General features: G+C 34.5%; 5 protein-coding genes across 6 annotated transcripts in view; 2 read left to right on the top strand and 3 right to left on the bottom strand.

Moving 5' to 3' along the window:
- LOC133189600 (COP9 signalosome complex subunit 3-like) overlaps positions 1 to 5,823 on the top strand; it is a 10,584-nt gene extending 4,761 nt beyond the window's left edge. The window contains exons 7-15 of the mRNA XM_061324984.1: positions 2,080 to 2,184; positions 2,418 to 2,507; positions 2,693 to 2,743; positions 2,908 to 3,009; positions 3,188 to 3,259; positions 3,538 to 3,624; positions 3,759 to 3,872; positions 4,995 to 5,075; positions 5,551 to 5,823. Coding sequence (XP_061180968.1) covers positions 2,080 to 2,184; positions 2,418 to 2,507; positions 2,693 to 2,743; positions 2,908 to 3,009; positions 3,188 to 3,259; positions 3,538 to 3,624; positions 3,759 to 3,872; positions 4,995 to 5,075; positions 5,551 to 5,610 — 762 coding nt within the window. The 3' untranslated portion in view covers positions 5,611 to 5,823. The remainder of the gene's footprint in view (positions 1 to 2,079; positions 2,185 to 2,417; positions 2,508 to 2,692; positions 2,744 to 2,907; positions 3,010 to 3,187; positions 3,260 to 3,537; positions 3,625 to 3,758; positions 3,873 to 4,994; positions 5,076 to 5,550) is intronic.
- A 1,739-nt stretch (positions 5,824 to 7,562) lies between these two features.
- On the bottom strand, positions 7,563 to 10,278 carry LOC133189766 (active regulator of SIRT1-like). Its single transcript, XM_061325167.1, has 4 exons — positions 10,148 to 10,278; positions 9,187 to 9,324; positions 8,843 to 8,949; positions 7,563 to 8,003 (listed from the first exon to the last, which is right to left on the bottom strand). Exons 1-4 carry the CDS (start codon positions 10,212 to 10,214, stop codon positions 7,878 to 7,880), a joined length of 438 nt encoding a protein of 145 aa, XP_061181151.1. The 5' UTR covers positions 10,215 to 10,278; the 3' UTR covers positions 7,563 to 7,877.
- Positions 10,279 to 26,321: 16,043 nt separating this feature from the next.
- On the bottom strand, positions 26,322 to 27,287 carry LOC133189687 (uncharacterized protein F54H12.2-like). The gene has a single exon (XM_061325085.1). The coding sequence runs from the start codon at positions 27,285 to 27,287 to the stop codon at positions 26,322 to 26,324; it is 966 nt and encodes a 321-aa protein (XP_061181069.1).
- A 10,023-nt stretch (positions 27,288 to 37,310) lies between these two features.
- On the bottom strand, positions 37,311 to 39,425 carry LOC133189685 (uncharacterized). Its single transcript, XM_061325084.1, has one exon. The coding sequence runs from the start codon at positions 39,423 to 39,425 to the stop codon at positions 37,311 to 37,313; it is 2,115 nt and encodes a 704-aa protein (XP_061181068.1).
- A 3,283-nt stretch (positions 39,426 to 42,708) lies between these two features.
- On the top strand, positions 42,709 to 49,272 carry LOC133189765 (perlucin-like). Of its 2 annotated transcripts, none has more exons than XM_061325166.1 (5): positions 42,709 to 42,748; positions 43,676 to 43,755; positions 44,166 to 44,253; positions 45,118 to 45,331; positions 49,207 to 49,272. In XM_061325166.1, exons 2-5 carry the CDS (start codon positions 43,717 to 43,719, stop codon positions 49,229 to 49,231), a joined length of 366 nt encoding a protein of 121 aa, XP_061181150.1. In that variant the 5' UTR covers positions 42,709 to 42,748; positions 43,676 to 43,716; the 3' UTR covers positions 49,232 to 49,272. The 2 variants fall into 2 exon arrangements, with proteins under 2 accessions (XP_061181150.1, XP_061181149.1); XM_061325165.1 differs by having other exon boundaries at positions 45,115 to 45,331.
- Positions 49,273 to 72,089: the final 22,817 nt, after the last annotated feature.

The raw sequence follows: 72,089 nt of genomic DNA, 5'->3' as shown, positions 1-72,089 counted from the left end.
AGAGGTGAAGAGGTGAGATTTACAGTCTTGCATAAATTTAGGTATCACAGATGTTGGTAAAGAGGTGAATTTTATTGTAACATATAGACATATAATCATAGATGTCTGCAGAGTGTGAGATTTACAGGTCAGCAAAGACACAAATGTAACAGATAGACATGATGTAAAACATTTACCAAATGGCAACATGTAGACACGGAATATACAATGATACACAGGATAACAAACACATGCATTAACATAGATCATGCACAGACCCATTACCAAGCACTGACTCCATGGTATACCTTGATGTTGTTTTATTTGACATTAATGAATCTTGTTTTTAGCTCTTCTGAGCCAAAGGCTCAAAGAGCTAATGCTATGGCCATTTGTGCGGTGTGCGGTGTGCGTAAACTTTTTAGAATATGGGCCATAACTCAAGAACCCCTTGGCCAATTATTGTCAAATTTGTCACAGGGTATCCTTGGCCCAAGGGCTCCCTTTTATACTAAAACTGGGGTTGTGACCCTTTAACAAGGGGAGATAATTAGGAAAATAGAAACAAAAGTACTGGTTGCTAAAAAATCTTCTTCTCAAGAACCACTAGGCAGATTATCACCAAACTTACACAAAAGGATGAGGATATGTTGTAGATTAAAATTTGCACGGGGATTTACCCTGGGGCAAAGGGCGTGGTCTCAAGGTCACTTCAAAGTTGACCAAAAATTACATTTTATTAAAATGTTGATATTTTGCTTACTATAAGGACTAGGATCATCAAATCTTGTCAGTTGGTGCATCTAAGGACCTCATATCATGTTGACTCAAAAGTAGGTCACAGTGACCTACTTTTTAAATTTTGCGGCCATTCTTTTTCAAAATGATTTAGAGGCATATTTTGAACAATTTAAGGCCTATGATCATCAAACTTTGTCAGTTGATGCATCTTGGGTCCTCAAAGTACGTCAACTAAAAAGTAGGTCACCTTGACCTACTTTTTGAATTTTATGGCTAATCTTTTTTAAAACAATTAAGGTCATTAATTCGAATACAGGGAGGCTTAGAATCATTAAATCTTGTAAGATGATGCATCTTGGGGCCATAAAACATATTTATTAAAAAGTAGGTCACAGTGACCTACTTTTTGAACTTTGCAGGCATTCGATTTCAAAGCGTTTTAGAGGCATAATTTGGACATTTTAAGTCCTATGATCATAAAACTCTGTAAGTTGATGCATCTTGGGTCCTCAAAAAAGGTCAACTGAAAAGTAGGTCACCGTGACCTACTTTTCAATTTATATGACTATAATTAAATATTTCAGGTACTAATTGGCTTAGAATCATCAAACTTTGTCAGTTGATGCATCTTGGGTCTTCGGAGTAGGTCGACTAAAAAGTAGGTCACAGTGACCTACTTTTGAAAATTTATGGTGTTAATTAAATATTTCGGGTACTAATTGGCTTAGAATCATCAAACTTTGTCAGTTGATGCATCTTGGGTCTTCGGAGTAGATCAACTAAAAAGTAGGTCACCATGACCTATTTTTGAAAATTTATGGCTTTAATTAAATATTTCGGGTACTAATTGGCTTAGAATCATCAGACTTTGTCAGTTGATGCATCATGGGTCTTCGGAGTAGGTCGACTAAAAAGTAGGTCACCGTGACCTACTTTTGAAAATTTATGGCTTTAATTAAATATTACAGGTACTAATTGGCTTAGAATCATCAAACTTTGTCAGTTGATGCATCTTGGGTCCTTGGAGTAAAACAATTGAAAAGTAGGTCACTTTGACCTACTTATAAAATTTTATGATTATAATTTTAAAAAATATTTTAGGTATTAATTTGCTTAGAATCATCAAACTTAGTTGATGGGTCCTCAGAGAATGACAAGTGATAAGTAGGTCACCATGACCAACTCTCAGGTACTAATTGGCTTAGAATCATCTTGGGTTCTCAGAGTGTGAATTGGAATTTCAAGGGTTTATGTAAATATACAGGATACTTCGAGGCTTCAAATAGAAGTGATAGGTTGTACAGTTTATCAGAAGAGCGATTCAAGGCCCGTGGGCCTCTTGTTAATTATTTTCACTAGGGAGGCCATTATGATGCCAAAGATTTTCTGTTATATTATTATTATGGAGGAATGATCTACACGGCTCTGAAAAATTATGAAAAAGCTCTGTATATGTATGAAATAGTAAGTATGGCAAGTCTTATTCAACTTGCATCATATTGTTGAAAAATTAGTTGAATGCAAAATTTTATCCCATGTGGCCATGTCATTCCATTAATTATACTATTCATAATTTTTCAAAAAATTCTGAAAAATTCATGAGTATCTTGTTCTGAAAATTAGATTTTGTTGTTTTAAGTTCTTTTAATCAAATGTTTAAGAAATTCTGTGTATTAATGATTCTGTTTATATTTTAGGCAATAACAACACCTAGTATGGCTGTCAGTCATATCATGTTAGAAGCATATAAAAAGTACATCCTTGTTGCTCTTATTCTACATGGAAAGGTGAGGTGAAGGCCATGTCTGTCAGTGTTAAGTTGTATTGGAAATGAATATTACTGATTCTGATCTAAATTTTTTTCCCTAAGAATTTCATGTAAAGGTCATTTGTTGAAAATTCTATTGTGTAGTACAAGGAAGCTTTAGTATTTCCATCAGAATATCTTAGTTATTTCAGTGTTACATTGCAGGTTCCAAATCTACCAAAATATATATCACAAGTAGTCACAAGATACATAAAGGTAAGGCAAACAGTTCATCTCCTGGTATTACAATTAAGTCTCTTTAGACATTTGAGTTGTTTGAGATGAAAAAATGAAAAAAAAAATTGTATTGCGCATTATTAATTGATCAGGTAGATGTACTTACAAGATATCTGTGTAGTAATCATAATTGTTGATTCCAGCCACTCTGTCAGGCGTACCATGATCTGGCTTTGACTTATGGATCTAACACGCCCTCCGAATTACGAGCCACTGTAAACAAGTACCAGGAGGCCTTCACTAGGGTACAGCTAGTTTTCATGACATTATACTTTTAAAGGCATAAAGTATTTTTTTTTTTTAGAAATAATGTTATTTTAACTTTAGGAATAACTTTTTTTATTGGTAAATGTTTAATTAAAACTATTAATCACTAATGAACATTGTAAAATTAGATGGTTGAATATGAAATGTCTTTTTTAGGATAATAATATGGGCTTGGTAAAACAGTGTATCACCTCACTATACAAGAAAAATATTCAAAGATTAACAAAGGTATAATGATAAGTATATACAGCATTTACATGTACATGTATGTAGAAAAGCAGTTCTATTCAAGAACGGTTTTTTTTTTCAAAAAAACTCTTTGTACAATGTAGTACAAATTCTTATTACCAGTACATGTGTAGTTGATTTTGATGTATTTCAAAGGAATGCATTTTCACAATGATTAAATGCCATATTTGAACAATGATTTGAAATAAAAAAAAATCATTGCAAATGATGAATAAGGAAGGTGAAATTTCAATCATTTGTTTATTTTGATTTTTCAGACATTTTTAACACTGTCTTTGGCGGATATGGCTAACCGAGTACAGTTAGCCAGTCCTAAAGAAGCAGAAAAATATGTTCTACACATGGTAAGAAACTATGTTAGACGTATTTAGCAAGCACGATTCAATTAAATTTTTTTATCTGTAGAAATATCAAGATATATTTACATGTATGTGTCCATTACTTTTATATGAAACGAATACATTTATTTTTATGACAGATAGAAGATGGTGAAATATTTGCCTCTATTAATCAAAAAGATGGTATGGTCAGTTTCCATGACAACCCAGAGCAGTACAAAAGTGCTGGCATGCTACTTCAGTTAGATAAAGAGGTAAATGTAATTTATCTTCAAAGATTCATTTTAAATGAAATGTGGAATAATAGATCATAATGAGAAGAGAAGTTGTATGGAATTTTTTAGCTCACCATGACGAAATCGAGATGAGCTTATGCTATACCCCTAATCGGCGTACCAGTTAAACTTTTAAGAGCAAGTCCATTCCCAAGTAACTACATGTATTAACCCTACCTGGACCAAACTTGCATGGACGATGCATCTAGGGATGGACACTACCAGACTTGCTTCAGATGCTGGATCTGACCTACATTTTCTAGATGAGTGACCAGGTTAAAGTTTTTGGAGCAGGTCCCTTCCCAAGTAACTATAAGCTCTACCTGGACCAAACTTGCGTGATGATGCATCTAGGGATGGACACTACCACACTTGATTTGGATGCTGGATCTGACCCATATTTTCAAAATGAGTAAATTTTAGCCATTCTTTAACCGAATTAGCATGGATGATGTATCTAAAGATGGAAACTTCCAAACTTGCTTTAGATGTTGAATCTGACCTACATTTTCCACATGAGTGACCAGGGTAATGGTTTTGGAAATGCTCTATAATGATTTGGCTTGTTATGATTAAACTTGCTTGGATGATGCATCTAAGGATGGACACTTCAAGACTTGCTTTGGATGTTGGAACTGACTACATGTAACATTTTCTTGATTAGTGAACAGGTCAAAGTTTTTAGAGCAGGTCAATTTCCAAGTAACTATAAGTTCTACTTAAATGAAACTTGCATGGATATTGATCTTGGGATGCACACTAACTAGAAAAAAATATGATGTGAGATTTGCTTAACTTATAGATAACATTGGTCGAGGTGAGCTTTGCAATCTATGATTACCTATGTTTTTTATTCTGATGAGTGTTGCGAAGGCTACTAAAAGAAGATTAACCGAAAATAATTTATGATGCAGATAGCAACAAATTACATAATTTATTTATTCTATTAACTTTTACTTAAGAGAAAGTGTTCCAGCACTTTGATCCAACATGAGTGTGGAGTTCAATGTTCTACTCAAGTTTTACAACATACCTTCAATAAACAGAAATTAATTCCCCATTGTCTAGGTCATTGTAACCAGAATTTGTTCTGTCTTGTAGATGCAGAAAGCCATTCTGTTAGAGGAAAAGCTACGAGAAATGGACAGAGAAATTGCTGTTAATCCCCAGTTTGTTCAAAAGGTAAAATTTGCTTGAATTGTGAATCTGAAAGTTGTATAATTTGAAGTCTTCAAAAATTCATGTTGATGAGAACCAAGAACAAAATGACAACACTGATCACAGATACATGCCACTGTTAACAGAATGTGTCTTAATTTTTGTGAAAAAAATACCTTTGCTTAATTCATCAAAACCATTAGTTTTGGAAATAGATATTTATTTCTCTTTCTCAAGTTATCTGCAATAGATATTTTTTTCTCTTTTGCAAGTTATCTGCAGTATTTATTTACATGTATATGATGAACATCCTTACATTAATAAGTTAACTGTAGCTAACATGAGCCAAAGGCTGAATTACAGTTGTTCAAAACATGCATTAAAGTTTAGGGGGTTTCATTCACATATACATTGGTATTAGTACTTAGTAGTGACCAACAAGCCTCAGGTTTAAGGTATTAGTATTAAATCTGACATTTATTTTCTTTCTTCATTTCAGAGTTCTGGATCTCACGAAGATGATTTACCGGGCAGTTCAATAAAAGGTCAAGGATATTAATGGACTGATACCACATTTATAGTGCTATTTTATACAGGCATATTGTGAAACTTCTGTTAAGCCATCAAGATCTAATTAAATTTCACATGAAAAAATATGTCATTTCTGTTTAAGACATTGTACTTGAAATTACATGTATTAAATCATTACCTCAAACTTGTTTATTGTATATCAGATGCAAGTGACAATAAAAAAAGTTAGAGCCCTTTTAAATATCTTATTCTTGATAGAGTGACATAAAGAATAATATATACATAATCTGTGATAAGGCTGTGTTATTTAGCTTTCCTCATTAAAGTCTGGTAGAACTGATTCATTCTCTTAGGTTACTGACAGGTCCAATTCCCAAATCACAGTACCTGTCTCAAGATGCATGAATTTATGATTACAGACATGCCAATAGAATTGCTTTAAATGTTGCATCTGAAAGTCTATTCCCAGGCTACTTTAAGCCCTACATGGGCAAAGAGCTAAGTTCACTTAATGTAAGTCATGGTTCATCGATAAGTCAGCCTTATTTTTTCCCAAAATTTTCTAAAACATGTACATATTAATAAAATGAGAGACATTATGCTTTCCTTTAGGAGTTCACTTTTAAAGGAGCAGCTGATCAGCCTGTTCACAATCTCTTGAAGCTTTATAGAAAACTTAATGTATTCAAGTGCATTTAACTTATAATTTAATTGAGTACAGTATGAGCAAAACCTTTGATCCGAAAAACATGTTTATATAAAGATAAAATATGTAAATATAGAGAATTAGTTTAGAAGACTCTAGCACTTAAGACATAAAAATGTTGAATGAAAAATCAGCTGTATACCTTTCATAGAGAAACAAGATGCATATATGCTTGCAAGTATTGCAAATAACTGTAAAGACTGGAACAAACCATGGCTCTGCAATATGTATTATAACACAGTGGATAGGGAGTTCATACAAATGGCATTGGAGACTAGTTTATATATATATATATAAATATATATATATATATATATATATATATATATATATATATATATATATATATATATATATAAACTTCTACAAAGTAAAAAAATGAATAATTTAAATCATGATTCTTAAAAATATACAAAGTACAGCGTTTCATGTTTACATAAATGTAATATTTAAACCCTGATTCTTTAAAACATTTACAAAAACAGAATTCCATGTATATATAAATATAGAGGTATAATTTAAATCTGATTCATGATTTTTCAACACAGAATTTTGTGTATGATTAAAATTTTTCAGTAAGTACAGGATTTTCAATTTGTAACAAAATCAGCAAGTATAAATTTAATACATAGTTAATGGAAAAATTTGAGAAAACTATGTGTTTGTGAAACACTGATGCCCCAATATGGCAGCTCAGGGTCAAAGTCTCTAAAAAAGTAGGTCAAACTCCAAGGTCATAACTTCAAACAATGCTAGAACTAGCACCAAGAGTTCAGAAGTTGTGGCCAAGGTTAAGGTCATGAGGAAAAAAATGTTGGTACATTTAAATAGACAGACCAAATACTATAGTCTCCCTAATCTTGGATTAAGAGTGCATAAAATACAGTGGTAATCAATGACTTAAAAAATACCAAATTTTGAAACATTTGGTGTCTTATAGAGTAGCTGTACTATTCTCATGTCATGTTCCTGTGGTCAAGAATCTACTAAGAAGGAATGGCCGTAAGGTTCATCAGTAGAAAATACACAATTTAAGTATCATATTTTTCTTTCTAAATGCACCTTGTACAGAAAGTTCCTGATGGCTCTACAAACCAACAGAAAGATTGGATTTTGGAAGAAAAAGAATACATGTAAGTATTGTAGATTTCAGACCATGGATGACCAAGATATACATGTATTTAAATCTATATATCTATCTTTGGTCCAGATTTCCAATCATGACTGAACTTAACACTCTTGGGGGCATTTTTAAATTAAGAAAAACACATAGATCAGTCATATATACCTTTAATCCATTCTTGATTCAGAATTGGGTCATAATAGAGAAGTCTTTACCAAACCAAATTCAGTAATGTAAATGTACTGACTTTTCACTTCATCATTTATGAAAGTATCTTAATAGAAATGTTCATTAGAATTTACAATACAAAATGTAGCAATCTCTCAGGCCAAGTCACAGAATTTTTTTTTAAAAATCCATACATGTATTATATGTAGTTTTGTGATTTGATAAATGATGTGTGTATCAAACAGTGTCAATACTTATTTCTTAAACACTCTCATAATGATAGATATACATGTATATGTCATGAATTTAAATATTCTTTCCTAAAATCCTCAAAGTCCTTTTCACTGAATACAGACTGTTCTTCTGGTTTGGTCTCCTTTTTCTTGAGGTTCTTTGATGACCTCCCCTTGTTATGTTCCAAAATCTACTAAAACAAGGCGCTTGTAAATCTTTTGCTTTCAGAATCATTAATTTAAGAAGATTTTAGGTTGTCAAAATACTGGTGTTCATTTATCCTGAATGGGATAAAAGTGATTCATTTACATGATAAAATATCTGGAAGTACATCATTATCTAAATTAGGTATATATGCACCTATAATATAAAACAGTCATAATGGGCTTATCTTGTTCAAGAAATACCTATATTTAACTATGTAATAAGAGTTTAAAGTGGAGGGGTGCTTTAAGTGGTTTTAGAAAACCAACTTAACACATAACAGCACAATTTATTGTTATACCTTTAAAAATTGTTTCCTATATAATTCTATTCTAAAAAAGGTCTAACATTTCCAATGTTTTACTGAGCAGTCATAAAAAAAATCGATGTTTGACCTCAGAGCAAAATGTTGGACCGCTTACGTCACAGTGTCTGCGGGGTCACTTGTAGCTTATGTGCATTTGATGGAGTTTGACAGAACCTTATGGAATTGACCCAAAGTGAGGGTAAACAAAATTTACATCATGTTATGTCAAAATACAAAGTAAAAGGTATAACAAAACATTTATTGACTGTGTTCTCAGGCAAAATGCGTTTTGTCAACCCCTCGAACCAAACTGTTTGCCTTCGGCCTAACAGCCTCAGGCAAACAGTTTGGTTCTTGGGTCCGACAAACGCATGTTGCCCTCAAACCCAGTCAATAAATGTACAACGTGTTTCTTTTGATGTCAAATAAAACTGGTACCATTTATAACGATATACCGGTAGTTTCTACTCTGTAGTCTTTGTTAAAAAATATATTGTACCAAAAATACAGATACATACAGTATTTACAGTCTTTGGATCTGGTTTTCCTCCAATGTTTGAAATCATGTTGAGATAATACAGAGAGTCCTCAGTATATTCCAGGGATTTATTTCTGTTGTAAGTCTCTAAAAAAATTTATATACTTTTACATTGAATCAACCTTGAAGCTGAAATAACAAGACTTGTAAAGGAAATTTTTGAGACAACACAGATTACGAAGGAGTAAATTGCAGAATCCCAGGCACAATTTGTTTTCCATATTCTTGTCACTGTATCTCAGAGATTACATTTGAGAAAAATATATACCTACAATGCATTTGCAATCAATCAGTTTTTAGATTTATTTCCTATTATACCATTACCTAGAGCTGATTCCTTGGAGAGTTTTGTCTTGGCTTTAGAGATATGTTGTTTCTTCTTGCGCTTTTTGATGCCTCGCTTTGAAGAGTCCTCCATTCTAACATCTTTTGAAGAACCTTTTCTTTTCCCCTTCAGACATCCTGTGATTAGTTTTAAAACATATACAATGTCATCTTAATTACTTCAAAATCTTTAATGTATATGCATTTTATGTATGATTTGGATACAGCATCATTATCAGCTGCAGAAGGGTCCAATCTCTTTGTGGTTGTGTTAGAAAGTGCAACGGGGGAAAGGAGATGTTATTTTTTATTGGTAAGATGGAATATATGAACTGTGAAGATGTTGATGTGCTGTGCAATTTGTGTGAATTTATAAGAATTGCTCTTCATTATATGTTGTATTCTGTCTGTTATCCTATCTGTAATTATACATGTTATATGTTTATGCCCATTGGGCCCTGATTTGGTAATAAATCCTATTCTATTCTATAACTCTTATGTTGATAACAGAACACGACTTTACAATGACATTTAAAAAAATCTCCCCAGAATGGCAGTGTGCACAGGAGTTTGCAATCTATAAAAATCACTCTAACGCATAGCTCATGGCTTGGTCAATCAAGTGATTTTTATTGATAAAATTGGGAACTCCTGTGCAGTGTGTAGGGTTTTCAGAAAACTCAAAATGAATTTTTGTACAATTACAGGATTTAAAAGGAAAAGCCTCTCCATCTTTGAGATTGATTATACAGTTGTATTTCTATAGACAGCAACAAACCTAGGAAGTGATATTGTGCTGCCACGCATGTGCAGATCAAGCAAGGGGGTGTTATGAATCCCCTCGGATTTTCAGAGTTCATAAACACTGACAAAATCACATACAAGTAACTTTTGGTAGTAGCGGCGAAATAAATCTATACCATTACATCAGTATACAGGTCTACATTACTTTATAACTTACCCTTCCGCTCCTGTTGTTCATCTTCATCAAATAATTGTAAACTCTTACGTAATATGGACGAAGACATCCTAGAATATTTTTCCTTTCTGTAAATTATTTACTCTAATCATAGACTGTTTAGACATATGTCAATACTCTAATCATAACTAAAGAGTAGTTACCAGTAATCATGTAATGTAAACCGTGTTTACGGTGTTACTGTTAGTAAACTTTCATGCCTTGCATGTGAATATTTTTTTTAGTATCTTGAACCCGATATCAAAAAAATCTGAAACGTGTCTGAATATCCAGACACATAAAAAAATCTTTCCTTTCATTTTGTATTTTACCAACCTAGTCTCGATTGTACAGGTCCTGATTGAACCTTCCTTCCTATTCCACTGGACTTTCAAAATCAACGAGAGGTCCATTGATCACAACATTCGCCAAGGTAATCTTGTCCCTGCGGCATTCTTCAACAGATTTTTATAAATTAATTTTAAAAAATCGGATTCTCCTCCCCTTGACAAGCCCCTCAAAACCTTAAAATCCTTACCCAAACCTGAAAAAATCTATTTCGTGGTGGTGGTGGTGGGGTTCACGTTCGGGGGGGGGGGGGGGCAAAGTCTTTTTTATTTGCATCAGTTTATAAATACTTTTAATAACTGCAAATTCCGGGGGGAGGGGGGGGGGGTCTTTCTACTCTTGAGTAATCTAGCTCACCCTACCCCGAAGGATTAAAAAAAAAAGAATCCGTGCTACCTTGATAATGCTTACTTATTAAAGTCATATATGGCGTATTTTTTTTTATAAGTTCAGGCTAACTAAAATTAAAAAGATCTTTCTATATTTGTTTTATTACTTTATATAAAGATAGGACTTTCCTGTAAATTACATTGTACACAATTTAAATCAATCACGTTTCCAAGATACATGTATTAATTACAATTTAACCGATATATTTACCGACTCTGCATTTAAATAACAGACACAGTTTAGAGTCAATTTAACTAAGGAAACATGAGGTTATTCAAGTTCAAAAATCGGTGAAAATTTTAATTTGAACGTAAATAACATATATCATGTTTATCTACACTCAATCGCTTATTTTTATTTATTCATTTACTTTTTTAGCTCAAGTACGCCATATATAGCTGTAATAGGGCTAATTCAGCTGTAATCACGACCTCGTTGTTCTTGTGATGACATTGTTATTTTATCATCATCAGCTAAAGGTATACAAGCAAGACTTTCTAAACTTGAAAAGTATTGCTCTGATTGGTGTTTAAAGGTAAACATTCAAAAACTAAAGTCACGATCTTTAATAAAGCTGGTCGTAATTTTACGCAAAAACTAATGTTTCAAAATAATAGGATAGACTGCAGGTGTATCTAGCTACAAATATCTTGGAGTCCACCTAACTGTATCTGGAAGTTTTCATGTAGCAAGATCAGAGCTTTATAAAAAGGTGTTAAAAGCATATTATAAATTGAGAAATGATTTTATTAATTTGAATCCTGGGATTAAAACGAGTATACATGTATTTGACTCTACTATTAAACCAATTCTTTTGTATAATGCAGAGGTGTGGGGTGCAAGTAATATCAATTACTAAAAGATTCCAAAAATGCCAAAAGTTAGAAGTTGAAGACTGTTTCAGAAATCTACTTTGTGAAAGAATACACCATAAATTCTGTAAATATATATTCTTGGTGTTCATAAGAAAAGTAAAATTTTGCAGTATTGTCTGAATTGGGAAGGTTCCCCCCTGCATTATGATATTGTCATATTGTAAATCAAAAGTTGGTATAGATTTGAAAATTTGTCCACAGAATTTCCTTTACTTAAAGATGCATATGAATGTAGTAAAAAACTTTTTGTACATGGCAAAAACTCATGGTTCGCATTTATATAAAAATTAAGACATATACTGAATATCAAAGATGAAGTAATTTGTTATGTGAAGCATAAATTTAAGTCACTCTGTCATAAAACCTTATTAGATTATTATGTAAAAAATTGGTGTACAAGTCAACAAAGTTATACCGATGGTAAATTAAGCACATATGTAAAACTCAAACAAAATTGGGGTTATGAGAATTATTTATCAATAGTTAAAAATTTTCATCACAGAAAATCTCTATGTAAATTAAGAATTTCTTGTCACAGATTGCAAATTGAAGTGGGGAGAATAATTTTTTATTTACCAACATCCCTCGAGAAGATCGATTATGCAATAGATGTAATTCTAACACTGTAGATGATGAAACTCATTTTTTGATAACATGTAAAAAATATGATCATCAAAGAAAAGAAATTTTTCAGTCAATTAAAAGTAAATTTCCAAATTTATCGACATAAGATGATAAAGTAAAACTTTTTTGGTTACTCAATACCGAAGACAAAGAAACTCTTAATTCAGTAGGCAAATTCATAAATGATAACATGTTGTAGTAGCCATACACTTTTATATATAGTATTCCCTTCAACTGAAATAGTACAATATTATTGTTGAAATGAGCAATGTCATTTACTTGTTTAATTGTTAGGCACGGTGTTGGTGTCACATTTGGTAACGTTATAAGTGACGTTTAACGTCACGTAAACGAGACGTAAAAATTACTCATATCAATCAGCGACTTAGTAAAACTTTATAAAGGTTTAAATGCATACTGAAGAGTTCTAACTCCATATGTTTTATGAAGTTAAAGTGATCTGCCCTTTTATGTAAGTTGGAATAAATGGAAATCTTCAGTAAATGACACAATTTGAAATAAAATGAAAGTAATATTGACCAAAAAAACCTGAATACATTATTTGCATGTACGTAAACATGAGCGAATACTTCATTTTCTTTAAACATCTTTACATTATGTATATATTTTTTCTTGGTGAATGTTGTAGCTAGGTACTAGTACCCTTGTTGAAATTGAAGTATCTACACGTTTATATAAAAGATCTTAAAGTAAAAAAAAAGTTTTCATTAGAATTTAGAGTTCCCTTAAATCCATTTCTTTGTTAAAAGTAAAAAAAATAAAATAAAATGAAAAGAAACTGGAAGTTTAATGAGTGAATATGTTTATTATGTAGCGTGAAAAACGTTCATGTCAAAAACAGGCAAAAGTGTTCTTTACCATATTAACTTTCTTTAAATTTGTTAAAAATGCAGGTTTAAAATCAATTCTAAAAAAAATATTCAGACGCCATTTAATATCAATTTAGTGTGTTAACACGCACAAATCGACGCATTCCAGGATATCTTCATTTTCCTCTTCGGTTAGGTGAAGAATTTTTTTTGTATAGATACATTTTGGCATATAAACAGTACAGATGCACTTGGAACCATGGCTACTGGGCGATTTATTAGCTTATAGTCCAAGATTGAGTTTTCCTTTTTAGCAAAATATTTTCCGTGGATGACTGTTGACCCTGCAACAAACGATCCACCCCACTTGTCTGTTTTGGCTTTCCGTAGAGTTTTGCTCTTTAATTTGATGTGGCTTGTAAAAGGTAAAAGTCATTGTCGTCATCCCCTGTGCACAGAACAGCAAACACTATTCCTTCAGTAATAAAATCTGAGAGTGTTTCTGCCTCTTAAGGGCTGCCCTACTTTTCCGCTTTCTTTCTGTAGCTTTTTGTCTTTTTTCCGAGCAAGCCTCTCTCTCTGCTGCCTCTTCTTTACAGCAGCTATAGATTGAGACAACTCCTTTGCTGGTCTCAATAATTTTTGTTTTTGTTTCCATTTTCTCTTTTGTTCTCTGCGTATTACCTCTCTCTTTTCTTTGATCGTTGAGCAATTTGACATACCTGTACCAATATATGATACAAATTTTATAATTTATATGTAAACTAATATATTAAGGAACGATAAAAATAATTATCAAACAATATATCTATACATATGTCATCCAATAAGGAATGAAATTTGAATTTATTATTGAATGTTTCATAGACAATATAATGCCTGGGGGGTCCTCTTTTAGGTACGTGTGAAACAATATCATTTAAGATTACCCCCCCCCCCCACCCCAACAAGGGGAAAAATAAGGAATACTTTTAGATCAATTTTGTTTAGAGCCAAGAAAATTAAATTTACCAAATATGTTTAGAAAAAATTAAGGGTTTTTTTTATTCTTTTTTTTTTAATTCTTTAAAAAATAATCATGTAATCCTTAATTTTAATGTATAATATCTATGAAATATATGGAGATAACGAACAGTATTCAAGCTCAAAAGTCCATTATACAATACAAAATAAGAGCAGAGCAAACACGGACCTCCAAACATCAGAGGTGGGATCAGGTGCCATGGAGGAGTGAGCATCCCCTGCCGACCGGTCACACCCGCCGTGTGCTCCTTGTCATGATCGGGAAATAACGGAAAAATCCGTCGACAATTCAGTGTGTAAATAATGGCCTAACAATTAGTATGAAAAACGTCTATGCTATCCAATTCAGAGAGCCGTAGGCACACCTGGCGCGGATTAAAAGGGGGTCTCTGAGGAGACTTCACCCCAAAATATTTTAATGTAAAAGACTGAATAAAACAGAGAGAGAAACTATTTTCTTCCCTTTACTAATGCATGTTTTTGAATGATAATAATATACTTTATTTCCAAAAAATTTTTTGTTCTCGTCGAATTTTTCTGTCCTAAAATTGTCTTAATTTGATACCTTTTTACCCACCTCCCTAAACTTTTTAAAGCCGATTCTGCATCTCTGTATATCGTACTGAATCGAACGGGACGGGAGCGTTGCTAGCAATTCAACATTCATAACACCATTTCTTTTTATCAAACACACTGAAGAATTAGTATTTATCCCATGTTTACCCCTTTATCCCGTGGATATGACTCATTGGATAAATTTTTCATAATCCACAGTTGTGACGTCACAATGGTTTTTGCGTTAGCGCGATGAAGTAAAATAAAGTGGAGTCCTATATAAACAGTGTAAAACATTGGTTGTGAAGTATTAAACATGGGATAAAAAGAATCTCCCATGATTTGTAGTTGGATATGATTTTAATCCAACTCGTTGTGTGTTTTTATCACCTCGCCAAGGCTCGGGGATAAAAAAAACACACAATTCGTTGGATAAAAATCATATCCAACTACAAATCATGGGAGATCCTATATATAGGCCTTAGTTTTGTCGACATGAAAAATTACGCTGGTATGCATAATGTATTGTTGTTTTAAATTGATTACCTTATAATGAAAGCTATACATGTATTTCTTTGATTCGCTCCCTTCATATTGTCTATGACAACTGTATACAATAACCCCTTATAGACTGTTCATTTGCCACAATTCAGCAAAAACATACATTTATATCTAATGTAATCAAATTCATAATTGATTTAGATAGCAGAAATTTTCGGTATTTGAATTCCATTTGCCGACGGTAATTGGCAATATAAAAAAAATATGCATGCCACGTATTGTTCCGATTTTTTAAAATTTAGTTTGTCCCATATCGTTATCTGTTTATAATCATACTATAACATGTGCGTCATTCCAAGAGCGGATCCAGAGGAGGTGGTCAGAACCTCCCACCCACCCACCACCACCACCACCACCATCTTTTTGCGGACAAAACTACACTTGAGAAATGAACAAAAGCCTTCATAAAAATTAGTATGTACTGATGAATATTAAGTCTTAATATACTATGCATTGGCATATCTTTTCCTTATTATTGTAATAATTTCATACTTGTCTGTTATGCTCTAAATTAGAAAATAATGTTCTGTTCTGTTCTGTAATGAGAAGATTTTCGAGATTATTTCCAATATATTCCCATGCAAATCTTTGTGCCCACTATTGAGACCTCAAACTACCCCGAGGCGCCATTATTTTAAAGAAAGGTTCACTTAGGGTCTTATTTAGCCCTGTGAATTTCTGAAAAGAAGAACTGCCCAGTTTTAGTTGAAAATACATTAAATTTCACTTGGACTCTGTGTGACTGCAAATGACGTAATTTCCTCGCTAGTCCAGGCATAATAATGAATTTTTACATTTGCTATGTTTTTCTACTAAGCCAACTGTGAAATATTGATTTTTAATACCATTTTCGTGTATACTCACGCGTAGAATTATGCACAGAGAAACTCGTGCTAAAGTAACGTCACAATGAGCTACAGAGACGTTAATAAAATGTAACGATATAGGGCAGCGAATAATTCAAATATTGAGTATGTTTTTGGTGCTTTTGAACATGTAAAATGTAAATATAAGGAATGTTTTTAAGTTTAAGTGTGAGTTATTGGTGTGTAAATCACACAGACTTGCATGTAGGCATATTTTTCATGAAGCGCTAGCGTGACAACAAGTCTGTGTGATTTACACACCAATAACTCACACAAAACTTAAAAAAAATTCCTTAAGTAAATGACGTAATGAATTGCGCTATTTTTCTCAAATCCTGAAAAGTTATTAAAAATGGCCACAAATTTAAGCTGTTTTTCAATATTTTGCATAGACCCTAACCTCTGATTCAAAATGTTCAATTATATAATGAAAGAACTGTTTCAGAAGATTATAATCCATGATTTATTTTTTGGATCGAGGGGTGGGCTCATATTTTAATTCTTTGCTGAAGGTACTCAATTACATCCATTTTCTTCAAAATTGAAGAACATTGCAATTTCACAAAGTCTGTTTTTCCAATACGTGGACTCTCAGAGGAACCTTTTTTATATAGGAAATGAAAGCACTAAGTCTCTACTTTATACTGATTTTTTTTTAAATGGGACACTGGGGCTTGGTTAGTTAATTGGTATATCGGCAGGGCCATTTTATGGATAAAATGAACCTACCTCTTTGAGCCTTCACCACTTCAAAATTTGCATATTTACATGTAATATGGCTTTCTAAAATTCTGCTGTTCTTGAGAAGAAATTTTTAAAATATTAAAATATATTTTAAAAACTCAGAATTCTATTGTTACATGCCATTATTTTCCAATACGTATCGACCTGGCAGCTTTTTATTACTCTATTTTTGGGAATCACCAAAGATTATTTTTGACTGTTTTGAAATCAAACTGACCAATAATGAAGTAAACATTAAGATTGCACATCCTAAATAATTATCGCGTTACACTATAGACAACTGTTCTTGAACAGAACACCGTGATATTACACATCTTAAAACTGAAAAGTTTGTCATGAATTAACGTAGGTCGCGGGTTTGCAGGCCATTTGAAAGTGTCCGAAAACATACCAAGAAAATTAGTTATATGAATCCTCTACCTTCGTTTTATATTCTCTGAAAATTTTATAAAATTCGTCTGCATCGTTTTTGTGTAATTAAATCCCAAACATGTCATTGTTGTCTTGACATTTTCGACGTTACTCTATTGAATTATATAAGGAAAACGTCGTTTTCGGCTCGTTTTGAGGCAAGATTTTGTTTCAAAAAATATCAATAACTTTTAAATGGTGCAGACGAAATTGTTTCCCCTTTGGTATTTTAACAAAGAATTGATTTGAAATAAATCAATGTGAAAAAATTAATATGTTTTCGAGCTAGTTTTTGCGTAATTTAAATGTGGATAATTGCTTTTATATCGCAAAATGTAACCTTTTTAAGAACGACGTCATAAAATATCGCGACGTCATGCTTGACGTCGTGAATATCTATCCGGTATTCAGTGCAGAAAAATGAGATAAAATAATTTTTATAAAAAAGAAATTCACGTTTATCTGCTTTGAAGTGACCCGTGAATCGAATCATTATAATTCAATATCAATGAAATAATTATTAGGCATGTTTCTTTTCAGATTAAGGTATATTAGTGAAAATTCTCGCAAGGGACGTAAAACAACAATCAAATGAATCAACCCTTTGGTTTCTTCCAATTTACTTTTTTTATGTATTGTTTTCTTGCCGTTTCTTTTCTGTTTGTTTTGTTTTTGCTTTTTTTTTCCCGTAGATTAGACGTGTCCTTACTTTTGGCTGTGTATTTTTCTTTTCCAGCGTGCTGGCGGAAAACGGTATCCTCTAATTCAAGAAATTCAAGTATAATAAATGTTTTTATTTAGTCTATTCAGCAAGGCGCTCAAATCAACGAATTTCTGCCAAATATCGTCCCGGCTAAATATAATATATTTTCAGAATATATTAAAACAAAATATTTATTTTTACATACCACATTTTCAGAGGGGTAAATGGGGCGAGAATTTAAAAATGAATTTTATCTGACGTAATCAACAGCCAGTTTTTTTTAGAACATTAATTCTACTTGTTGGACATGGAAAGCAAAGTAGCGAATAAAATCTGTAGGTAACACCATTGCAAGCTGTTGCTAAGGGGACGATCATTTCATTGGAGGGGGTTTATAGATTTTGGGAATGGTAATCTGTCCTCGACTGGGCAAGAAAATAAATAATCTGTCCATGATTAGCTCTAGCACCCCCCCCCCTCCGGGAGTTTTTTCAACTTTGATGTTTTCCTTCTTTTTTTTTTTTTTTTTTGCTTGTCAGACTTTTTTCAGTGAAGAAATAAATAATCTGTCCTTTTTTTTTTAAATAAATAATCTGTTTTTCACCTGAAAATAAACAATCTGTCTCGGTAAAATTTGCCACCCCCTTTCCCTCAGAATGTGATAAGTTGTTGCTTAAATAATATAACACTAAACCACCAATTCCAAGAAAAATGATATACTGAAGAATTTAATAAAACAAAAATCATCGCAGATTTCTTTTTCATTGTGACGTCATAATCAAATGTGCACAAGAAAGTCGCCCAAATCATATAAATTGTGTACACAGTTTTAACAACGTCAGCAAACCCGCGACCTACGTTAATTTGAAGTGTATTTTGAAATGACTGTAAGACAAGAACTACAGCTGGATATTAAAACACTCAATTCTAATATAATTTGCATTCAGTGATTTACCACCGGGGAGTAGTATAAGAAGCCTGGCTAAAAACCCATGAGGAAAGTCGTGTGCAAAAGGGGGGTACGTTTGATCTACGTTTGTGTGTAAAATCGCTGAGTCAGTAATACATAGGGAATACACACAAAAACTTGGCATCGATTCAAATCACAGCTAGGTATGCATTGTGACGTCATGTGTCATTCATACAGCTAGCTTCTCTCTCTCTATTTTCTGAAAACGGAAAAAACAATAACACAGAAAAAAAAGTTTGTAAGATGATTTATTCAAAGTAAAAAAAAATGTACATAATTTTTACTTTTTCTTCCGGAGTTTCAGGGGCTGTTTCTTCTCCGTCTGGGTTGTAGTAGTAGCAGCAGGAAGTTTCCTCTTGTTGTTAACTGGAATTTTATCCTGTTGACTGGTCTTATGTTCCTGATGGGTGGTCTTGTTTTCTTGAGCCTTTTCTCCAGTTTTTCTACTTCTTTGACAAATTCCATACTGTCATCTGTGCACTGATGGGCCCAATGTCCAAAATTTCCACACTTGTAGCATAAGTTCTGTTTTTTCTGGGACAGTCCGGAGCCCAATGTCCTAACTCTTTACATACGAAACATGGGTCTGTCTGTTTACTTTTCTTGGCAGCTCCTGTGTCTTCATTTTTCTGGTAGGAGTTTCCTCTCATTTTTTCTTCCATTCTAGCGACTTTAACTTCTAATCGGGACAATTGCCCACGTATCAAACAAAATTCACTGGTGTTTTACTCTTTCAATTGAGTCAGCATGTTAACAATGCCATCCAGAGTCGTGGTTAAGATGCCTGTATCTTCCTTTGTCATGGGTTCTGGCATATTATAAAGTCCCAGATCAAATCCGATCGGATCCTGCGTGTCAGGCATTGTCGGTAGAGCATATACCAATCCTTCATTGCTAGCTGGAATATAATTACGATTTTCCACGGAATTCATCATCGCCTGTGCCATATTTCTACGTCTGTCAAGTTCAAAGTGCCCACTAAGAATGATCCTAAATTTCCACCTCTGGTTTATATACCCTTTTGGATTACCTGTGCAAAAATAGGTTTGACTTACGTTTTGTACCCTCGCGCTTAGTACCCTCTCTCGTTTTACCTACGTTTTGCTGAGTCAGTACATTATGGGTGTACGTACTGTGTACGTCTTGTATAGATATATGTTTTTGGTTTTTTCCAACGGAGAATAGGGGTATAAATAAGAAAACATTTCTTGTCATTTCTTCACAATTGACTATCATGTCAACACATAAACACACTCACTCTTTAGTGTTGGAAGGGTATGATATTTTAATGCGATGTATAGAGAAAAATCAAGAAGCTCTACCCCCGGAGGCGGAACCAGTGTTCCAGAGAGCGACGACCATCATAGAAAACACTCAGGACTTGTGGTTACAATGCCTGGCTTTATTACATCGTCCGGCAGTGGGGAGACTAGCGATTATACATTTCCTTTGTCAGCGGATCAAAAAGACTCTACCAGAAAAAATGTACGGGATGAAAATGAGCGAATATTTAAGAAAACCTTACAGTTTCTTATGTTATCCCGAAGGGAGCAAAGTATTTCTACTTTGGAAGGAAATAGAAGCGGTAGAGAAAATATGCATTCAATACGAGATGAAATCTGTGGAAATTTCAGAAATGCTAAGAAATGTGTAACTTTTGATACCAGCCTCAATGAAATTTATCATTTACCACCCGAAGATCGAAAAAGTCCATGGATTGCTATAGTAGCAGATCGATTACGATTTCAGAGGCGAATTCGACAGTTTGAACAATTATTAAAGAAAAAATAAAATCAAGATTGAACACACAATAAGTCTTTGTTATTATTTCTATACAAATATGACGCCATCTTGTGCCCTTTTTTAGACGCTGAGATTTTCTTTTTTTTTTTTCTTTTCTTTTTTTTTTTTTTTTTCTTTTTTGTTTAGTAAGAAAAAAATCTATTCCCATTCCGATTAAAGTAGATACAAATTGATTTTAAACTAATCCGATTCTGTTTTATCTCAAAATCTTTCAGGATTCCTAAAAATAAATCATGCCTATGTGTATAGAATGCTATGTCTTGTAATAAGACGCTGTGTTTTATCAATATTGTTATTTATAAAACATCTAGACATTCCCACTGGAAATAAAGTGGATTCAAATTGTTTTTCAACTAAACTGATTTTATTTATTTAAAAATTCCAGTCAGAAAAGGTCACGATTTAAAAAAAAAATCCTATATTCTCTATACAAGTCTATACAGTGTTTTTCTTAAAAAAAATGGCCGACCTTCGCCTTCTTGTATCTATGCCTAAACCCACTCTAGCTATATTTTTACACTTGAAGTCATTCCTTTGATTTAAAAACAGCATCAACACTTTTCCCTAGGTTTAATCTCATTGTACAGATTAAGTTTTCCTTGTATCACACTCTAAAAAGGGTTAAAATACTAATTTTATGTATTCAGGTGACCCGATTTTAGCCCTTCGGTTCAACATCAATGCTTCTTTTCTAGACGACAGATAAATGTCATGCATCAAAAATACTGTGATATCATGCCTGAAACTTACCTTCATCTTATGGCTAAGATGTTTGAAAGTATTTCTAATCCCATAATAAGTTATTCACTCCAATGTATAGATTATGAAGCACAAAATAACACAATTTGACGTCGCCATGATTTTTTTGGCTCTCGCTTTAGGGTGCTCTCTTTTACGCTCGTGCTGTGCGCATAAATACGGCAGCTTGCCAGAGCTCGGTGTCATTCTGTTAGTATCAGTTCTGCTGACACCGTATCAATATGGCTGAGGACGATGTCCAAATTTTCTGCATAATTCCAGGGGTAGAGATCCTGATCGTCTGGATCGTTAGAGATGTAGCCACCGGCAGGGAGTTAGCTCGCTGGCCGATAGCTACCCTGGGCCTAGCCAGTGACCTGATGAGGGGGAGGAGACGACGAAGGCGGCATAGAAGAAGAAGAAGATCGCCCTCTACCAGTGATGATGATGACGACCAGCCAAGGAGAAGGAGGAGGACAGAATCACCACCACCACCAGCTTCCTATTCGGCCCCTCTGAGTAGTCCGGAACAACTCGAGGACACCCCGAGAAGCCCGTCCCCTCCAAGAAGACCACCTACTCCTACCTGGTCACCCAGTCATCCCCCCGGGAGTAGCTGCTGGACAGTGGGATTCTTCCGTAGATTCGGATTGGACCCCTCCCGTTAACAACGATTGGGCTGGACAGGGGGATTCGTCATCCGTTGATTCGGATTGGTCCCCTCCCGTCAACGATGACTGGGCACCCTCCCCGGAGCTGGATAGACCACCACCACCCTCCCCTGAGCTGGCACCACCACCACCCCCGACCCCGGAGATGTCACCAGGTGTGAGTACTACGGGGCCAACTCCTTTTTGGGGGATTCATGTAGCAGCAGCCAGGCTGGATTCCTGTGCAGTTTGCTTACAGGAGGATGTTATGTCCAACTACATCTGCTGCCAGTGTCGCCGTCGACCGGCTTGTCTTGAGTGTTCAGCTGTGCTGGTACAGATGCACCAATCTTGCCCACTCTCTAGGACCAGGCGTGTTGCATATGCAGCACCTCGCAGGCGAGGATTGAGGCGACCTCCTCCAAGACAGTCATCTCTAGCCCCACCCGGAAGGCCGGACTTTCTGGAGCCGTTGACCGGTAACCAGCGACCTCCCCTCTCAGGCAGAACAGAGTTCCGCGACAGAGGCAGAGGTATAGGCAGGCCTCTCAGGGAGTAAACCCTTGATAAAAAAGATCAACCAACGGCCCTTTTAAGGGCCACTCCAATGATACGAAAAGATACCTCTAAAACATTCAAGGTTATAGAAACGTATAAACGGCCCTTTTAAGGACCACTTATTTGAAAAGATACCTATACGAAAAGATACCTATAAAACATTCAAGGTTATAGAAACGTATAAACGGCCCTTTTTAGGGCCACTTATTTGAAAAGATACCTTTTTAAAAACATCAAGGTTATAGAAACGTATAAACGGCCCTTTTAAGGGCCACTTTAATGATTCGAAAAGATACCTATAAAACATTCAAGGTTATAGAAACGTATAAACACCAGGTCACTATTTTTTAAATTTTAAAAACATTAATCATTTTTTTAAAAAAATGAAATAACATAAAAACATTTTTTTTTTAACACAGTCAATCTTTATAACACACAGTCAATGTTTATGAAGAATGTACACTTGTTTTTGATAAGTGTTTACAAATTGTTCAATATATTGTCTATAATGAGTCCAATTTCCTCCTGCTAAACCACATCCTATTTTATAAGGAAAGGCATAAGTCTGGTAAGGTAAAGTTCCCAATTCTTTTAAACAAGCTTGAAACCATTTTTCTCTATTTTCTGGTGTATCTTGATAATAAGGTAGGCGATTATAATGTCCTGTTCCGTAATCCCATTGAGCTAACAGACAAATGACTACAGGTTTTTGTAAAGAAAACACTTTAAGGGTGCCTGGAATTCCTCTATCTTCTTCTAGGGCTAAATTTCTAGACCTTAAAGGTCTGCGGGTAGCATATAGATTAGCTCTGGGGTATTTCATAGCTATACTTTGACTCAATCCATGAGCTTTTACAGTCAAACAATTACATTGATGTACAATAGCATCTACAGGAAAGTTTAATAAATCTCCTGGTATCTCCTGTAAACTCATGTTTGGGAATATTTTTTTTTTCAATGTCACACCTTTATATATATAACCTGAACAAAAAAATAACAACAATAACAAAACTGTTAAAATTTTTAATCTGTATTTTCCAGATACTCAATCATTTCTCTCTTTTTTTCTATGTAATCTCTCCAGGCACCAATTTCCCATTTCCCATATGCATCTCTGGACTCTAATTCTTTGTTTCTCTTCTCAGGTTTCAGAATTCCATATTCTTCATAGTTGCCACCTTGCTTGTAAAACATTCTTTCTAATTCTGGTGTGCTGTGAGACATACAAAAATCTGCATACCAGTGAACTCTAGCCACATTCAGTCCTCCTACAGGTTTTTTCATTTGAATGAATCCCCTGATTTGATGCACTTTTCCTGTCCAGGGATGAATTTCCTTTTGTAGGATCAGGTATTGAAATTCATCTTCACAGCTCATGAACATATTTATATCTTCTTCTTCTCTCACATCATGGATGACAAATGTCCAGTTAATGGCTACTGGATAATCTCTGAATGGGTTCTTTGGGTCATGGATCTCATTTTCTCCCAAGTAAACATTACAGGGTTCTTCATCCTCCTCCAGAGTTTTCACTTCTATTCTTCTTTGAGGACTGGAATGTTCTTCTTCCATATGCATGATCAATCTTTTTTTCTAATAACTGTTTTTTCTCCTCATCTATATCCATAGTCTCTATTTTTTCTAATAACTGTAGTTTCTCCTCATCTATATCCATAGTCTCTGTTTTTTTTTCCAAACTGACTTTGACTCATGGTTAGGGTCAACTGATCATGATCATCTACACACCTTGTATTTATACCTTCAGGGTTGGTGTGCAAAAAAAAATGTGTTTTACCTACGTTTTTATTGAGACACTACTGTGTACGTTTTGTTTACGTTATGCTGAGTCAGTCAATACACAAACCTTATATTATGACGTCATACTTGGTAGTGTTCACAGTCTACGCAAAAACCACACACAAAAGCTCAATGTTAATGGATTTATTCAAGTAAATCTACAATCTCTTGGAATTAATTCTTTGTTTCTCATTTCAGGTTTTAAAGTCCCATATTCTTCATAGTTGCCACCTTGCCTATAAAATGTTCTTTCTAATTCTGGTGTGCTGTGAGACATATCAAAACAGGTTAACCCATGAATGATTTTGTACATGTCTCTCTCATTGGTCCAGTGTTTCATTTGAATGAATCCTCTCACATGATGAAGTTTTCCTGTTTCTGGATGCATTTCTTTTTGTAAGATCAAGTATTGATAATCACTTCTAATGATTTGATCTATATCTTCCTGGTGACCCCAGTTAAATTAAATATCCAAGTAGCAGCTCTTCTAAATCTCTCCTTTTTAAATTTGGCAATATAATGATTGCCTGGATCTTCTTTATGTTTTTTCTCATAATGAGTTTTAATGTCTTTCAACAATTGAGTTCTGATTTCCATGATTAATCCTTCTGTCAGACTCATGTTTGAAACAATGATTTTTTTTTTTGTGACACACACACTTTTTATAAAGACAACAATTCAAGATATTTAAATGATTTATTCAGATTCTACAATGATTCTTCTCTTGGTTTAGAATCCTGTATCAATCTTTTCTTTTTTTTCTCAAAATACTTTTTTTTGGACACATCTTGGCTTCTTCTGCAGTCAAAGGTCTTTCAGGGTAATCTTTTTTTGGTAATAAATGGGTATATTCTTCTTCTGCAGTCAAGGGTCTTTCAATGTAATCTCTCACATCATTAAGATCACCCTTTTCTGGACATAATTAATTATATTTTTCATGAGAAATGATCTCAATAGTCCCATCCTCATGTATTTGAATTGGTATACCTTTATCCACATCTTCCTCTCTTAGAACTCTCTTTCCAAATTGAATTTTACTCTTTTCTTTACTGGACGTGTTACCCATGATTAAGAAAAATCAATAACTGATATATTTTTCATTTTACACCTTGTATTTATACCTTTTTTTCTATCTATATTTAGTATCACCCCCCCCCCCCTTTCTTTTTATTTAAAAAAAACAAGAACAGATTTTTTTCTTTATTGATAACAATAACAACAACAACAATTACAATACATTTTGATAGAAACATTGACAAGTTTGTCCATGATCCGTAGGTCTTTTATGATAAGTGTCTTTAAACCATTGAGCTACATAATGATCTCTTTGTAATGCTGTACTATGGTCAAAGGGGAATAACCACTCATCTGCGGTTTTTCTCTTCTTGTGTCTTTGATGGAAATAATACACGCAATATTGTCCACACACATCTGTATTCCAATCTTGATATCGGTACGGATTAAAAATCCATTGTTGAGCATGACGATGGATAAAATCTTGAATTTCTTTTTGTAAGGGAGGAAATCCATAAGAGTCAAAATATTCGATGACTGGACTGGACAAATACAAACATACCCAATGTTCTCCAGGTTTATCTTGAGGATCCGTATTCACCACAATGGCTTTTTCTGGAGGTCTTAATTGATCTGGTAATAAATCTAAAGGGTACACACCACCAAAAGAACTCTTTAATTCTCTGGATAAGACTTCTTTTAACTGTCCTGTATCCATTAGTAATCAATACTGACTTCTCTCTGTTTGTTAATTTCTAACAGATTATCGAATTCTGCATACACTACACAATTTAAGGTGTTCACCGTATTGTTCGTAAATTGGACTTCTACTCTCAGATTTCCGGTTTCTATGATATGGAATTTATCCGATTGCGCTTCTTGATCTTTCGTGAAATCCCAGCCCCATAAAGTGTACCCGTTTTTATACTCTTCTAGGGTGATGTCCGGGGCCCAATCTTCTCCTAAGTTTCCCAGTGCTTGATATAAACTCAGATAAGATCTCAGATATAAATCTTCATTGAAATTAGGTTCGAAACAACGAGTACTCATGGTCTCTCCATTAATACTGACATCTAATTTCTTAATTCCCACGTTTTGAAAATGAAACGGATTTTTAGTTTTATCTCCGTTGAATGCCGCATTGTCCACAAAGCCTAAAATGATGCGTTTAGGCATCTGGCCTTGAAACAGATGATCCGTGATTTTAGATTGAGTTCCTGTGGGTATAGTAAAGGTTTTCACTTCGACTCTTCTCAATGGATATTTAGCTCTGTGAGTGTTCAAACCTTGATTAATACCATTCATCATGACGGCCGTGGGTTTGACTTTTCTTACCCACAAGATCATGCTCAATATTTTGAATTTTCCCGTACTTCCTGCTTTGATCATCATATAGAACTGAGGTTTAGCTCGATTAAATCTCAAACGGACATCTACTCCATTGGGTAGAAATCGGTCTTGTCGAAATAAATCCAGATGTAAACGATCATACAAGGTTATTTTCTTACTATCATTTATAGCCTGGTGACGTTTTCTAAATCCTTCGTTTTTAGAATTGGCCGGTAACTCTGGGATGATAGGTTCGTTAATGGTCACTGTATCAGCACCAGCATTTGCACCTGGGGTTACATCAAATGTCTTATTTTGAGCCACTCCAAGGTCTGCTACCCCCACTTCGTCCATGTGTCCTGCTGTATCTTTTTTCCCACAGACTACAAGCTCTCATCATTATTAAAGTTCTGGGTTTGTAAGAAAGTAATTTCTCCAGATAAGCTTTGTAAGGATAAGTATCGGTTTCAGGAGTCACTATTTTTCCAATGACACTGAGATCGATTTCCATAAACAAGGAATGGAAGATATTATTCACCGGGGCGCAAGTACTGCCAGCTCCAGTCAGATTAGTACCATCATCTTTGGTAAATTTACACACTATTTGAACATACGTTTGAGATAAATCCAGATATTGATCTCCTTGTCCATTAATTTCAAATTCAAATTCAATAGGAGCCGAATCCGAATCTAAAGTACTGGAAATGGGGTAATATTCTTCCCATTTGGAGTCTTCTAAAGCAATATTAGTCGGGGGGACTTGGAACAATTCTAAATTGTTCATCCCACACGCACAGGAATCTGGTTGCAACATGATGTGTCTACTAGGATTGATTTTTCACAAATGAAGGTCAATATTACTCGACTCCTCTATTTATAGTGTCAATCAAAGATATCTAAACTCCTTTTTTTCTTGTTGGGAATATTACCTCCTTGATTTTTTCTTTTTCTCTTAGGACCTCCTCGGGCTAACACAGGTGTCTTTTTTCTTCTTTTCTTACTACCTCCTAGATTCATTCTTTGTTTCAGGGCTTGCACTCCGTGAGTTTTGACAGCGTCTTTTAAAGATCTCTTATTTTCCAACACATCTAACCCCGTTCTAGCAGCAGCAGTCAAGGCATGTTTAGCTCCTGTTTTCAGTAAATCTCTAAAAACTCCTCTGCCTCTCTGCCGTCTTCTTCTTTTTCTTCTCCCTTTACCTTTTTGACCTTTCTTATTCATCTTTTTAAAAGCTAAACTTCCTCCTCTATTGAGATAATAAGCCTGTATTTTTAGCGGCATTGAGTCCATGAGTTAAAAGAGCATTTTTGATATTTCTCTTTTTTTAAATCATATCCGCTCCTATTTTAGCTCCGGCAATCAAGGCTTGATTACGACCCATTTTGACTAGATCTTTAAGAAATCCTCGACCTCTTTGTCGCCGGCCTGAGCCTAATTGGACAACTTCTTTTAAAGTCATCCCTATAGGTAAGTTCGGTACAAGTCCCGAAATGAAGTCTATAAAATTTCCTCCTCTTTGAGATTTTAAATGCTGGGATAATAGCCTAGTTGAGGGTGGAAGCAAACTGGGTGAAACAAGAGATAGTAATGGAAATCCAATAGAATTAGGGGTAAGGGCTCCAACCAATCCAGAGATAATTCCACCTACAACGTGTCCTTTTTGACGTAATAAACCTCTATGATAGACAAACTGTCCGTGTCCTCTTTGTCTCAATAATCCGGGATGTTACTGCATGTTTCATGACTCGTGTCAGACTGACCTAAATGCACTCAAGTGATACCTTTTATACCCCTGTCTTAGGGTTGAATACAATACAGACAGCATATCACACAAGTCATCACTCCCAATAGGATGTAACAAAACAGATGTACACTCATCTCAGTACACTTTTCTGAAATGAAGTTTCACGACCGATTTTCCATTTAAAAAAGGCATGGGAGTCCCTAAAGGAGTCATGATATGAATCGCAATGCTATCGAAATGTTTTTTGCTCAGTTTCAAATATTCCGCTCTAACGGGTTCCCATTTAGCTTGTTTTTTATCTTCCAGATTGAGTGTACAAGGAACCACTCTTAATAATTTCAAGGCATTGGATCCTACCGTCTGGGGTTCAATCAAGTCACAATACACGTAGATGGATTTCAGATTTTCATATAAATCTACGGTATTGTTGCCCATGTAACTAACGTTGATCCATTCGGTCATGTTTTCTGTATCGTTCTGAAGAATCACCTTCTTACTTTCTATTCCTAGCTTATAAGCTAAGGCTGTGGGGAAACGAATGCAAAAGGGATATTTTTTAAGTTCTTTCCCGATAAACTGATACATCACTTTATCATATTTGTCATGATATATTAATTTCATGGCATTCTCTTTTTTAGGATCACCCAAAAACTTCCATAATTTTTTCAAACTTCTTTCCAGTCCAAGACTGATTTTAGCTGTTAAAGCCATGGGATGAATGTAAGGCCCCGGTCTAAAGTGAATTCGCCTAATTTCCATCTTCTGGTCTGTCTTTATGAGATTAGCAAATTCAGTATGGGCCCAATCTAACAGTACAGGACATTGGCTTAATGGCATCGCATCTATGGTTTTCATTTTAAATCTGTCCCATTTAAAAACATTAGGTTCTTGGACTTTTGGAGCATAAAACTGAGGAAGCAGGATGTCAAAATAAGCTTCCTCTTCTGTGATGTTTTTCAATGAAATGGGATACATCAATTCTGTTAAAGCCACTTCCCATTGTCCATCTGTTAAATCTACTGTTTGTGGTAATAAGGTTTTAAATTGAGCAGTCGTATTACTCGGAAAAGATTGCATGGACCCATCACTGGGTAAAGTCATGTAAAAACTACTGCTCTCGGCCATGTTCAGTGAGATACTGAGACAAAATAACTTATGACCCTTCTATTTATAACAACACTTTTTTTTGTTTTTTAAATTTTTTTATTTGACATATTATTACACTTCTTCTTCTTCTTCTTCGGATCTGTAAGGAATCACTCTCTCAAAACACTGGTTCTCTTCGTTTTCCAAGCTATTTTAATCTGGGAAAAAGGAATACGACAATACAGGTACTCTGTAGGACAGTGATAGCTAGGAATCCTCAGTCCATCTTTTTGCTGGTTCCAGAACAAATCACGAAGACAGTGTTCTATATTCCAGCACCATTCACCTTCAGCCAGAACCACAAGAGTCTGGAATTTACAACGACCTAGGATCAACCATTTGTACTGCTGATAATGATGGTATATTTTTACCCTCACCTTAGATCCTTTAGGATGCAAGAATTTCTGTCTTTTTTCCAACCACACATCTTGAGTAGATGTTCCTGGATGATTTTCAAAATAATCTAGGATTGCTCCTATTTTAGTTTTCATCCATGGTCCCTGCATGTAAATCCAAATAAACTCTCACAATACCAACGATACTGCATTTTTTTTTTTTTTTTTTTTTTTTTTTTTTTTTTTTTTTTGGCGTCTGACTTTTAGACTTGACTTTTTCAGAATGAATAATTTTTTTTGGTCATACCTCTTTATATAACCTTATCAAATCTATTTTTAGTATCTCAGGAAAAAACCAACAACATTTTTTGATTTTATGATTTTTTCCCCTCATATCTACATAATGGACAAAGCCTGTAGCAAGTCTTGACAAAGTTCTCGACACATTCCCCACAGCAAGGATACTGTCGACATTGTTGACACTTCCATCTCCCCTCCGTATTTTCCTGCCAGCAGGTTAGGCATTTCTTTAAGGCTCTCTTTCTCGTTACTTTGACCCATAGGGGCACCATATTCTCTGCCCCGTACTTCCATGTGAAATATTTCACGCACCAGCTACATCCACAGGTCTCCATAGAAGGGGGATCATCCACAAACCAGTGAGGAAAAGGCATTTCACAATGCTCGCAAATTTGATGAGTTCTGTGATGCCATCCGGGATAATCATACACCGTAAATGTACGCACATGGATCATCTCCCTATCACAGTAATGACAGTAATACTTTTCTACGTCAACCAAATACAACATTCTCCACACAAAAAACATGATTGAGCGCAGTGTACTCAAAGCTAAGCTTTATATATACCTTATTTATAGGGTGGTGTGCAAAAATGTGTTTGACCTACGTTTTTTTACTGAGATACTACTGTGTACGTTTTATTTACGGTATGCTGAGTCAGTCAATACACAGGTAATACACAATCTTGGCAGAGATTCAAGTCAGTCAAGCTACCCATTGTGACGTCATTGTAACAAAATGTTATACACAGTTGAAGAGAGAGAGAAAAAAAAAAGACATTTTTTTTTCTAGTTTTTTTTTATTTTTAATTCACAATAACATTAAAGTAACAAACATGGAATACTTTGGCATAGTTCTTTTTGAATAGGAAAAGTTTTCCTCATGTACAAATATTCTGTTTCACAAGCACAGTCCATGATGTCGTATCCTTCTTTGAGCACTTTGTTTACATAATCTTTGATACAATCTCGGATTTCTTCCATCCATTTCCCTTGAATCAAGGTCCTTGCTGGTCCCTCTGTTTTGTGAGCCAAGACGTATTTTACTTTTCATTTGAATTCCTGATACTGGGGTTGCCATGGCCCTAATAATACTTTTATAAGTTGTCCACATTCATGGTCCGGTAATTTGATTCTCTTATACAGGTACACATCATTGACTCCTGTTTCTCCCGGATTCTTATCCATGAAATCTTGGATACATTCATCTTTGTTTTTCATCCATTCTCCTTTTTTAGTGGAACCTGTATGCTCTTGCATTTTCCAACGATACTCTGAGCTTAAAAAAATCCATGTTGCTCTGTCCTCAGTCAGATCAGAAATGAAAAAAAATCTTTGTTGTTTCCCCATTTTATATACTCTGTGGTGTATCTATTTTTAGACATTAACCCTGTGCATTCGTGGTCTTCTTAGGGGTAGGTGTATGATGCATCATCGTAGGACTAGGCATGATATAACCCACTGAAGAACTGACACATACCATCCAATATTCTCGATTAGGACCGTGTAAAGCTAACAAGACCACAATGGTGACGATGAGAGATACACAGATAAATAATTGTACGAAATAAACGATTTCTTCTCGAGGAACATTCTCTCCACAAAATTTCCAATGAGGAGTTATTTGATGAGATTGGTTTGGGGAATCCATGAATCGGAACTAGGGGGATATCCTTTCCACCGAACCTTGACTTCTTGAATGATTTTTTTCCCTACGCGTCGCTTTTTATACCCCAAGATTTCCTCCACTTCGTACACGTTGTCTTTTTTAATGATCTTTTGTAATTCTTTCTCGTAAAAAGTCCCTTCTAATTCCTCTCCGTTATAATCTTGCACTCTATACACGTAAGGATACCTTCCAGGAACTCTTTTAGAAATGGTAAACAGTTCTGTGGTCCAGTGAGGTAAATATCCTTTTTCAAATGTGCGCTTGGCTTTACTGATGCATACCTGATCTCCTTCTTTAAACTGGGATTTAAGAAACTATCATCGGAGTATCAAAAGAGCACCAGTTCAAGTGAATGGTTCTAATGAGTTAAAAGTCTGGGTAAAACTTCTAAATACCGTCTGGTTTTATGACGAGTAAAATAGCGCCACATGCGTGCTTTGAGTGTACGCTGAAATCGTTCCACGATACTGGCTTTAGTGTCCGTATTACGAGTAGTAAAAAAATGAATGGATTTAAAAGCTTGTAAGAATTCTCGATTGGTAAATTCTTTTCCTTGATCCGATTGAATGCGGACGGGACGTCGACCGTCTTGTTGAAAAATCTCTTGTAATCTTCGAATCATTTCTTTTCCTGTTTTCTGTTTTAAAGGCACTACCCAGGCATATTTAGATAAGACGTCAATGGCACATAATAAAAACGTATATCCATCATTATGTTTCTTTAAACCAGACACATCTGCTAAATCTAATTGCCATTGTTCATCTATATCTGTCACTCTAGTCTGTTGTCTCCGGAATTTTCTTTGAATGGGTTTATGTAAGGTATAAGTATCTTGCTCTTTTAACCATTCTCGAATCTTTTCAGGGAAATTCCTAAAGGTTTGACCTGACGATACAAAGCTTGTATTCCTCCGTACCCTCTTTTAGGATCATAATAAATCTCTTTTAAAATGTCTTCCACTTGTTTCTTTTTCATATTTTAGGCAATGAAAGCCAATTTTCGTCGATTTGTCCTAATTTCTTTTCTTCTTTGAGTTTGGCTTTTAATTCCTTTCGAGCTCTAAAGGGACTATATCTGGATCCTACCCTTGTCCCTACAGGGGTTGAAATGGATTTTTTAATGACGGTTCCTGGATCTTCTATGGGTCTTCTCACTGGAGTATCAAAACAGGAAGAAAATCCACTATCGTCTATTTCGTGACTTTTAGGAGTACTGATTTTTCCAGGTCTCTGCGTGGCTTTTATAAGGTTTCCATTGCTCACGTATTCCAGAGGAGTACGCGTCTCTTTTAAAGCTTGAGCAAATTGTTCTAATCCTGTAGGAACCGGATGATTTTTACGAGAATGAGATCTCATACTATCAGCCATTAAATCCACAATGTTAGAATCGGGAACTTTTTGACCTCGATAACTAATTTCACCTTCTTTATTCCAAGTTAACACTTTAGGGTTTTTTCTTTAAATGATTTAATAATAATCCAGCTTTTCTTTTCATGTTTTTATTCACTGTTTCAAGGATTTCATCTTCAATCTCAGCTGGGGCTGCTGGCAATGCTGCTGCTGCTGCTGCTGCTGGGGCTGGAGCTGCTCCTGCTGCTGCTGGAGCTGCTGCTGCCGGAATTTTCAGTTTAGAAATAGGCTCCTGTTTAGCTTGTTGTAAATAATTCCTATATTGATGAAGTTCCTGGCCAAATAAAGCGACTTTTTCTTCTGGGGTTAAATCTTCAAGTCTTGTAATCTCGTCCAATTCCTGACCTAAACTGATGGTTGATTGAAATTCCGGAGGTTTGGGTAATTTTGCCTTGAGATCATTCAATAAGACTTCAGGAACTAACACCATTTTACGACTCTTTTTTTCTTCTTGATGACTTTATAGACGGATTGACCGGCACCCAACAGTAAAGGTGCTGCTGAGATTAAAAGGGGTAAAATGTTTCCTCCTTTTTGTTGAAGTAATAAAGCTCGTCGTTTCTGGACAGATTGAGGTTTGACCAGTCTCCTGAAGATGTGTTTCTTAGGAGCTAGTTTTCGTTTATGAGCCGAACTAAGAGGTAACACTCCTTTTTATAGGTTATACACAATCTCGCAGATTTTGAGAATACAATCTCAAGAACAATGTTTTAAAATACCCGTCTTTAATGGAGAGGAATAGTGAGGGTCAGATAACACTCTTAAAAGAAGCAAATGAGGTTTTAATGGTGTAGAACAGCAAGTCCTTCTTTTCTTCTTCTTCTTAGCCATCATGGGGTTAAAATGAGGACATGTCCCAGGTTTCTCCCCTTTTTATACTCTCAAGGAGGAGCATACATGTCATGTTTGTCCTCGTGTTTGTCTATTTTTCTGGGTGACGTAGATTTTGGAACAATATCGGCATTTATATCTCATTCCTTTAGGAAATTGAGGTGTAGAAGCGGTCAGAGGTTGAAAGCGTGCTATTTAGGAGTGTGAATGGGTACTTTAATTCTAGGAGTGTGAATGGGTACTTTAATTCTAGGAGAGGGAATTCCCACATTGACTTGAGGAAACATTTCTAAATCGGTAGCTCTTTGACTGCCTATGGGTCCCATAGGACGATCCATTCTCATTTCAGCTTGTTTTTTTAATAACTCCCCAATAGTTTTTTGTCTTTGTTCCTTATAATACTGATTGATTTCGTTTTTTAAACTTTCAGGCATGGCTTTTCGTTGAGCTGGAGTTTTTGGAGTAGTTTTTTTTCTTTCTACCACGAGGGGCTTTTCTTTGAGCAGCAGCAGGTTTTCTCTTTTAAGGTTTTCTCTTAGGAGGTTTTCTCTTCTTTCTGGTCTGCTCCTCCTACTCGGACCATCCAATCTGGAAACACTCTTTGTTTCTTATTATTGACTCGCACTACCACACTTTTTAAACGACGAACACGTCGTTTCTTAGGTGCATTCCATTTAAATAAATGACGAATGATGACTCCGCCTAGAAATCCGGCTCCTCCGCGTTTTAAAATGGCATTTTTTCTGTCTTGATCACTCGCCGACTTATCGGCTATGATACTTAAATCTTGACGATGATTATTAATAAACTTTTGGGTCTGTTTATTGATAGGCAAGACCCCACGTATCAAATTTCGAGCTCCCATAGCAAACCAATTCAATAAGGCTTTACGCCCTAATTCGATTAAATGGGCTCGCTTGGCAGGATCTCGCTCCCGCTGTAAACGTCGTAACGTTTTCACTAATTTACTCTTGGCTGAGAGAGGTCGACCCATGACGACTGTATAATGATAAATGACAAGTTTAATGTTGGTACATTTTTATTTATACTCTTGTGGCATGTGTATAGTTAACAATTCAAACAATCGACTTGTCTGTATTCTGTATTCGTCTGGGGTCTGTGGATTCAAGTCAACCAGGAGATACCCGTGAGGAACACTGGTGGCTTCTTGATAGGCTGACATCAGATGAGGTAAGGCTAACTGTCGACTCAAGACACTGATTTGAGATTTGTCTCTGGGATTTTTAAACAACACTAAATAATGAGCATTCAAACTAATGGTGCGATGCTGTGGTGCCCGATCAAATAACTTCTGAGTGATGTAAATCACACTGGTATTCCGATGATGCGCTTTACGGGTAAACCAATCCACGATCGATTCAATGGCTCCCCCCCCCCCCCATCATGTCGTCAAAAATGAGTAAGTGAGGAATACTTAAATTGGCCACTAATTTCTCATCGTCTTCTGGAATATTTCGAATGAAGGAGACCTGATCTGTTAAAGAAGTATAAGCAGGTTGCCATTCCCGATAACACCAGACAATTTTTTGTGGCATGGGGGTAATCCAATGTAAATTTTCCACTAATTTTTTAACAAATTCCGTTTTCCCCGATTTAGAAGGTCCTGCTACCACCATGGTAAATTCGTGTTTCAATTGAAAAGACGGGAGTGTCTCGTCAGGTTGCATGATCATAAATGAAGAGAAACATATGGTTTCAATCCTTTTTATTCATAGTCAACACAGAAATATACGTTGGGATCTCTTCACATCGGCTCGACAGATGGGGCAATACCGGAAGGTGGGAGCACATAATGAACAGCAACATACGTGTCCACAAGGGAGTAAAGCAATTTGTAATTCTCCCTCTAAACAAATGTGACATTTTCTTGTTGCCTGAATCTCTGTAGAGGTTTGGTCTAGTAGAGGTTTGATATTAGGTGAAGGTTTGTATCCCACCCGGAGTAAATGGTTAATGAATACATTCATCACCCACTCACGTCCTTTATAGGTATTGATGTAAGGACAATTAGGGTTCCAATAAGCATGTTCTACATAAGGATCGTCTGTAGGTTCCCAGTTGGTGAAAGTCATACCACAATGAAAACAGATGGTCTTATCACTCACTCCCCTGTAATAAAATCCGCTTTTGGCTAGGTTGGGTAATAATCCTTTTAAAGACTCGGGCCATCCATCTTCAAAGCTTCTCTCTTTAAGATCAGAGCATAGTTAGGGTAAACAGGAAGCCCCTCTGGCTTCCTAGAATGAACAGCCATGACTGAAGTGTTAAAATATTTTCCCCCACTTTTTATAACCCCTCATTTTGGGGTTTTCCCCATAAAATAACAACACATTTTGAAATACAGTATGTTTTTAATAACCATAAGGTAAAGTGTTATAATCTTCCATCAATTGTCTCTTATCATAGACAATTCTATATTGTTTTTCTAAAGGTACTGTCTTGACTTCATGTTGACGGGTCCTCTGTATTTTGTAGGGATAAGAGACTTGGATTTCATCAATTTCTTTCTTGAGCATTTTTTCTAATGTCTCTGGTGACACGATATCGGAAGCCCGATAATTAAGAGTCAATCCTTTGACTTTACACACGGAATTTCCCTTGGCGGTGAGGTAAGCATAATTTTTGGGGCCTCCTGACATGAATTTGATAATGTGGTTCCCGTCTAATTCATCGGTCCATTCTCCTAAACTGTTGCCAAGGGTAGGATTAAATTGTCCCTCCTTATGTTGGTATATGATACTGTCCGTATCGAAATAAAGGACCCGATTTCCTAAAGGTTGTAAAGTCTCGTAGATGTGTAATCGGGCATGAGCGGTAGTGAAACAGGCCAGTACCACGTTTCCGAAGGGACACTCTTCTACAAATTCCTGTTTCTCTTGATAATTCACCAGCATCATGTCCGATTCTGGCTGCTCTTTATTTTCTAAGAGTTATAGCCCTTTGATGTCAATGGTCGAATCTTGTAAGAGTTGCTGTAATTCCTCAAGTATCGAGTTTTAGGTAATAACAGGCGTTGAGCGAATTTTCCCCACAAGCAATTTAAAAAGAGTTTGGCTATAGTTCTTCGCACCGGATTTTTTTCTATACTTAACAGGTCAATTCTAATTCCTTCTCTTTCTATTACTTTACGAATGTAATCTAGTTTTTGTTTCTCCGTCTGACAATAAGGTGGGAATCCAGAAGCTTCCTGTTTGATCTTTAAGAAGGTATCAATGTAAGATCTGAATAAATCTTTACTGGTTTCTGGAAAACGCCAAACCTCGTAAATCCGCTCTAAAGTATATCCCATGTCTAAGGCTTTATGTAATTCTGTAGTCACCCAAGTACCTGTAAGACTGCGTTCCTGGTCTGTGTGTTGACATCGATGTTTAGAAGTAGAGTCCTGTCGTTCCGCACACGTTCGACATAATGGAAATAATAACTTGCCTCCCGTGCGATAAAGTAAAATGGGATGATAAAGGCCTCGGGGTGGTAAGACCCCACAGTGAATGAGACCGAAATAAGTTCTCACGTCCTGGAATTGGTCTGTTATGATCTGAGGATGCCCCAAAGGAAAAAGTCTGTGTTTTAATACGTAAGGGTATAAGGAACAGACGTCCACGTATCTCACGTCCCCCTCCTCACAATACAAGCGTGTAGCATTCGTCCAGCCTCCGTACAGAGCTTCTCGGGGGTTCAAAGGATCTGGAATGTCCAGGTCTCGTACATAATTCTGTAATGTCACCTCTCTTTGTACTTGTTGATCGAAATCGTGTTCCCAGATACTATGTACGGAATACCCCATTTCCTCTAAGACCGTATTCCTCCTTAAAGTTTCCTCGTGTAATTCCTGGTAAGTAAATTGTGTCCGGTGAGGATGAGTTTCGGTCTGTAGATTCGGATAGCAAGTAGGGCATCCGTGCCAATAGCATCCGTAAAATTCGTAGATGATACGAGTAGCTTCCTGGTATCCATCTACAGTATAACTTCCAATCTTGACTTCTCCCCCGTTTCTAGCATGTCGTATGTGAGATCCGCTCTGGTGACTCATCCAGGTTAGCCAACGACAGGCTTTGGCAGAATATTGACGCGCAGGCTGATACCCCATGTTGGGGATGATGGCAATGGTATCTTCGGGCATGAATCCTCGACGGTAAGCTAAATTGGCTGCACTGGCAAAAGTGATGGATTCCTGGAAGGGGTTTACATTGACCAAGCTCTTGAGAGTGGCTCGAAACTGAGCACAGCATCGTCGTAAAATATCGACGTCTGAAATACAATAGTCTAAAAATTCCTTCTGGAAATTAAACACTTTTCTGGCTTGTTGTTCGTACCACTGGTAAAAAGCCTGTCGTCCACTTATAGACATGTCGTCCGGATTGTAGAATGCCGCCGGTGGATAAGGGCCCACATAATTCTGGTTGTGTTCTGTATTAAAAAAGTGAGGGAAATACCCTTTTTTCAATTCGGTGAATCCGAAAGCAGAGGGCATTTTAGACAGAGCAAAAGGTAAAAAATTATAAGAGTCGATGAATTTTAATCCGCAGATTTGCATGGATAAGATTTTACTGCTGTTCATGATGACTGTAGGTTTCATGCAGGCGGAATGTACCAGGTAATTTAAAATGAACTGTCCGTCATATCCTTTTAAATTGTGGGCAATGATGATAGCCTCGTCGTGTAATAAGGCGGAATTCTTATTCCCTGTGTCGGGTTGTAATAACCAGTCCATGAAGTGTTTTAAGGTATCTGGCCCTTTAAACACGTGTTGACGGGGTCCCATGTGTCGACAATGAGGACAGGGATCTTCTATGGGTAAGTGTCCGCAATGTTGACATACGCGGTGTGCCACACATAAATTAGGGACGTGGATGCCGTTTTCCTGTGTACATTCGAAATCGAAATAAATATAAAACTGTAATGTCTCTCTGCCTTTCTTCTTCTTTTTCTCAGGCTTCAGTTGAACGTAGCACTGATGATCCGTTTCTACAGTTTTCTTACAGATCTTACATTGTTTCTGTCCTCCGCAATGATGATGAGGGAGTAATCGTTTAGGCATCCATTTCTCACAATGGTCGCATCGTCCCATTAAACTGCATACCGTTGTGGTTGTATTCTTACTGTGAGGCCATAAATGGTTTTGTAGCAAGTTCTGCTCTGAAAAAATCCCTGGCACTGGGTACATTGAATGAGGGTCCCGTCTGGAGGGCAGGGCGTGTCCGTTAAACAAAAGGAACATCGGTAAGGACACTTGGTGCGATGGTCTGTGATGTTCCTGTAGCCCACATCGCAATGATCACAATAGTATTGATTGCCCGTCACACCTGACATAGACAAAATAGCATCGTAATGATGGTCGTCTAACAAAACATTTAAACAAGTTCCATCTCCGCAGCCTTTGTAAAGGGGCTCTAAACTGAGTTTAGAGGAGGTGGACTTGAACTGAAATATTTTCAATCGATAGTGAGGGGCTAACACCTGTTGTAATTTTCCCCATTCTTCGGGTCCACAAGGCTGATGGATATCACAGCAGGCTTGTTCCATGAGAGCTATAGCTTCATTTTTCTAGTCTAAATATTTGTAATCACCCTTCCGCATACGTATCCATTGTTTTTCCCATTCAACTAAACTCTCTGGATTTTCCGGTTTTTGACTGTGTAACCGGGTGACTACGATTGCTCGAGCTAAACAAAATTTATCCCAAGGATTGTCGATCTGAACGATGGATTGTTTATTCTTCTTAAAACTCTCCTTGTTGACCATCAGGTGTTTGGTATTCCGTCCACCACTGCCTTCTGGATATTTGACATGAAACATGTCGAATTCCATAGACCCGCCTCCCAGTTTAAAATCTTTCTTAGATTGTTGCACGGCTTCTATTTTGTTTAAAATGAGGTCCTCGTTCAAATGTTTACATTGCGTAAACTCGTACCAAATGTCGGAATCCAGAGAAGGGTGGTGAATGTTCAGGCGTACATAATCGTTAGGGTTACACTGCATTTGATATTTGACATTCTGTAGCATGTCTCTAAATAATCGCCGAACAAATCCTCTGTTTTCCTCCTCTGGAAATTCTTTAAAATTCACACTGTAGACATCTTCTTTAGCTTTAAATTTTCTGGAATACTTAGCTTTATTGAGTCTCACTTGGTAATACTGGGAAATGGTCTTTGGCTTCTGGGGTGGTGAATGAGGTGGTGATGAAGAGGGAGAGGGTAGTTCTTCTTCAGGTAGATTCCTTAATACTTGTTGGTGTTGAGCTCGGTTGGCTTTGGCTCTCTTTAATCTTTCCATTAATCTTGCATTTTTTCCTGAGAACTAATTCTCTCGTTCTCTGTCGAGAAATAATTCTTTCTAATTCTTTCTCCCGTTTTTTCCATCTCATAAGTTGTTGTGCATGTAACAATTTTTTCAATGCACTATCAAAATTCATCTTGATAGATCTGAAAACAAAATGAGCTGAAAGTCGGAGAAAGGCTGTATTTATAGAGTGTATGACGTCACAATGCATAGGTAGCTCACTGATCCAAGACTGTGTATTGAGACGTACACAGTACGTACAAACGTAAGTCAAACTTATTTTTGCACACGAAAAAGGGTATATAAAGCAGAGCTGGAAATTTAGGATCAGTCTTAGTGGGCACTTCGAACTTGACAGACGTAGAAATATGGCATAGGAAAATTCCATGAATTCACCTGCAATCTTACCAGAGACACAGGATAGTATTGAAGGAAATGAAAGAAGTTTGATATGTGATATCTTAGATCAAATGACCAATGTAATGGAGATACTTCAACAGACTATTTGTGAGTTTAAAGAAGACATGATTACTGAGATTCGTGTGTTTAGAGGAGTGATAATGAATGAGATTGGTAATCTAGAAAAGAAAATAGAGACTAGTAAGGATCAAAAACAGATTCCAGTTAACAACAAGAGGAATCTTCCTGCTACTACTACTACAACCCAGACGGAGAAGAAACAGCCCCTGAAACTCCAGAAGAAAAAGTAAAAATTATGTACATTTTTTTACTTTGAATAAATCATCTTACAAACTTTTTTTTTCTGTGTTATTGTTTTTTCCGTTTTCAGAAAATAGAGAGAGAGGAGCTAGCTGTGTGAATGACACATGACGTCACAATGCATACCTAGCTGTGATTTGAATCGATGCCAAGTTTTTGTGTGTATTGCCTATGTATTACTGACTCAGCGATTTTACACACAAACGTAGATCAAACGTACTCTCCTTTTGCACACGACTTTCCTCATGGGTTTTTCCAGGACGTGTGTGTTAAACCACCCATCTCCTACAGGGGACAAAAAAGTGCACTCAGTTGACCCCCCTAGCCAGGCTTCTTATACTACTCCTGGGTCATGATTTGTGCACTATGTCATATTGTAATTTTTGAATTTAGCGGGTGGTAGTAAATACAAAAATTACAATATGACATTTACTACCACCCGGTAAATTCAAAAATTACAATATGACAACTACCCGAGGATGCTTGCTAATTGATATGACTATAATCATAGCCTTTCTTTTCTTGAGAAGATTTGAAAAGATTTTTCCTAGAGATTCCCATTTTATGACTTTGATTCCCTATTTAGTTGGTTCATCTGTCCAATATTAATTTCGCCACAGGTTGGAAAATATATTTACCATGTTTTTCACTTATCTTAAAACATCTCTTACAAACACCTTGTACAATCACTCAAACTATTATTTGAATGACTACAAAATATAATATGGTCTAGAATTTCCTTTTAATCATTACTAGGTTGCTCAATCGTGTATGATTCCATTGGAATTTTAGGATTGTTATCTTCATTTTTCATTCATAGAAAAGTCGAAAACTATAACCAACTTTCCTGATATGCCCTTTAAGTAATCGACCTCATGTTTTGTGAAAGCAAATATTTTTCATATTCTTTTCTAATAATCATGAAGCACTAGTAAAATACATTTTTACTTCATATACGTGCAACTTGAACGATATTCAGATATATTAAGTCTTTGTCTAGCCTATTCAGGTTGTGTAAATGTCAATAGATAATGCAAAATGTCAATTTTGATGATTTGTAGCACATACATTACTGCTCTCTTTTTGCCTAGGTTCTCTTTATAAACTTTTACCCGACAAACGCTAGGTTTTTCAAGGCTTACAGATGAAAAATATTTGAAGAAATAATGTTAAATTTTATGTGAAAGTCGAGGTGATTCTTGCATTTTGTTTAACGTCGTCGTTTAAGATTTGTTTTGTGGCCATTTCTTAGTACGTTTTTATCTAGTAGATAAGGAACCCTTTACTTTACACATTAGTTTATTCGGAATGATGAACTAACTACCGCACTTCTTGTTGTTAGCACAATTATTTGTACAAAAGGTCAAAAGCATTTTTCGTATTGAATGACATTAAATAATATATTTTTTAAAAAATACTTCAAGGACGATTTAATGCATGGAGTAGAATTTTTGACACTAATATAAATACAACATGTAACTAGACTGACGATATCTAATAATGTTATTATTCTTGACTACATATGTCTATTTAAGGGCACAATCAATTTACATTGCTTTCTTCTGAAAATCAATAAAGTATCAAAATTTAAATAGCAAGAATGGATTTTGTTCATATTTACATATACATGTATAAAGATTTCCAGAACTTTTAAGTTTTAATATGAAAGCAAGAATAAAATTAGTATTTGATTTAAAAATGTGTAATCCTTCATATTTATATATTTCAACAACAGGTCATTATCTACAGAATTACAGTCTTATTCTTTTATTTACATGTACCATAATTTTATTTATTCTTTTTTTTTTTTTTTTGGTCGCATCTGGAGAGATTTGTAAATGGTTTTTTTAAACTAATCCTGTTGCCAGATTTATCAATTCCGAAGAAATCGCGATCGAGTACAATGAACATTCATTAATTGTATATAACGCTCGCCTTTTCCCCGTCAACTGACATTGCCACCGTGTGTACCGTATTTTTGCTGCAAAACATTACTTTAAAATTTAACAGTGTCATATTGTAATTTTTGTACTTACTACCACCCGGTAAATTCAAAAATTACAATATGACAACAGCATGAATTTCAATATATAGATAAAAAAGGTGTTTGCAGCATACGTTTCTTAATTAATGTGTTTGTGGCATACATTTCTGAATCAATAGCTTCGTATGTCAAAGAATGTGACATCAGAGAGTGCTCCTTTTATCTCAAGGGTCGTTAAGAATAAAAATAAAAGCAAAAGTTATACCGATCCTTTTGATTGGAAATTACCTAAATTGATTTCACAGGATGCGAAGTTGGTTGGTTGCAATTCCAAAATAAATGTTACATGTTTAGCCACACAGCAGCATCTTGGGCAGAATCTGAGGTATCATTATATCATTCTTACAAATTGAGAACCTTATCTCATTTACTTACAATGCATGGAGTCCCTTAAAGACAACTCTAATAAAATTGCACACTGTAATTTTTGTCCCTTCATTGTATCTCATATAGCATGGGTATATAAACTGATTATGCTAATACATAGTCAAACATATCATACCCAAAACAGTGAATGGAAATTTCATTAGTTAGTGCCAAATTGTTAAAAAGATACGTAAGTATTCTTGCAGATAATGTTAATAAAAACAAAATCAAACACTGATTTTAATAAAATGAAGAAAAAATGCTCCGTAATCTAGTAAAGATTAAAGTTAGTCTAATTTTTTCAACATCATTTCTCGTTTATGAACAATTATTAATTATTGTATTTTCTATCAATTAATCTACTTTTAGAGTATTTGCAATGCCTTTCATTCAAAACTTGCTGAGCCAATGACAAATGCAGAATCAACATTCTTAAATAGCCATAGTCAAAACATAGGTAAGTTTAATGTAATTCAAAATGAAGTTTCCTATTTAAAAAGACAAAATTGTGGGGGGGGGGGGGGGAGGTCTGAATAAGATGTACAACATCGATGCAAAACACATGGTCGTATTACCTACATCTCATATATTTACATGCATTGCATTAAAATCATTTGTCAAATTGACATCTGAAACATACGTTTATTGACTGGGTTCGAGGCAACATGCGTTTTGTCGGACCCAAACTGTTTGCCGTTAGGCAGTTTAGTTTGAGGGCACGACAAAAAGCATTTTGACCAAGAACAGAGTCAATTAATGGTTTGCTATACCTTTTATCTTTTGTTTTATTTATTTTGATGGCTTCCATGATGAAAATTTTCTTTACCCGCACTGCGTTAAAACTCGATCAATTCCGTCACTGTTGAACACCTAAGATATTTTTATGACTACACAGTAAAATATTGGAAATGTTAAACCTTTTTTTAGCATAGATTTATGCAGCAACCAATTTTTAAAGGTATAACAATAGGAACTGTCTACTTTACGCTCAACATCGACTGATACTAATACAAGATAAAAAAAAAAAAGGAGGATAACAAGTCGTGATCTTCATAATGAGAGAAAAAAACATACTATTGGAGGAATATAAAGAATATACATGTTGTATATCTTACAATAATATCAAAATGTCGAGGAACATAATGAGGATATAATTGCAAAATTGTCTTTGAGTAAAAAAGGTTTTCAAGGAATCTAACAAGAGATCTAATGATGTCAGGAATTTCATAAGTCACGAACGTATAAGTTTGATTTTCATGACATAGTTATTAAAAATTCTGAGACTTTTTATGACATCAATGCGTTCGTGTATATTAAGCAGCTGGCCAATATTGGATTGGAATATCTGACATTATCGAGGAAGACAGATGGATTTATTCTTCTAATCTACAGCCAATCCAAGTCAACAGTTTTGACGCCAGTCAACCAAACAATCATGTGATTTCAAATTGTGTTGCACTTTGGCAACCGTTCCATGGACTTTGGGCCGATGAACCGTGTGAAAAGCATTATAATTTCATATGTGAACGGCAAGAGTGAGTATTTTTCTGTTTTTCTATGAAATATTCATCAAGCAATATTCTTGTTTTATCAACATATCTATTATTTTGGGATGTAAACGAATTTTTCGACTATTCGAAATTTCTTCGATACCATCGACATTCGACAATTTTCTTCCTTAATCGGATAGATAATAAAATGTTGTACATATAGCAATTATTTACGAAATGAAAGTTTCCTTTTCATATTTGCATGGGCCACAATAGGGGATTAAATTTTTACTTAGGAAATTATTAAGAAAAAATTTGATTAATCATAATAATGTGCAAGCATCCTGAGGTAGTGCAGATTCAAGTTTCTTCAGATCATAGTCTTCATGAGTATAGGGTGGGCCCCAACAGGGGATCAAAGTTTTATAAAGAAATATGATGGGAAAAAGTTCTTTAAGAAAATCATGGAAAGAACAGCGGGGTCATAGTTATATTAATGTGCAAGGTAGTGCAGATTGAAGTTTGTTCAGATCATGTTCCCAAGGGTGTGGCCATAATAGGGAATCAAAGTTTTACATAGGAAAATGTTGGGAAAAAAAATCTGTTAATTGTTTTTATCAAGAACAGCGATCCACGATTTGTCATATTAATGTGCATACAACCATAGTTAGTGCAAACTGAGGTTAGTCAAATCTTGGGTAAGGTGGGGCGCCATTCGGGGATCAAAGTCTTACAGAAGAATAATTATGTATTAAAAACTATCATCTTCTTCTCAAAGAACAGCAGGTCCATGATTGGTACATGTATATTGATATGCAAATATCCTTAGGTTGTGAAGATTGAAATTTGATGAAATCTTGGGGCTAGGGTTGGGTCCCATTTTTGGATCAAATTTTACAAAGGAATACAGAGGAAAATTCTAGCTGTCAAAGTCCTTATCAAGGGGTCAAGAAAAATCACATTAATATGCAAACATCCTCGTAGTGCAGATTTGTTTGCTCAAATCATGACCACTATGGATACATGTAGGTTGGGGGCCACAACACATGGCTCGGGAGTTTTAAGTTGGACCGAATAAAGAATTAAATACTAGTATTCACTTGTTATATATAGAGGAAACACTTTTGATTCATATTTATGTTCCCCAAACGAAGTTTGGGAACATATTGTTTTTACTCTGTTTCTTACTATTATTATTTTTCTTCCTGGGTACTTTTTTGTCCGCGAGTGTTCTCGAAAACTGCTCATCCAATTGAGTCGAAACCTTTTTAGGGTTAATAGGCATGTTATGTAGATTTGCGGAACGAAGGTCATTTTGCACGCACGTGCATGCATGTGCGTGCACGTGTAATGTGTAAAATGAACAAAATACTTGATATAGCCGTAACTTTTATATTTATTGATGAAATACCGGTACTTTGATACTTAGACTATACAGATATATGAAAAGTGTAGACAAGATGACATGGTCAATATGCACATACATGCACGTGCGCGTGCGTGCAACTTACAATGACATATATTTGATATAGTTGTTACTTTCATATTTTTTTGATAAAATGCTTTGATACTCAAAATATTTAGATATATTAAAAGTGTAGACAAGATGACATGGTCACCCTCACATGCAAGCACGTGCGCGCGTGTGCAATGCGTAAAATGAAAAATATATTTGATATAGCGGTATCTTTTATATTATTGATAAAATACTTTGATACTCAGAAGAATATAAAGACATATTAAAAGTGGAGACAGGATGATAATGCCATCAAGCACATGCACGTGCGCGCTTGTGCAATAAGTGAGAAGATTAATATAATTGATACAGCCGGGTTTTTTTTATGAAATGCTTTGATACTCAGAATATATAGATATATGAAAAGTGTAGACTAGATGACATGGTCATCATGCACATGCATGCACCATCGCGCCTGCAGTGGGTAAAATGACAAATATACTTGATACAGCCGTAACTTATATATATTTTTTGATGAAATGCTTTGATACTCAGAATATTAAGATGTATTAAAAGTGTAGACAAGTTGACGTTATCATCATGCACATGCATGCACGTGCGCACGCGTGTAATGCGTAAAACGACCAATATACTTGATTGCCTTATTTAATGAAGCTCACAGGGAATAAGACTTTAAAAGGGAGTTGGGGAGCGTTTGGGGAAACATCTGTAACGGTCCCCGTTACAATCAAAACTAGCTAGTTTTGAGAGTAGCAGGATGAAAATCATTAAATCATATTGATTTGCAAACATTCATATATATATAACATACCTGGCCGTGCCAACAAATTATCCTACATGTACCACGCTAACGCGCGGTATTCAATTTGTCGGCACAGCCAGGTGTGTTATAGGACCGACGACATGAAAAAAAAAATCAATGCTTAACGAGGTTCGCTCCTAAGCTTTTGAGCAGATTTTTGTCTTAATCTATATTTAAAAAAATTCTGCGTAATGTTTTAGTTCTTCAAATAAATTTGGATTCTACAAAGCCAATTAAACTATATTCAGTTAAAACTCCATGATTAAATTCCGTACTAAAAGCATTCAGTGAGACCCCCACTTTAAATTTTCTTTTCTGAATATACAAGATACTTTTAACCATTCTTCTTAAATTCAGCAAAATGTCATCACTTTCAAATGATGTTATTGCTCGTTAAATTTTTAATGCCAGAAAAATGACATATTTTGAGTGCAAAAAGGTCAAATAATTGAACATGCGAAGTAATTTGATTTTTTGTTTTTAGTCCCCTACCGGTGAAAACCGGAGGGGACTTTAGGTTTCCTCTGAGTCTGTCCGTCCGTCTGTCTGTCCGTCTGTCTGTCTGTCTGTCTGTCCGTCTGTCTGTCTGTCTGTCCCTCTGTCTGTCTGTCAGTCTGTCCCACTTGGTTTTCCGCACTTTTTTCCTAAACGCTTGCAGATATTGAGCTGATTTTTGGCATGTGAGTGTATCTTGATGAGTTACAGATCAAGTTTGCATTTCGTTCCGCTTTATTGATTTTTGACGGAATTACGGCCTTTTCAATTTTTACGGGTTTTCCGCAATTTTCTTCTAAACGCTTGTAGATATTGAGCTGATTTTCGGTATGTGGCTTTACCTTGATTAGTTATAGATCAAGTTTGCATTTCGTCCCGCTTCATTAATTTTTGACGGAATTATGGCATTTTCTATTCTTAACGGGAACCAGATTACACTTGCCGGTAGGGGACTAGTATTGCTAATGCAATACTCTCAGAATGCTTGTTTCTTTGGTCACAAATTTTAATGTGTCTATTCAAAATTAAATAAGACTGTGTTTGTTACCATAATTTATTTGAATTAAAAATAATAGTAGAAAAACCTAAAGAATTGATTTATGTGTAAGACGTATTTAAAGTGCAAAAAGGTCAAACTAAATGCTCTGTCGCGCCAAATGAAGCGCATTGACCCCCATTTTTTGTTTTGACTTTTACTGAAGCTATGTGTGTAGATTCTAAAAATATATTTGATAAAAAAATTCTCATTACCTTTGATGGTAGGATCCAGCCTCCTAAACTATTCATCAAGAGCTGTGTAGCGTAGTGGTTAGCGTGTTATTCTCAAAGGAAAATAATACTTAGGATTTTTATTGCTAGGGTTCGAACCCCACGATTACCATATATTTTTTAAATAACATAATAATTTTTGCGGAGAAAATTTTACTCAAAAAAGTTTTCTTTATCATAATTTCATAAACTTCAATATTGATAACTTTACTCTAAATACTAAATTCACAAACTGATTATAATTTTTATATACCGGTATCTGGCATTCTGCGCGCCTTGTTCACCCATCTCCTTCAAATTTAAAATACATACCATAGTAATTCTTTGAATCCTTTCTTATGTGTATCAAAATGTTTTTATCTTTTGATATCTTTCCAGACCGGATGGAGATGTTATTGAATGAAGTGTGAAAACCTTTATCTTTTTGTTCCACGCCCTTTAATTTGTTGTGTGCAAGTTAAATAAAAGGCAATTTTGACATCTTTATAAACTCTTAACATCGATATGGATGGAGTTCAGGCCATTCAGGCAATATAATGGGTGCTGTAATTCAAGTTTTGAGTTTAAAAGCTACCCTATCTAAAGAAAATCGATATACAAGGGAGGCACATTTAGAAATTAGTTTGGACGTACGGGAAAAAAAATCTTTTACTAAAAATGATAATTAAGAAAAAAATAAATGAATTTCATAAACTTCGATTTATTCAGAAAAAACTTTGATTCATAATGAAAAAGTTTTTTGATAAGCTTTAGTGAAATCTATGGATTGGGATTTAATTTATTTTTAAACTATAGTTTACTGAAGAAAAAGGGTATGGTTTACTAAACTATCTTTTGGAAAAGAAGTCTGTTAAGTGGTTTACTCATAGTCTTTCCAATAAATTACACTCCACACAAGATAAGTTCAAAACATTTGAAATGCTTTAAATTATATAAAATTTTAAATTTTCTATTCTTTTCTAGCTCACAAGAACAATAAGTCCAACTGAGCTTTTCTGATCACCCGTTGTCGACATTTTCCCTTGGGGATAGGTCGGCTTCTTAATAGGTGATCAACATTTTATATAAGAATGTATAGGAAGAAATGTTTTAACTAAACTCTCCTACTGCAGTGGGCCAAAAAAGATTAAACTTATGTGAAAGCTTACTGACATAACGTAGATTCTAGTTTGTTCAAATTGTGGCCTCTGAATATATACGAAGGTATCGTTACCCGGAGCAGTGGTAAACGGCCCGATATTCGATTCCTAGTTTTTTAAGTTCCTTTCCTTGTTTTTGCATAAGATATCGCGCTGAAATTCATAAAAACTGTATTATGACATAACCACGAGTAATCTTAAGTTAGCCTAATAAATTAATTTTTTTATCGTTCACATACGCCTCTGAATTTCCTATAAGAATCTCTAAATATGTTGTGTGAATTGTCTATAAATAAATGTTTGAGTTTGGAGTATGATATGATGATACGCGAATAGACAATGCGTTGAAGGATGTTTACGATTAAGTGCGGGACGTCTTCAATGCTGTCAGACATCTAACGATACGTGAAGTTTCATACAACTGGGGAATTTTTAAAATTAAATCACATGAAATATTTTTTTTTTTTTTTATAAAAACTGTTCAATATAAAGACATCTTTCATAAATGGGTAAAACGACACAATAGATGTGATTACAGATTTTTCTTAAACGCTAGTTTGCACTTTTGACGTCATTTAACGCCATCGCTGTGTGCTCCGGGTGGAAATAGCAAAACTTTTTGAAGCTTGATATATATATTTTCCAATAATTGCATTTTCTTGAAAATTGATAAAAAAAATATAAGTAAAGTTTGAATTAAATATTAAGTCTTATTCCTTTTTATTTAGAAAAACCAAGGCCGTGATATAGAGGTTGTCCACGAACTTTACGGACAACCCTCGTATATAAATATCACCGTGTAGTATGGAATCCGGATAGGGCCACGCAGTTCACTATCGCATCATCGCACCATCGAGGTTTGAGTCGATAGTGCGATGACGCGATAATGCGATGACGATGAAGCGATGGTGCGATAACGATGAAGCGATGGTGCGATAGCGCGATGCCGATGATGCGATGGCACGACAATGCGATGACGATGATGCGATGGTACGATGAAGCGATAGCGCGATGACGCGATGGCACGATAGCGATGATGCAATGGTGCGATAGCGATGATGCGATGGCGCGATACTGATGGCGCGATGCTATATCGTGTCATCGTTATTGCTTTATCGCACTATCGTCATCGCACCATCGCTCTATCGACTATTACTTTCTATAACCGGATAACATTCCCAGCAGTCATTGCACAACATGGCGTTTGTTGACGAAAAGATTCAAGAATATTTCTTTAACGGATACGATAATAAAGAAATCATATTCCTTCTTTGGAGTAATTATGGTGTGAAAATAAGGTAGGTATTATTAATTGTCATAAGTTATGATAATACAAGTACCTGTATAGGCTAATATTTTCTCTAAGAGTAATAAAGTTACTATACATTAAATTTATAGTCTCATTCAAAGATTGTTTGTATGCGTGTTCTACTTGTATGTATATACCTGTTATTTAAGAAATAGTGATTGAAGTTAAAATCTCCCATTTTAAGATATATTTTATGCATTATTTTTTTTAAATACTTAAGCTGTAGACATTTGAAAAGGCGCATGACCAGACTTAATTTGAGAAGACGGAGATCATACAATGTGGATATGGCAATAAGGCCTATTCAGGTAATATTGCTTGTGTTTTATTTCATCTTTCTTTTTTGATAGATTGATCAAATCTAGAAAAATCGTCAGTAACATCTACATTTTGATGATAGCTCATTATGTTTTAGTTAACTCATACAAATGTCAAAAATTTCATATGATTTACATATATTCTACTCAAAGGAAGAAATGATGTTCAGTGGACAGACTCTTGGGTGTCGTTTGATGAAACGAAGACTTCTTCAGAAACATGGCATCTTTATAGGAAGGTATATTATCTTATTATGATTAATAAACAGAATTCAAACGATGTGCCTATTGCTTATAATGAGTTTTTTATCAATAAGATATTTATCATAATTTCATTGAATTCATTTTTTTTTTGTTAAAATGTAATGGTTAGATTTAAAATCGTTGATGATTAATTATATATATACTGTTCCAGGGATAACATGTTGTGTTTATTGAGAATAATCGATCCTGATGGAGTTGATCTAAGAACAAGTCACTGCTTGACAAGAAAAATGTATCTAAACAATGGACCAAATTATCTTGCACATGTTGATGGGTACTACAAGTTGAAGCCATTTGGCTTCGCTATACATGGTGCAATGTGTGGGTAAGTTAATGTGCATCAGCTTTTAGTGTTCATTTGAGTCATGTAAGATTACAAGAATTTATGAAGTTATAGAATTTATGATTGTTATATACTGTTGTAGCTACATATCAGAAAACAATATTAACTATTAATCTAAATGATCAAATTCCTATTCTTTCAGATTTTCAAGACGAATACTATGGCTTAAAGTTGAAAGAACAAACAATGACTCCTTTGTTGTAGCATCATATTTCTTGAAATTCCTGGAGGAAATAAATAGTTGAGTATATAATTTTTACAAATCATTGATAAATATATTCCTGAAAACTGTAAATGCAGTTCAATTTTCACAAGTTAATTTTCTACTAAGTAACATTCTAAATACATTATTTTGTATTGATACAGAATAAATACACATAAAATGCATTATTTTGTAAAAAATATTTACTTGAACAAAGAAACCATATTTGTCTCAGTTCATGGTAGTATGAGTTTTCCAATACATAGGTGCTCCAAGGTGTGTGAGACTTGATGCTGGAACTGAGAATATATACATTGAGGACATTCAAAAATCCTTCCGTTGGTACGATAATGATGACATGTGTGGAGAAAAGAGTGTAATCAAAGGAAGATCAATGTCTAACCAGGTATGAATATGAAGCTTTTTTTTAAATAACAATATGATTCAGTAACTTATATTGCATAAACAAATCAGATGAGTTTAATAACCTTCTAAAATCTGCACACCTAGGATTAGTTCCAATTCCAGTTAACACTCCTGCAGTAGAAGTTAGAGTAATTTGCACTTTGATTTGAAAATGGGGGGGGGGGGGCTTGATCAAATCTGAATAGTCTACTAATCACAGTCAATTCAGTAAGTCCCAACTTGATATAAGATCAAATAACTGAAGTAATTGAATACTTTAAAAATTTGTATGTGTAATCCTTATTTAAGTTTCTTTTCAAGCTCTCTACTTATCTGAACATTTTTCCTGAGGGAAAATAGATCAACTGATTATTTTCACTATTACTTTTCAAAGACCAAAAAAAAAAAAAAAAAATTCTTCATATTATTATCTTTCATAGGCGTCATTGTGTAATCTGATACCACAGATAATTTTTAAAATAATAAATTTTGCAAACTTCATACTTTCATTATTTGCATCAGTTTCATTTAATAGAGTTCAAGGTGACACAGTTCTTTTTATAGTATTAGTTATACTACAGAGCCATTTTTGTTAAAATGTAATGGTTAGATTTAAAATCGTTGATGATTAATTATATATATACTGTTCCAGGGATAACATGTTGTGTTTATTGAGAATAATCGATCCTGATGGAGTTGATCTAAGAGCAAGTCACTGCTTGACAAGAAGAATGTATCTAAACAATGGACCAAATTATCTTGCACATGTTGATGGGTACTACAAGTTGAAGCCATTTGGCTTCGCTATACATGGTGCAATGTGATCATATCTAGAAAAATCGTCAGTAACATCTACATTTTGATGAAAGCTCATTATTTTTAATAACTCCTACAAATGTTAAAAATTTCATATGATTTACATACATTCTACTCAAAGGAAGAAAAGAAGTTCAGTGGACAGACTCTTGGGTGTCGTTCGATGAAACGAAGACTTCTTCAGAAACATAGCATCTTTATAGGAAGGTATATTATCTTATTATGATTAATAAACAGAATTCAGGTTTCTTGTTCAAAGTATTAATTTTATTTCTTTAATTCAGCAGAATGCCAATTATACAGAATATTTGCTGACATTACTTTTATGAGCTTAAGGACATACACAACATAGTGTTGGAATTTTATTTTCTTATTCCCTTGTTGATTTAATTAAGAGTTCAATAATTGAAAAACCTTTGTACAATTTAATGATTCCTGTAAATGCTGTTATCACCTCTGAAGCAAATGTTGAGGAAATACCAGCTAAAACTATATTTTTGTTAATTTTTTTCTTTGAGAAAATACAATGATTTTCATCATTTGACAACTTTTGAAAACACCTGGTAATGTATGCTTTTTTTTGTCTTAAAACACCTGCTGAGATTCTATAATTTTAAATTAGGAATATCCTGGAAAATAGTTGGTAAGGTACATGTAAATGCAAGTTGCATATGACCTTAAGAGGCAATAATGCTTTTCTTAGTCAAAATTTGCAATTTCTATACTACTTGACATGTATTTCTAACTCAACCCTTTAGTTTCCTTTTCTTTCAGAAGGTACATCTAAAATTAATCTAAACATGCTCTTGGCGTACTGGACTGGAGCTGACACAATCCACTAGGATTTCACAAAAAGCTTGAAATTAAATTTGTAGAAGACCCTGCCTGTTTGCCAGTTGCACATACCTGCGATCTTTTGTTGGAAATATCTAGGGGAGAACCCCTGAGGAATTTCACAGAAAAATGTAGTTGGCAATGACTTGGTGGGGGGGGGGATTCCATCTTGCTTAAGAAAATAACTTTATGTATTCAATGCTATATCTATGTTTAGAAAGTTTTCATTCAATTAATTTTTAAACTCAATAATGGCAGTGATAGTCATATTAAGGAATAAGAGTATTTCTTAAGGGAAAGATAATACTAAAAGACATTGATAATCATATGAGGAGCATTTCTTCAGGGAAAGATAATACAAAAAGACATTGATTTTTGTATGGGAATATTAATTGATATTTGGTGCATTTGTGGTAGTAAACATGCTTTTGAATTTTAAATTCTAGATTGTTGCATCTGTATGCCAAAAAAGCTTTTCTCAGAGCAGTTTGCTTTCCTTATATCCTCATTTTGCAATTTTCATTAATAATTGTTCTAATGAATATGGCATGTATGGTGACCCAATAAACATAGTAATAATTTCTGTTTGTGACTTTTAATTCATACACTTAGATGATTAGTGTACAACATTTTTCATGAAAATTGAAAAAAAAGTCAAGTGAAACATCAGGTGATGATTTATTCTCTAATCTTAATTTGGATTTTACAACTTTCCAACCAAGTACTTCAAAGCCTCCATGGCCTTCTCAGTGGTGTTTGGAACAGTTCTCCCACCCTCCAAAAGCAAATGATCAAAGTATGCTGCATTGTCCTCACAACATCCTGTCGAGCTTGGACTAGGAAATAATCTTTGAAACTCTAGCACGTCATGAATATCCACTGGAAATTTATAATCTACTGCACCTGTACATAAAAAAAATGAAGTCATAATGTGTTGATACTGTTTTAAATTTGAGCACTGAAAAACAACCAAGGTATCGAAGGAGAAAGGTAAACACAGAAAAATATTCAAATTAAAGTTAGTGACTAAAAAAATCTTTGCTAGGAAAAAATACCAAAAATTTTAGGGTGGAAAAACATCATTTCTGGTTTTTCCTGGGAGACTTCCATCATCATCATTATGATAGCGTCTTTGTGCTCTGATGTAATGGTTATTCCATTCTGTTTTTATTTGATCAAGTTCTTGTCGGATGATTTTCATAAAACAAAAGCGAAGGCATTCTCTAAATTGATAGCAGAAATATCATAATAGGTTATAATCACATAAATTCTTTAAGGTATGTCACTCGTGAAATTTGTTATATCAAGGATTTTTTGAGAAGTATATTTTGGATAAGTACTCATATAGTATGACTCAAAATCGCAGAGAAAACAGGGGGTCAGTGTGCATCTGACTGAGCTACGGTACAATTAAGCTGACCTTTTTGCACTTAAATTTTAACTCTTTGGTTAATCACTTTAACCCTTATCATATTTTATCAGATGCAACCATGGCAATAAATATAATCTTATTTTACGTAAAATAGTTTGAATAATATTTATCATTGAACAAATCTTGCAAATTAATGCGCGTAAATTATTGTGTGACCTGTTTGCACTAAAAAAGTAACATATTTGGGGTATTAAAAATCTAAATAGGCAATAAAATATTTTCTTGTATCAAACTTTTTACGACTTAAGTGCTGATCAGTCACAAGTATTGAGTAGTTTTAAATAATGAAAGAAAAAGTTGGGGTCAGTGATGTAAATTTTGAAATATTGGTCAAAATATGCAATTTTCAGGCCAAAAACGGTGTAAATTTTATCTTGACTTCTTTAATATACCTTCATTTCTCGGCAAAGTTTGTTGAGGGAAGGTGTAAAATTTGTTATAAAAATATAAATTAAGACCTATATTTAATATTCCTAGCATATCATAACGGAAAATATTCTCTGAGTAAAAGTATGTGAGGCTAAAGTTTCAAGATATTAAATTAAATAAATGTGCAGGTTTGCAGAATTTTCTGCTAAATATCCTTCCACCGCAAGAAATAGTCCCTCATAAATCTTGGTTCTTTATGAATTTTTGAGCAGTTTTTTCATTGAATGTTGAACAATTTACATTATTTCATTTAAATATGTTAGGAAAATTGAATTTTAATATATAGTTTTGAAGTAAGAGGTTCCGCCTGAACTTTTCTAAAAAGCTGACGAGTGACATACCTTAAGTATAAATAAAGAATTTATTTCTCTTCTTACATGTGCTCTTTATTTGCTGATGAGAACATCCCTTGGTCTTTCATGTTTTTGAACAAGTGTATCCAGAAGGAGATGCCCATCTCTCTCAGTGTTCTCCACCAGCGTTCAATTCTCTTAAATCAAAATGTGTTTTTGAAAAACTGAAGGCTGATTTTTCAAAAGTAGGTCAAACTTCAAGGTTATTGAGTACAAATGTTTTTTTTTTTACAAGAAATACACTTGAGAAATATGAAATCTCAAACATCAACCATTCAGAAGTTATGTCCAAAATTAAAATTTTTTCACAAGAAGGTCGAACCCTATGGTCAAGGTCATTACGTCAAAAAATGTTGGTGCATTAAAGTCTTTGCAGATAAAAATACAGACAGACCCAAAGCTATATGGATAAGGCCCCCGAATCTTGAATCATAGGGGCATAAAACAATCACATAAATATATCATATATAAATTCATAATGATACAGAAACAATAATTTGTATATCAGATTATGTGCAGAGATATTTTAAATCATTAAACTGACTTCATTTTCAAATATTTGACAACAGGTTTCTTGAAAGGGGTATAGAAAGGGGTATGGGAGGGTTATCCCTCCCCCAGGTCAGAAAATTTATAATAAAAATGCATACAAGTCTGTTGCATTCTGGGGGTAATTTTTTTTTCAAATATATAATAAACAAATAAATAGCAAAACTTTAAACAAAAGATTGGTGTTTTCAGGGGTTGCAATTGCATCCATGCCCCTCCCCCCTTAATGGCTCTGTAGTATAACTAATACTATAAAAAGAACTGTGTCACCTTGAACTCTATTAAATGAAACTGATGCAAATAATGAAAGTATGAAGTTTGCAAAATTTATTATTTTAAAAATTATCTGTGGTATCAGATTACACAATGACGCCTATGAAAGATAATAATATGAAGAATTTTTTTTTTTTTTTTTTTTTTTTTGGTCTTTGAAAAGTAATAGTGAAAATAATCAGTTGATCTATTTTCCCTCAGGAAAAATGTTCAGATAAGTAGAGAGCTTGAAAAGAAACTTAAATAAGGATTACACATACACATTTTTAAAGTATTCAATTACTTCAGTTATTCTTATATCAAGTTGGGACTTACTGAATTGACTGTGATTAGTAGACTATTCAGATTTGATCAAGCCCCCCCCCCCCATTTTCAAATCAAAGTGCAAATTACTCTAACTTCTACTGCAGGAGTGTTAACTGGAATTGGAACTAATCCTAGGTGTGCAGATTTTAGAAGGTTATTAAACTCATCTGATTTGTTTATGCAATATAAGTTACTGAATCATATTGTTATTTAAAAAAAAGCTTCATATTCATACCTGGTTAGACATTGATCTTCCTTTGATTACACTCTTTTCTCCACACATGTCATCATTATCGTACCAACGGAAGGATTTTTGAATGTCCTCAATGTATATATTCTCAGTTCCAGCATCAAGTCTCACACACCTTGGAGCACCTATGTATTGGAAAACTCATACTACCATGAACTGAGACAAATATGGTTTCTTTGTTCAAGTAAATATTTTTTACAAAATAATGCATTTTATGTGTATTTATTCTGTATCAATACAAAATAATGTATTTAGAATGTTACTTAGTAGAAAATTAACTTGTGAAAATTGAACTGCATTTACAGTTTTCAGGAATATATTTATCAATGATTTGTAAAAATTATATACTCAACTATTTATTTCCTCCAGGAATTTCAAGAAATATGATGCTACAACAAAGGAGTCATTGTTTGTTCTTTCAACTTTAAGCCATAGTATTCGTCTTGAAAATCTGAAAGAATAGGAATTTGATCATTTAGATTAATAGTTAATATTGTTTTCTGATATGTAGCTACAACAGTATATAACAATCATAAATTCTATAACTTCATAAATTCTTGTAATCTTACATGACTCAAATGAACACTAAAAGCTGATGCACATTAACTTACCCACACATTGCACCATGTATAGCGAAGCCAAATGGCTTCAACTTGTAGTACCCATCAACATGTGCAAGATAATTTGGTCCATTGTTTAGATACATTTTTCTTGTCAAGCAGTGACTTGTTCTTAGATCAACTCCATCAGGATCGATTATTCTCAATAAACACAACATGTTATCCCTGGAACAGTATATATATAATTAATCATCAACGATTTTAAATCTAACCATTACATTTTAACAAAAAAAAAATGAATTCAATGAAATTATGATAAATATCTTATTGATATAAAACTCATTATAAGCAATAGGCACATCGTTTGAATTCTGTTTATTAATCATAATAAGATAATATACCTTCCTATAAAGATGCCATGTTTCTGAAGAAGTCTTCGTTTCATCAAACGACACCCAAGAGTCTGTCCACTGAACATCATTTCTTCCTTTGAGTAGAATATATGTAAATCATATGAAATTTTTGACATTTGTATGAGTTAACTAAAACATAATGAGCTATCATCAAAATGTAGATGTTACTGACGATTTTTCTAGATTTGATCAATCTATCAAAAAAGAAAGATGAAATAAAACACAAGCAATATTACCTGAATAGGCCTTATTGCCATATCCACATTGTATGATCTCCGTCTTCTCAAATTAAGTCTGGTCATGCGCCTTTTCAAATGTCTACAGCTTAATTATTTAAAAAAAAAATAATGCATAAAATATATCTTAAAATGGGAGATTTTAACTTCAATCACTATTTCTTAAATAACAGGTATATACATACAAGTAGAACACGCATACAAACAATCTTTGAATGAGACTATAAATTTAATGTATAGTAACTTTATTACTCTTAGAGAAAATATTGGCCTATACAGGTACTTTTATTATCATAACTTATGACAATTAATAATACCTACCTTATTTTCACACCATAATTACTCCAAAGAAGGAATATGATTTCTTTATTATCGTATCCGTTAAAGAAATATTCTTGAATCTTTTCGTCAACAAACGCCATGTTGTGCAATGACTGCTGGGAATGTTATCCGGTTATAGAAAGTACTAGTCGATAGAGCGATGGTGCGATGACACGATGACGATAGTGCGATAAAGCAATAACGATGACACGATATAGCATCGCGCCATCAGTATCGCGCCATCGCATCATCGCTATCGCACCATTGCATCATCGCTATCGTGCCATCGCGTCATCGCGCTATCGCTTCATCGTACCATCGCATCATCGTCATCGCATTGTCGTGCCATCGCATCATCGGCATCGCGCTATCGCACCATCGCTTCATCGTTATCGCACCATCGCTTCATCGTCATCGCATTATCGCGTCATCGCACTATCGACTCAAACCTCGATGGTGCGATGATGCGATAGTGAACTGCATGGCCCTATCCGGATTCCATAGTGTAGTGTAGGGCGACCCTGCGAGAATTCCATCGCCATCGAAAGCAAGTTTTATAACTTGCCTAGTTAGTCGAGCGGACTAGTGAGATTCTCATGAAGTTAGAAGACAGGTTCCGCAGGTCGAAAGTTCAATCCCAGGTTGGGGGGTATTAATTTCTCTGTGTCCCCACCCCCATCCCACCCATATCAATTCGCTCCTACATTTAGGTAAAGGAAGAAGACTATCAAAGTAAACAATAAAAATACATTTTATCATTACACGGTTTTTTTTTTTTTTTTTTTTTTTTTTTTTTTTTTGTTTATTTGTTTGGGGTTTTTTTGTTTTGTTTTTGTTTATTTGTTTTTTTTTATACAGACAGGACATAAAATTCGGGACTATTGTTCAGATGTACATATCTGTTGATAATTGTATATTTTTATTAAACTAATATTCTTATAATTTAAGAGAAAAATTCTCTGAATTGAACAACTAATATATTCTTTAAAACTGTTTATGTGAAGTTCATACGTGTAGTACTAGTGGACTACACAAAAATATACAAGAAAATCCTCTTTACCATTATTTAAAAGTGAATTATTGTTTAATTTGCAATAATACATTCTATTTAAGGCTGAACAGATCTTGTGAACAATTTTCATATCTGAAAGTTACCCTGTAGTAGAATTGTGATTCACTTTAAAAGATTTGCCAGCCAGAAAAGCTTGATCGCATGAGGACATTGCTGATAATATACGTCCCTCCATAAATGTGGTCTGTCCGAATAAAAACAGCGTCCTTTCTTTCCAGTTGCAAAATCATTGTCGCGGATGCGGTCCCTATGTCTAAATTTGCGTTTGTTATTTCAGCGCTTATAGATGTTATGACTTTTGAGTTATGCATCAATTCAAAGGACTTCTTTTTCACAGTTCATTGTCCAAGAAAAGGCAAAGATACCCGTGGAGGGTGCAATAAAAATGCCAGTGTGTCTGTTGTAAGCGTTGCCTAAACATAAATTTGCAAATAAGCCGAATTATAATAAATTCATAATTATCATATATTGTGTAATATACTTACAATGTATATACATCTATACACACAATTTCACTCCGTTGTCTTGAAATAATTATAAAAAGCTGAATACCTTTATTTGTGATCACATGGTCAAAGACAATAGTTTGAGAGCGTCCCGTATGTGGTATGTCCCTGCTTAAAATACTGGAAAACGCACATATATCAGTCGTTCCTTGAATATGATAATTAAATGAATTTTAGAAATAAGTTGATTTAAAAAAAAAGTATAAGAAGAAGGTATGGATTTAGCTTTATTGTGCCCTAAAAATTTAATGTTTTCAAAAAGTTTTGAAACTGGCTTAAATATTAGTTGAGTATATGACTGTAAGAAATCAGGAAAGAATATAGCATGATGGAGTACCATTCTGGATATATGACGTCATTTATTTGATGCATTTCTCTATTTTAAACAGAAAAAGCCTCAAAATGACCCATTTCAAGGGTTATTTTCCTTAAGAAAATAGTGTCCACAGCCGTTGCCCACGTTAATTTTTAGATATGTTGTGTAAAATTCTTTGAAAAATCACATATCTCAAAATTTTTGTGGGCGATGCCTGTGGACAATATTATCTGAAAGAAAATACCATTGAAAATTGGTGTCTTCTACAACTTTTTAAGAAAATACGTCAAAATGCACAAGTTTATGACGTCACACTTAGCATTTGGAAGGTCATGTGAGTAAAAAGATTTGTATGATCTTTCTGCATGGAATTTCAATAATTCAAAAAGCATGAGTTTTAATTTTTTACATCACTTTTATTTTCAAGAAAAACACAGGGCAAGATTTGTATTGAAACCGTACCTTGTTCTTTAATGAATAAACTGGAGAGGACCTAGTTCCAGCAGGATTTTCATTTTTCTAAAACGTACATGATTGCCTATAAAGCATTTAAAAATTTCTGTCATTCTAAGAAAAAATTCAAAAGAACTAGCAAAAAGACACGCTCCTAAAACATAGATATTTCTCATACTAGATATAATATTGAATCCCTTCATAGACATGGATTTTAAAAGAACAAATATGTTTTTAACCTTTTGTTTTCTGTGTTAAGATTTTTTCCTCCCTCTGGCACACATGTAAAATACATGTAGAAGTAACCTTTTTTATCCTCTTTTTATATCAATTAAGTTTTGTTTTTTTTTTTAAATAATGAACTTCTTAGAAATATTTTAATCTGCCCGTAGATTTTGAAGAATCTATAGAAATTAAAATGATGAATCGACGTTTTATTTCTTGAGGACCTGCAGTCCTTTTCAGCCTTTTATTAAAGGTTGCTTTAGGTGAATTTTCCTTTTTTAAAACTTCTCTTTGAATGTTGCTATTTTCCTTTTCACAAACACATTTCTGTAGGATTTTTTTCTCTAGGGTTAGGACTCGCTCTTCTAGTGTTTCTGTCTTTGGTTTATGATAAGTTTGCACACATAAGCCGAGGGTAAAAAATACGGAAAAGAAAGAAAAATATATTTTAGGTTTACGAGTTTCAAAACTTTTCATTATTTCTACCTAAAACGCAATACGTTGTGTGCAACTTCATTTTTTTTTCCTAGGGGTAAGGATTTTACAGCTGTGACAAGCTGTGTGATTCCAGTTGCAATATTAAATTTCGTTTTAATTGAATATATTGACAAAATTGCTACATACTTCTATTTTTTGTAGCTTAAACAGAATTTCTACATCAATACTTAAAGCAACAGAATCCTATGGAATTCTCAAACATGTTCATATACTGACAAAGTATTTGCTTCCCACACTTCACGTTCGTACTGTAATTCAACGCTATTGTAAAAATGAAAGTTTGAGACATTTTTTTTTTAAACCGAAGTTCCTTTCTTGAAATGAGCATTTAGGATAGCAACGTTCTTGCCACAGTATCAAATAAAATTTTAAATAATTCTTTTGATTTCTTAGATAAACCAAGGACTTTTATTAGTATAAACCTTTGAAAGTTAAAGCTACATATATATTCGACAACAAGTCAGATTTTATAAGTTAAATTTCGGTCCAGAACTCAATGTCTGACTTACAAGCGAGTCTTACAAACCTCGATATTTATCTGAACGACAAAATGTAGTATCATATGAAGAAAAACGATAATTTTATAAGCAGGTACATACATGTACATGTGAAAGGGTTTTTACCACATGTCTAAATTTCTTGACAATTAAACGCAGTTATATTCTTATTACATATTAATATCGTTTTACCCTTTTATTAATCCTTTAAAATAGTCGTGATTCGGGGATAAACTCCTATGATTAAGGGTCCTTGCAATGCAAAGTCTCCACTGAGTAGATAGGTGGGTCATATGGTACTGTGTCTTCAAAGTTGTCGATTCTCAAACAATGAATAGATTGAATATATTGTGTTATTATACGTCTGTGATTTTTTCTTTATAAAAAAACGAATAAACCTGCTATTTTTTCTAAACAACCCCTACCTTGTAATAGTTTTTGTGCTCTAGTATTTGCCCAAGATGAAATTCACCGGTAGCATTTCATTTCATTCGCGTTTCATATTTTCATACTCTTCTGGTTATATCCGGATCGTGACGTCTTCTTAGCCAGTAAATAGGTGTAAAATATTAGATTAATCAACTCTGCAATAAGGACGTAGAAAACTTTGATTTCGACGATATTTCTTTTGTATTTTATGTTCTTCCTTGTATATTTGAACATCCAGCAATTAGTATGAAAAACGTCAGTCATCATATGATTTAATGATAGATTGTATTTGCTGACAAGGTCATTGTATCGATCATAGAACTTACGAAATGACGTCTTTAAACGAGACTGCTGATATTCTTGTTTCAACAACTTGATTGTCAAGAACTTACCTCGTTTTAGAAATTGTTCTGACGTAGAGCATGCTCTGGCGTATCGAATCAACTGAGAGATATAAACCGCGTATGCAGGCGATAAGGGTATATTGCTGCATAAGTAAGGGGAGTTGACGATTGAAAAGTTAAAGTCATCACGTTTATCACAAAGCTTGGTTGTTAGATTACCATTAACGTCTTTTTCTAGTAAAATATCCAGATATGAAACATATGTGTCAGACTCTGTGGTATCTTTTATCTAAGCTCAAAGGGATATATCGCGTCTACATAAGAATGGAAATAACCATTGTTAATTGAAAATATTTCTTCGAATATCTAAATGTCGAGTTGAAGGCCCAAGTGTTTTCTTGTTTTCACGTACAAGATTTTGGACAAATTCTGCTTCATATGAATACAAAAATAGGTCTGCTAATAACGGGGCACAATTGGTACCCATGGGAATTCCAATTGATTGTTGGAAGACCTGGTGTCCAAAAACCACATAGATTTTGTCATTCAGAAACTCGAGCATCTTTTTAATGTCAACTTCAGAGTACTTGTGTGTACAATCAGATTGTTTTTTAACAAAATAATTTTGCAAATGACCAATGACAACGTAAGTAAATTTACGAGTTCCATTTTTATTGAAAAAGCAGCTGTCAAGGATGTCAGAAGGTCTGGACTTTAATTTATCGTGGGGAATAGTTGTATATAAAGTTGAAAAGTCGTAAGTTTTTATGTTGTTGATTTTGGTAAAATTTTGTGATTTCAAATGTTCCAAAAGTTCCTTGGAATTTTTTAGTATCCACATCTGATTTACATCACTTCTCGAACATATTGTTGGACAGTACTCTTGAAGTTTTCCTTCACTAGTGTTATAATCTTAGTGAGGAGTAAAGAAAGAGGTTTGGTAGACTTTACTGGAACCCGCTATGTATCTTTGTTTGTAAGGATTTTTATGAAGTTTCGGAATCCAATATAGATATGGTAATTCGAATTCATTTTGGTTGTTGGGAATATTAAAAATATTCAAAACTGACATATGATTTTGAAGAATTTCCTCCTTAGAAAGGGAGCTATGGGCATAAGTTGGATTTCCACTTTCAGAATTAAATCCCAGTTCCTCTAAAATACAATTTATATAATGAGCTTTACAAACAAAGACAATGTTGTTACCTTTTTTAAAAATACAATTTATATAATGAGCCTTACAAACAAAGACAAAGACAATGTTGTTACCTGCTTTGCCAGCAGGGACGAGTACGTACTGATCGTGCATGTAATCTATCTAATTCTTTTTTCACTTCTGAATTATTGAATACAGAAGGATGATTGTTTTCATACTGCCCCTCAATCGCTTAATACGAGATTTTAACATACATCTGATACATTTAATCCATTCTGTATTAAAACATAATCTTACAATTGGTTGATGTTTTGTTTGGATGGCCGACGTCGCTTTTCCTGTCAATTTTTTGAAACATATTTCTTGTAGTTTTTATTATTTTTACTAACTGTCCAATTAGCGATACTAAAGTTATCAGAAAATGACGACAGCCGTGTTAATGAGCACAAAAGTACGATGACTAATAATGGCCGTCAATTTACACTAACATTCTGTGTAACGAGTTAACATTTTTACTGAAAACCCGCTGACATGATACACCTAAAAGTAAAAGTGTACAGTGTCATGCAAAATTCCATGTACATTCTACAACAACGATTTATGTGTAACGTGTCAATAAAAGTTCCATGTACATTCTACATCTCAAAGTGGTATCAAATATCGATTGATTGATTAATCGATTGTATGTTATTTAACGCCGCATTCGAGATTTTTCATTCATATAGAGGGCTTCAAATTTAGACCCATACTCGGCACTCAGGGCCTTTGAGCAGTAAGGGTTCCTAATCGTGTCAGTGCCTACCGTGACAAGGGACCACGGTTTTTAAGGTCTCATCCGAAAGGCCTGTAACTTTTTTAAAACTTCTCATGCCGACGCTTGGCAAGGAGCAGTCACACCCTATATTTTATCGTGGCGCGGCGAACGAGAATCAAACCCAGGCCTCCGGATCACGAAGCGAATGCCCTACTAGGCGTTATTTCAAACCCGATGGGACCGAGAAAATACTTCGAAATATCCGAGTGTTTGAGATATTCAGGGTAAAATACATATAAGCTATCTGAAAGAAACATACAGTGCTAGCTCTGAAACGTTTGAGTCAGAATTTAACGCTATGTAATCATTTTGAATAAATTGGAGCTTTGATAATCCGATATTTTTGGGATACATACAAGTTTTTGCTCGAGTAAAAATAAGGAGACCTCCAATAAAAGGCAAAGCACAATAATCAGTTATTGTACACACAAAATTGGAACACCCCAATCCCCTTCCCTACATTCACAGTTTATTAAAGATAAGTTACATCTGGTTCCTAAAGTAAGAAAATCAGAATTACTTCTCTTTTTTTAATTACTTTTTTTAATTATCTCTCTGAGCAGATCTATACAGGCCAAGACCTACCACGAATATAAAAGCATCACATTAAAAACAACTCAAATTTTGGTGTGTAATAGTCCTGTCAAAATCAGCCAAATACCTTGATACGATTAACAAGATTTATACCCAATTTTATCTTGACATAACTTAGAATATGAGGTGCAAAACTGCAATTCAAGTCAAGTTCATTACATAAATGCATTTTAGCATTTTATTACGATCACAAATAGACGGAAGCCCATTTAGGACCTATCAAAAAATATTTTTGAATTCGATTCGACAATTCGTAATATCGAATTCAAAAATATTTTTTGATAGGTCCTAAATGGGCTTCCGTACAAATATCTGTTATACATTAATAATCAGAATTCCCCTATTTCTGTATAAACCACGCTTCAGTGCATTTATTTTTCATTAAAACATTCTATATTTGCTTTGATATCTTTTTTGATAGTTCTTCCTTTTATAAGTGTTTCCATGACTCTATAAGTCATGGCTTAGTTAATAAATTTCAACGGGTCGTAAAGAGTTCAGCGTAATGTTCATGAAGCCGAATTTTAATGAAGAAAACAAATTAATGTAGTTTCAAAATTTGCACAGTTCTTTTTCGATATTTTATCTTACAATTGCCTGAAAAAAAAACAACTTACGTTCTGTGAACAAAAACTGAACAAAATCGCCCCCTTACCTCCACCCCCCCCCCCCAAAAAAAGTATATATACATATAAAACCAAAAACAATAGTGTCCTCTATTTGCTATAGAAGTTGGAAAAAAGATTGATTATCTCAGATACAAGATGTTGTACCGCTTCAACTATGGAGCAACTTGTATTCACATAAATGTACCTTCAAAATGATGATTTACTTATTAACATGTTTTTATTTTGGAGACTAAATGTCATTAAAGAAAATGTGTTTGAAACATGTGCTCTTTCATAATCTTGATTTTTATACCCGCACTTTCTAAAGAAAGTTCGGGTATATTGTTGTTACTCATGTCTGTCCGTCCGTCCGTCCGTCCGTCTGTCACACTCTTATTTCTCAAACTCCTCTTACATTTTACACAGTAGCCTAATCATCTTTTGGGAGATGTTTGGTGGTGTCATGTAGATGTGCAGTAAACAGGGATCGACATTAACGGTTGTCCGATTGCCCGGGACAAGTAAATTCTCAGTTCGGGCAAGTGAATCTTGCGATGTACTTGTCCGATCGGGCAAGTGATTTTTTTCCTCATAGAAATGTACACATTTATTTCGTTTACATTAATTTATATAAAAAAAAAAACAATAAATTGAAGACTTGATTTCCGCCAGGTACCTGACTGACATTGTTTTTGTATTCGGAATTCCTTTTCAGCATATCTGGATTATACCTTTCATTTCAAAATCAGATTCGTTATTCCGTTCTTTTTCCCTGGTAAATATGCTGTTCGTCTAACATTTTTGTTAACTTCTGATTTGGAAATTAGATTATTTATTCACTTTACAAAATATAAGTAAAGTGTAACACGATGTATCCTGATCAAGGTAAAGATCGATGTGTGTTATGTAGCAACTATCTTCCTTCAGCGTTGTTTCACAGTTATCTCAGAAAATTACGATTCACAAAAGAATCCTACCAAAAATAATTTTTTAACAAGATGTGTTTGTGAAACACTGATGCCCCTGTATGGCAGCTTATGGCGAAGGTTAAAGTTTCTCAAATGCAAGTCAAAATCCATGCCAAAAGATAAAAAATGTTGATACCCAAAGAAAGATCTTGTCTCGAGGAATACACCTGTGAAATTTGAAAGACCTAGAAACAACTGTTCAAAAGTTATGGCGAAGGTTAAAGTTTTTAAAATAAAAGTCAAATGTCAAGGTCAAAGTGGTTGGTATCGAAAGGAATATCTTGTCACAAGGATTACATATGTGAAGTATGAAAGCCCTAGCACCAACCATTCAAAAGTTATGGCCAAGGTTAAAGTTTTTCAAAAGTAGGTCAAACTCCTAGGTCAAGGTCAAAGGGTCAAAGTGGTTGGTATCCAAAGGAAGGTCTTGTCACAAGGATTACATATGTGAAGTATGAAAGCCCTAGCGTCAACCATTTAAAAGTTATGGCCAAGGTTAAAGTTTTTCAAAAGTAGGTCAAACTCCTAGGTCAAGGTCAGAAAGTCAAAGTGGTTGGTGTTCAAAGGAAGATCTTGTCACAAGGATTACATATGTGAAGTATGAAAGCCCTGGCTCCAACCATTCGAAAGTTATGGCCAAGGTTAAAGTTTTTCAAAAGTAGGTCAAACTCCTAGGTCAAGGTCAAAGGGTCAAAGTGGTTGATATCCAGAGGAAGGTCTTGTCACAAGGAATACACATGTGAAGTTTGAAACCCTAAGCACCAACTGTTCAAAAGTTATGGCCAAGGTTAAAGTTTTTCAAAAGTAGGTCAAAGTCCAAGGTGAAGGTCAAAAGGTCAAAATTGTTGGTATCCAAAGAAAGGCCTTGTCACAAGGAATACACATGTGAAGTTTGAAACCCCAAGCACCAACTGTTCAGAAGTTATGGCCAAGGTTAAAGTCTCATAAAATTTTGCAAAAGTGGGTCAAACTCCAAGGTCAAGGTCAAAAGGTCAAATATGATGGTACCCAAAGAAAGGTCTTGTCACAAGGAATACACATGTGAAAAATGAAAGTCATAGCTCCAACCAATCAAAAGTTATGGGCAAGGTTAAAGTTGACAACAGACAGACAGACAAACAGATAAACAGACAAACAGACAGACAGGACAAAAACAATATACCCCCGGGATCTTTCGATCCGGGGGCATAAAAATATGAATTTAAATAAACGGAGGGTTATTGCTTCATAGCAGTGTGTGTTAACAGGTTAAATTTACAGGGACAGTGGAATACATTTATGTACAAACGCAGCATCAAAATTTTTTTAGGTACCTCCCCTTGCCAAATTGACGGTAGTGTATTTGGTCACATTTTTTCTTGTCATAATATTTACAGTAATAAAAAAAAATTTTCTGAAGTTCTTTCCTTATTTTGGGCAACCAAGTTTTGTGTTCGGACAAGTCAAAGTTTGAGATCACTTGCCCGAAGGGCAAGCAAATCTGAAAGTTAATGTCTATCCCTGGTAAAGTTTCGGAATTTTCATTTTCACCCTGGGGGTCAAATGGGGGTCGAAAAATGACGTTTTTTATGCAAAAAGCCCTTGGTTCCCTGAACTCCTCTTACATTTTACACAGTAGCCTAATCATCTTTTGGGAGATGGTTGGTGGTGTCATGTAGATGTGCAGTAAGGTTTCGGAATTTTCATTTTCACCCTGGGGGTCAAATGGGGGTCGAAAAATGACGTTTTTTATGCAAAAAGCCCCTGGTTCCCTGAACTCCTCTTACAATTTACATAGTAGCTTAATCATCTTTTGGGAGATGGTTAGTGGTGTCCTGTAGATGTGCAGTAAGGTTTCGGAATTTTCATTTTCACCCACAGGGTCAAATGGGGGTCAAAAAATGACATTTTTGGGCAAAAAGCCCCTGGTTCCCTGAACTCCTCTTACATTTTACACAGTAGCCTAATCATCTTTTGGGAGATGGTTGGTGGTGTCCTGTAGATGTGCAGTAAGGTTTCGGAATTTTCATTTTCACCCACGGGGTCAAATGGGAGTCAAAAAATGTCGTTTTTTATGCAAAAAGCCCCTGGTTCCCTGAACTCCTCTTACATTTTACACAGTAGCCTAATCATCTTTTGGGAGATGGTTGGTGGTGTCATGGAGATGTGCAGGAAGGTTTCGGAATTTTCATTTTCACCCTGGGGGTCAAAAAATGACGTTTTTTATGCAAAAACCCCTGGTTCCCTGAACTCCTCTTACATTTTACACAGTAGCTTAATTATCTTTTGGGAGATGATTGGTGGTGTCCTATAGATTTGCAGTAAGGTTTCGGAATTCTTATTTTCCCCCTGGGGGTCAAATGGGGGTCAAATTTTTTTTAAAAAATATTTAACATGTTTAAACATCCTGGTTCCCAGAACTTCCCTTATATTTTATGCACTAGCCTTAAATCATGATCATTTGGAAGATGATTGATTTTGTCCTGTGGATGTGTAAAATGGTTTTAAAATTTGCATTTCCATGTGGATAGCAAATAGGGGCAGGAAAAAAATGGCCCCTCCCTAACCCATGGGGTCATGATTTGTACAAACTTGAATGTACACTTCTTGGGAATGTTTCCATATTAATCATGCTTTTGTTGTTCTTAAAAAGAAGAATTTTGAAGATTTTTTTTCCTTTTAAATCTCTATAAAACTTTGATCCCTTATTGTGGCCTGACCTTATCCTCGGAGGTCATGATTTGAAAACTAGAAATATGTCCATAGGACATAAATGCCCCGCCGAATGTATATTACTAATGCAACATGAAAATTTGTATGAGTGTATGAAGTTTGATGAGAATATCTTGAACAGTTTCTTTAAAATTGAAACTAAAATCTAAAAAAAATGGATATAGATGATAAATTCTCACAAAATTATGTATAAGTGCATGCTTACATAAAAATATCTTAGATTGTTTCTTTAAAACTAAGCAAAATACATATTAAAGAGAAGGGAGGTCAAGGTCACAGGAAAGTGCAAGATGAAAAGTTTTAGATGCAGTTGAATAGCTCTCACTAATACATATCAGCATATTAGGTTTGATAAAAATATCTTGACTGATTTATTTAAAACTGAGCTTAACACTTATTTGAGAAAAGAGAGGTCAAGGTCAAAGGAAAGGTAGAGGTCAAAATGCTGATGCAGTTGAAAAGCTTATATCAGTATGTATTTACTATTAGCATATAAGTTCAATAAAAATATCAGAAATGCTTTATTTAAAACGTAGATAAATACTAATTTAAAAAAGTGAGGTCAAGGTCAAAGGGAAAGTCAAGGTCAAAAAAGTTGATGCAATTGATAGCTCTCAGCAGTATCTTTCAGCATATGAAGTTTGATAAATATATCTTGAATTGTTTATTCAAAACTGATCTAGACACTAATTTAAGAAAAGTAAGGTCAAGGTCAAAGGAAAAGTCAAGGTCAAAAATTTTGATGCAGTTGAAAAGCTTACATCAGTATGTATCAGCATATGACGTTTTATTGAAGTCGGACATGACAAACACTATATGCCTCAACCATATTCATGGCAGGGCATAAAAAACTTGAATCTACACTATATGAGGATGTTTCCATATCAAAATGACTAACAAGCAAATTCAAAGAATTGTGGTCCCCTGCTTTCCGTGTCCTAGTGGATGGGATGCCATTATTTATGACATATTGTTTCAAATATGCATGCCCTATCATATGTCATTCAAAAGTAATCACCAAAGTTAAAAATTTTGAAAATTAGGTAAAACATCAAGGTCAAGGGGTAAAAAAATTATAGCATGCTTGGAAACATCTTGTTACGATAATGTACATGTCAAATATAAAAGTCCTATCTCTTCTCAATAAAAAGTTATAAGGAAATATAACATTTTTGAAAAGTAGGTTGAACTTCAAGGTCAATGTCACAGAGTCAAAAGTCATGATATATTTAAAAAGGTCTTGTCACAGGTAATATACATGTATAATATGAACGCCCTATCTTTTCTCTTTCAAAATGATCATTTAAAATAATGTTAA

Source organism: Saccostrea echinata, unplaced genomic scaffold (assembly GCF_033153115.1).
Source record: "Saccostrea echinata isolate AGI-Se365-2 ecotype Australia unplaced genomic scaffold, CSIRO_AGI_Sech_v1 ptg000019l, whole genome shotgun sequence".
Taxonomy (NCBI): domain Eukaryota; kingdom Metazoa; phylum Mollusca; class Bivalvia; order Ostreida; family Ostreidae; genus Saccostrea; species Saccostrea echinata.
This window is presented reverse-complemented; position numbering and strand designations above follow the sequence as displayed.

Coding starts and splice junctions, on each gene's coding strand:
- LOC133189766 (XM_061325167.1), bottom strand. CDS start 10,214: ATGTCTTCGTCCATATTACGTAAGAGTTTACAATTATTTGATGAAGAT. Junction 9,325..10,147: donor TGAACAACAGGAGCGGAAGG/GTAAGTTATAAA, acceptor AACTAATCACAG/GATGTCTGAAGGGGAAAAGA. Junction 8,950..9,186: donor CTCCAAGGAATCAGCTCTAG/GTAATGGTATAA, acceptor AAATTTTTTTAG/AGACTTACAACAGAAATAAA.
- LOC133189687 (XM_061325085.1), bottom strand. CDS start 27,287: ATGGACGAAGTGGGGGTAGCAGACCTTGGAGTGGCTCAAAATAAGACA.
- LOC133189685 (XM_061325084.1), bottom strand. CDS start 39,425: ATGCCTAAACGATTACTCCCTCATCATCATTGCGGAGGACAGAAACAA.
- LOC133189765 (XM_061325165.1), top strand. CDS start 43,717: ATGTTTAGCCACACAGCAGCATCTTGGGCAGAATCTGAG. Junction 43,756..44,165: donor CATCTTGGGCAGAATCTGAG/GTATCATTATAT, acceptor ATCTACTTTTAG/AGTATTTGCAATGCCTTTCA. Junction 45,332..49,206: donor TTCATATGTGAACGGCAAGA/GTGAGTATTTTT, acceptor ATATCTTTCCAG/ACCGGATGGAGATGTTATTG.